Source organism: Phragmites australis, chromosome 11 (genome assembly GCF_958298935.1).
Source record: "Phragmites australis chromosome 11, lpPhrAust1.1, whole genome shotgun sequence".
Lineage (NCBI taxonomy): Eukaryota > Viridiplantae > Streptophyta > Magnoliopsida > Poales > Poaceae > Phragmites > Phragmites australis.
The window spans coordinates 30,299,677-30,356,324 of record NC_084931.1 but is presented as its reverse complement, the minus strand read 5'-3'; the positions used below and the strand labels follow the sequence as shown (position 1 = coordinate 30,356,324).

The window sequence follows — 56,648 nt, the reverse complement described above, 5'->3', positions numbered from 1 at the left end:
TATCTGACAGTGCCGCCCTTCTTTTGTTGTATGCTGTTCTGCTGTGTACTGGGGGATGGTGGCGTGGAACAGTCACGGGTTTGCTTAGGCAGCGGTGTTCTAACATTACACTACACAGTGAGAATGTGAGATCAATGGACAAACGACAAATCCCCGTTGAATTGATTTTTTATTGTTTAAATCACAAAATTACAAATATAAGCTATCGTTTTGAAAAATCACGAAGGTAGATTCCTATCATCCGATGAAAGGACGACAAAAAATATCGTATTACAATGTTCTTAAAATTCAAAACACTACTTAAATAGTCATGAAAATTTCTTTAAAAAAAAATATGGTGTAGAGGATGCTACTTAAATAGTCATGAATTCGGGTGCCAAACGGACCATTAAGGGTGATGATCCGCTGAGAACAATCCATGACAGCTTCATTCTTGTAAGCCAATTCATCACCAATATGACATCTATCCCCTTTGAGTCCATCACTAACAAATTGGCACAGAAAGGTATCTCGTTGATAATCACCGATGCGTTGGACACGCATTGCTTAATAAGAACCTTAACTCCGGGTGCATCTATAAGATAAGGCGTAGGGGTGGTGCCGATTCTCAACCCGTGTCGTCGTGTATAACTCGTCGCTACAAAATAGTGAGAAGCTTCAGAATCGAAAAGAACGACTGCAGGAGCAACAACAGAATTTGAATGCATAAGCAACGTACCCATCAACACGTTGTCATCCTCGTGAACCTCTTCAGCGGTGGTGTGGCGCGCTCGGCCACGCTTGAGGACGTGGGTTGCCTGAGAAGACTGCGGTGCAGACTGAGCAGTTGGTGGCCTTGGAGCGATCACCACAGCTCCCGGCTTCGGATATGGGCAATCCCGAGCATAGTGGCCGACACGGCCACAGTTGTAGCACGGGCCGCCGGGGCCACCTGTCACGCTTACCTGAGAGCCAACGGGTCTTGCAGGCTGCCCTTGTGGAGCGGAGAAACCCAGACGCTGCACCAACCACATCGGTCGTGGAGCAGTCGGTGCCGACATGTGAGATGGTGGAGGCTGACTCTCAGTGCGGGCGTGTTGAGAGCTCCTGCCCATGGAAGGCGACGGATCCCTCTTGCGTTTCTTCTCCTCCTGGTGGTTCTTGAGCTTGAACTCCACCGTGAGAGATGTGCTCACCAAGTTGTTGAAGTCGGTGAACTCATGTGCGGATAGCTTGTATTGCATCTTTGAGTTGAGGCCATTGACAAAGCGGTATTGTTTCCTCTCGTCGGTGTTGACCTCATCCTGAGCATATTGTGCAAGATGGTTGAACACCTGCATATACTTCATCACTGATTTACCTCCTTACTTGAGGTCCATGAATTCCCTTCTTTTGATCTCTATAAGACCCTTAGGAATATGGAAATCCCGGAATGCCTGGCGGAACTCCGCCCAAGACACCCGATAATTGACGGGGTGCATGGCCAAGTAGTTGGACCACCACATGCCCGCCGGGCCTTGAAGCTGATGAGCAGCAAAGAGCGCCCTGTCGTGATCTTTACATCTGAGGAGGGTGAGCTTCTGCTCGATAATCCGGAGCCAGTGGTCAGCATCCAGAGGATCCTCAGCCCGCGTGAAGGTAGGCGGCTGAGTCCTAAGGAAATCCAAGAAGTCATCTTGGCGCTCGGCCCCATCTCCTCCTTGAGGGGCCATGTTACGCACAAGAGCTTCGAGAAGCGTTGTTTGAGCTTGACGGTTTTGCTCGATTTGCATAAGCACCTCCGCCATGCTCGACGGTGGAGGCGGGTTATTCTCATTAGAACCCTCGGGAAAATCTCCCAAACTGACACGGGTTCTCATCTTGTTGTGACGATGAGAAGGAAGAAAGACGAAGGTTAAATTCTGACATAGGTGAAAAATCAAACTCCAACTAATGCTACTTTACTATGCCGGATCTCGCTTACTTGGATCCGTATACTATATACTGATAAAAATGCATGTTCAAAGGCATGATGCAAAATGAGCAATGAAACATCAAAGCATGCTCGCTCCTAAACTACACGAATCTTTCTCAAATGCATCTTACCCCATCAAGCATCACAACTACATACGTTATACTTAGGGGCATAATATAGCAGGTTCATACATATTGGCAAGAAGATGCACAAAAGAAATTTTAGTGAGTTGCTTAGTGAAGTTAACCACTTACTAAATAACGTTCTAATTATATTTAGGCTACTTAATTAAACCAAGCTCTGATATCATGCTGTGAGGAGCCGTCCAAATAATATTCTAATTAATCACCAGGAGGATCATTATTCATAATCACAACCTTGATAATTAACCGGAATATTATCATGATAGTCCCGGTATGTGTTTTGTGCACAAGATCGGAACACATGTCTTTCAATATTTAGCATCACAATGTAGCTTAAGAAAAAGCAAGTACAAGTCTTTAACAAGCAACCATTTCCAACAATTTACATCAAAAGGCAACAATATCTACGCAGCGGAAACATAAACCTATACAACAAAAGAGAGTGGAGCCACATGCCATTAGGCTCCCCCGAAAGCACGACCTCCGAGAGTAGGATGAACTACTCTTGCCTACCACCCAGAACGGCAGGCACGAAGTAGTCAAACACCAGCTCTTCCTCACCAGCAGCACATGAAAATTCAGGCATGAGTACAAAGGCACTCGCAAGACTTAAACCATATAAAGCACATATACATAGCTCGACTTCAAGGATTATGCATTGAGCCATTAGCAAGAAAAAGCCACATGGTTAAGTTAAACATAAGCAGTAAGCAACCTAGACAGATATGTGTGAGCAACTAACTTAACCAACAACAACATAACTCTACCCTACCATAACCAACTGAACATAAATAATTGGAACCATTATAAACATATATGTAACAAAGATCAACTTAACCATCTCCCACATATCCAACCATCAAACATAAGCGAAAACTCTACGACCGATGCAGATGGACAGAAGCATGGTCATGACCAAGAATGCGGCATTTTGAAATGTTTTTACACCCTGCAGGGGATACTTCTGGACCCACACGACTTGAGGACCATACGGCTTGCATGACCACACAGATCCATCCAAAGAGTACTCATGTCAACCTTTTCCAATAAGCCCCAATCATTTGGATCATGCATCGCTCGGCGTGGAGGTGCTAGAACTACTTCCAGAGCAAACTAGCATATCTTACAAGCCCGTCCGCTCACACCGTTGATGTTCACGCCCAAATGATCACAGCTGCAGAGGTATTCGGCTCGCCTTACCATTAGATCAGCATGTGGTGAGTAAGGTAAATGCTAAAGCCGACTACACCAATAATCAGTACTTAAACGATGCAAGTGGTCTACGGTGTCCGGGATCCTCTCCCGGCCTACCCCCAGGACTTCCCTACAAAGCAGATAACACTCCTAGCACGCCCACATCTCGTCTCATACTCACTACTCGTCTAACATCATCAACCCATAACCAACCTTGTGATCATTATGAAAGTAAATAACGCCTATGCTCGCGAACGATGAAATAATTCACCGCTCGACTTCTACCGAATGACCTATGCATTGCTAAGCATTTCGATTTAACTTGTAAACTAGACACCAACAACATACTCAATGCGACAAGAAAAGTATGAACAACAATTCAAGGTAGAAGTAATGCATTCAACATAGGATCTACCCATTTGTAACCGATCTCGACTCGACACATGCAAACATACATAAGCATAGTTCATCAATTTTAGACTTCATTCAATTGAACAAAGGTGCAATATGCTTAGTTGCTTGCCTTGCTGCTCAGGTGACCGCCTATAATTACCCACGCAACACTCGCAGAAATCCAGAAGATTAGAATCGTCTTCAACCACGATCGTATCACGCTTTGACTCCTTATTCACTAAAGAAAAACGCACAATGATGAGCATGAGTGAAATGCAATAATGCATGCTACAATATGCATATGATGAATTTCCATAAAATATGCCATATAAAGCATGAAAACATTTTTCTTAATTAGAACAAGTCATAAGGAGACTAGAAAAATTTGTTTCGCTAATTTTAAACTTGTAAATAATTAATGGTGAATTAATGAAGCCTCAAACTAATTAAATAATCTCAGAAATTTAACTAACTATTTAATGGCTGGGGACATTTTTAACAGGTAGAGGAGGTTATTATGAAGCCAACAAAATTGGTTTCATAACTTTTGGAGCTCGTATGAATTAGCTATGAATTTTACAAGCTATCAGCACAAAGGAAAAAGTCTGACGAACAGCAAATTTGGATTATCCGGGTTGGGCCGTACACTCCGGGTTCCGGAGTCTCCGGGTGACCCTCCGAGCGGGGGTCCTCTGTCATCTTCGGCTGGGACCGCTCGAATGCTCCGGGTTGATCCGGATACTTCGGGTACCGGAGTCTCTAGGTGACCCTCCGGGAGGGAGCTCTTTGTCATTTTCGGCTGGGTCGCCCAGATCCTCTGGGTTGGGACCCGAATACTCCGGGTTCCTCCAGAATAGCTGTTTTGAGGAAAAAAATTGGCCGGTTTGATTTGGGAGTCTCTCCAAGCCAAAGGGGAACATGTTTGGGATAGTTCATGGGGGTCTAGAATTCACTCATCAACCTAGCAACTCGATTCCTAACTCAAAACTCATCCAAATCCTTTAATTCACCCCAAAGCTCAAGAATACCATAACTTCATAACCTAAGCTCCAAACTCGAAATCGACCAACCAAATCATGCATTCTTGCCATGGAAAGCGTAAGGGACTTACCCAAGATGATTGTGGGGTTGGGTGATTGTCGTGTGATGGAGGAAATGGAGGAAATCACCCGGGAGACGAAGAAATCCGGTGTCCCTCACGTTTCAACCCTAAACACCAAAAGACACCAAAATTGGCTTGAATTATTTGGGAAAACGAAAACGAATTGGAGGGATGGATAGCTTACGAGCTCGTGATCACGGGAGTATCACATCCGTACCTTGATCTTGCTCCTAGAGAGAGAAATTCGAGGAGAAAGAGAGAGCTTGAGGGAGAGTGAGAGAGAGGTAGCCGCAGCAGATGTGCTGCTGGGTGGGAGGTGTGGGGAGTGAGGGAGGAGAGATAGGGAGCAGGTGGTGCTGCCCCTTTTGGTGGTTAGTATGGTGGGGCCACTTGTGGGGCCCACGTGTTAGAGAAAAGGGTCTATTTTAAATGTGAATTTTATTCTTTTTTGTCCCAAATTTCTTTCTCTTATCCAATTGACTCAAAACGAAGAACTCTAGTGTGCCAAAATATTTTACCTCAAATTTAATTATGATGGTAATGATGCATGATTAAGCTTAATTACGCGATTACGGAATTTGGGATGTGATAGTCAGCATGCTATCCGTCAGGTCGCTCCAGAGGCCGAGTGCTCTACGCCATCTCCATAGACCATGCTGGAGGATGGGCGCTCCGAGATACCTCCATGCTCTGCGATGCCTCTATGGCCTCCACTTCTTTGCACCTCCATGCGCGAAGCCGCCGAACGGGAGGCTCCCTGAGCCACCACGCTGGAGCTTGGCTTGGAGCCTAGTCGGACTGGAGCCTCCCCCATGCTCTGGAGCCTCGCCATACTTCGGCCTCAACGCTCTCCGGCTTCGCCGACCTCCGGCACCTCCATGCCTCGCCATACTCTAAATCCTCACTGGAGCCCTTCCACTTGTCGGACCACCTCTGTGCTCACTATCGGAGCCCTCAGCGTTCACTGTTGGATCAGGCACCAAACAGGGAGCACACAAGCTCTTAGGAAGCACACACAAGCGCTGAAGGGAAGCTAACACTCAGAGTCAATGTGAACACACATGTGAGCACATGCACACAGAGAAGAAAGCTAACACTTCTCACGCCACAGAAGCTCACAAACTGAATACACACGAGAGGAACACCTCACAGCTGGAGCTCCATCTAGCTTCCAGAACCAACTGCGCTCTACGGCCAGAGTCCGTCTGCCTCGCTACTGGCGGAGCCTATCTCTAGCCACCGAAGCCTCCAGGTTGTGCCTACTTTAGCCTTCGGAGTCTCCGGCCATGACTACACTGGAGTCTCCAAGCCACGCCTTCTCTGGCACTTAGAGTCTCTAGCCATGACTGCACTGAATCCTCTAGCTATGCCACTCTGGCGTCACCTACACTGGCTTTGATGCCTCTAGCCGTGCCACTCCAGCGTCGCCTACACCAACTCGGAAGCCTATGACCGCTCCACTCTAGTGTCGCCTACACCGGCTCTGAAGCCTTCGACCATTCCACTTCAGTGTCACCTACACTAGGTCTGAAGCCTTCAACCACTCCACTCTGGTGTCACCTACATCGAATCCCATCTCTGGCCACCAGAGCCTCCAAGCCATGCCTACTCCGACCTCCGGAGTCTCCGACCATGATTAAACTGGATCCTTCAAGCCGCGTAGACTCTAGCTTCTGGAGTCTCCGACCACAACTGCACCGAATCCTCTAGCCACGCCACTCCACTGTTGCTACATCGGCTCTGATGCCTCCGATCGTGCCACTCTGACGTCGCCAACACTAGCTCTGAAGCCTCCGACCGCTCCACTCTTGCGCCGCCTACACCGGCTTCGCTGCCTCTGGTTGTGCCACTCTGGCGTCACCCACACCAGCCTCTGAAGCCTCTGATTGCTCCACTCCAGTGTCACCTACACCGACTCCGAAGCCTTCGGCTTGCTACCATGCGAAGCTCAGCCTCTTGCAGCTCTCTGCCACGCCGGAGACCTCCTCTAAGCTCCTGCCACGCCGAAGGCTTCCTCTGTCTCTGGCCACCTCCGTGCCAAAGTCGGAGCTCTGACACACCTCGCCGGGGGCCGTGTGTACTCACCAGAGGCCAGGCAGCGCTCTGGGCGTCCGCGTTGGAGGTCGGCCTGCCCTTTGACTGACTCTTCATCGGAGGCCGAGCTTCGCAATACGTAAACCCCTTCGCGTACCTCACCAAAGGCCTTCCGTGCTCCTGCTGGAGGCCTCACCTAGAGGTCATGCACCCAGAGCCGGGCTCCCCGCTGGAGCTTCACATCCTCACCTTGGGCGCTCATGCATTCGACTGGCTAATGTCAGGTTCTTGCTAGCGTTCATCTTTGCACTTAGCTTCCCCGTGCATGCACGTTTCACGGGCTTCGAGCTGCTCATCGAAGGAGGTGCTCTAGCCATATTCCATGCCAGGGTCCGAGCTCCGACCGCCTGCCTGGACAGAGGCCGCACTCTGGCCGCCACCCTCCATGCTCGTCAGCCAAGAAAACTCACCTCCTTAGGCTACGTCGGCTATCGTAGGAGCTCAAATGAGCTACCTTGCCCCTGCAACCCATGAGCAGCAATGCGAGTTAGCATCCTGGGCCGCATGGGGCAGGTTGTGTACATGCATAATCAATATAATAAGGTACATGCTAGACCACCAGCGCATAGTCTTTGCATGTATTCCTTTGCAAGGTACATGTTACCCTGCTAGTGCATGTTCTTTGCATGCATATCCTTTACAAGGTAGTACTAGTGCATGGTCATGCCCATCGCAAACTAGAAAACCCGGTGAATGACCAACTTGTGACAAGTGTCTGAGCGTAGCATGTGTATTTAATGTTTAGCAGGGATGCACTCTTTTCCTCACACATAAAAGGAGCATGGCATTAGGCCACGAACGCCACGGCTGCATGTAGCTCTTAGTTTTTTTTGATATATGAATGCATGTGCTCATAGATTTCTCTATTTTTGAGGAGCCAGAAGCAGGACCATGAGTGGGCATAGGAGCAAGGAGTGGTTGAGACCCAGCGCTGGGCCTGAACTCCTACTGATCACCTAGTATGCCCCAGTGCTGTTTACTTTTGACCTTTACACGGCATTCTACTGCAATTAGTTATTCACTAGCAACATTAAAACATTAAAACATCAAAACTTAAAGTTATACCTTAGTCTGTCATGTGCTAAGAATAGCCATCCAACATAGTCACAATTTATGCTGCAACTAGCTATTCGTTGACAACAGTAGACTATTAAGCTTAAGCCATATCTCTGTTCGATAGTAGATACTAAAACCTAAGTCATATTCCTATTTACAGTAGACAGTGAAACTTGAGTCATATCTCTGTTCATAGTAGACAGCAAAACTTAAGTTATATCTTAGTTTGGCACGTGCTAAAAATAGCCATCTGATCTAGTCATAACTTATACTACAACTAGCTATTCACCGATAACAGTAAGGTACCAAACTTAACTTAAGTTATGCCTTTGCTCAAACAGCGTATAGACATCAAAACCTTCCTCACCGATAGCATAGCCTCAGTGACAGAGATGCATTAAAAACCTCCACATGAGGAGATGTCTTAAAAATCTTCTCACCGATAGCATAGCCTCGGTGGCGGAGAGGTCTTAAAAACCTATCGTATAAACCCTCCAGCATCTTGAAGGCAAAGCCTCCGTGCCAGAGAGGTGCAAAACCCTCTGACATGTTGAAGGCAAAGCCTCCGTGCTGAATCAATATTAGACCATCCGTCATCTTGAAGGTCTAGCTGCCTCCGTGATGGCTGCGGGATGCACCCATCGCCATCTTAAAGGCAAAGCCTCCGTGCTGGATCAGCATTGGACCCTCCTTCATCTTGAAGGTCTAGCTAGCCTCCGTGACAGTTGCGGCACGGACCCTCCAGTATCTTGAAGGCTTAGCCTTCGTTCCAGATTAGCATTGGACCCTCTATCATCTTGAAGGCCTAGCCAACCTCCGTGATGGCCGTGGCATGCACCCTCCGCATCTTGAAGGGCTAGCCTCCGTGCCAGACCCGCGAGGACCCTACGACATCTTGAAGGTCTAGCCTCCGTGCTGGAGAGACCTAACACCTTACGCTTCAAAAAATACACAGGTCATGGCAAATCACTAGCCAACGTAGGATTCAGTTTTGACCCCAACCAACACAACTAAGCGCCCTTATAAAATCGCACCCTCTAGCCGCTAGCGGCCGCAGAGTACGAGAGTGCCAGGAAAGGGGAGACAAACGAAGCGTTGATATGATCAATGTTAAAAGATGAAAGTCAACACAATACAATTTTATTCATACATCTACATACATACATATACACATACATTCATACATCATACATACATACATACATACATACATACATACATACATACATACATACATACATACATACATACATACATACATACATACATACATACATACATGCATGCATAGGCATACGCATACGCATGATACAACCGCCTTAGAAGCTTCCCTGCCTCGGCTAAAGCCATGACATTAGCGCTAATAGAACGCACCCTCCGCCCGCTCACGACCAAAAAGCGTGAGGGGGTCGGGGAGTCAGGGAGCCAAAAGGCTAGGTCAATCCTGCACAAGTTACATAATTTTGCTATTCCCTTTCAGAACACATTATGTTCGAAACCCTCTGGTATCTTGAAGGCAAAACCCTCCATATCGGTGTAGGGAACCATCCAAATAATATTCTAGTTAATCACAAAGTTGATCATTTACATAATCACGACTTCAACCATTAACTAAAATATCATCCCCGTAGTTCTGGCACGTGTTTTGGCTCAAGATCGGAACACATATTTTTCCAACATAAGCAATCATAACCAAGCTTAATAAAGAGCGAGAAATTAAATCATATTACAAGTTTTAACTATTTACAAGTTTAACAATTTACGACAAAATGGATCTAGGAGGATACTAAAACCGATCAACTCCTAGCCAAAAGAATAACTACACAGCGTAAACAAAAGCTACATACAACAAAAGATGAGTGAAACCATATACCCTTAGGCTTCACCCCAAAAGCGCGACCTCCTACTCATTCCCGCCGCTAGCATCGGTGTGCATGAAGTAGCCAAACACTGCCTCTTCCTCACCTGTAAAATATGTAGAGCAGCTGAGTATGAAGGTACTCACAGATTAATCCATATAGGATACATATAAATAACCCGACTCTAAGGATTATGCATTGGACCATTAGCAAGGAAAAAGTTCACAAGGTTGATTAAAACATATGCGTTCGCAATCTAGACACATATGTGTGAGCATCTAAATATAACCAACATACCCTTCCAAACCTATAGCTACCAACCTGCACAAATGTAAATGGAACTACATTAATACATCAATAGCCAACCATCAACATTACCCAACATACCATCCATACCACCATCCCACATTTGTAACTCTACGACCGATGCATTTGGATAGAAGTATGCTCATGAACGAGAGTGCTGCAATTCGAATTGTTTTTACGCCCTATAGGGGTACTCCTTTACCTACACGACTCGAGAACTATACGGCTCACGTGTCCACACAGGCCCACGCGAGGGGTACTCGTGTCAACCTTTCCCAATAAGCTCCAACCATTTGATCATGGGCTGATAGGTACGGAGTCATCCAGAACTACTCCCGGAGCAAATTAGATACTCTTATAAACCCACCAACTCACACCATCGACTCACATGCCAAAATACCACAGCTACAAATGTATTCAAATTATTGTTCTCATATGCAACATGTAATAAGTACGAAAAGTGCTAAAGCCAACTGTACCAACGGACGATGCTTAACTGATGCAAACCGGTGTATAGTGCCCAAGCTCCTCTTCCGAACTACCCCGAGGAACTCCTCCGGGGCAGAAGACACCCCTAACACCACTTACTATCGAGGAACTATGCATTGCTAAGAATTTTAAATAACTTTCAAGTTAGGCATCCATAATATTATCAAGACTACAAGGATATGGATCATCAAATAACCAAGGTAGGACAATTCATCACATAGGTTCTACCCATAGAAGCCCGACATCGACTCATTGAACATACAAACTTACATAAAGTATAATTTATTAATTTTAGACTCCACAATTCAAATCAAAAGGTGTGATATACTTAGATGCTTTCCTTGCTGCTCTGGGGTTTGCTTGATACTTCCCGCACAACACTCGCAAAACACTAAGAGGTTGACATCGCCTTCACTTGCTTGGACCGTCGGCGCAACGCCCTCTAAACAAATCAAAATGCAATGCATAAACAAATGAACGACGAAAAAACACGCAAATGATGCATGCTTAAAGTATAATAGAGTGTCGAGCTTCAAAAACATTTGTAAAAGAACGCTGATTGATTAGGGTTTTGAAGTTTGAAAGCCCGGACAAGGTAACCTAAGTATACCTAGCTTTAACAGGTTGGCGGTCAGACCGACGTAGAGGTGACGGTCTGACTAGCGACCAGCAGAGAGTTTTGGCCTCTAATAGTTTGACCGTAGGCATGGTAGCAGTCAGACCGCCCACCAATGGTCAGACTGGCCCAAGTGGCGGTCAGACTCCTGTAAAAGTTTTCAACTCGGATTCTTCGGTCCAACTGGCGATCAGACTGGCCCTAGCGGCGGTTAGACCACTAGACCTTATCAGCAACACCTTTGCGAGGTCATCGGCGAGGATTCCAATGAGACCTTCGATAACGAAAGATGAAATAATGCTCTATGGGACTAGTGGAGTGTTTTAAAGTGATTTGGACATCATTCATCAAGCTAAACTCAAAATACCCCATGGATTGGATCTAGTCTAGGTTGAACTTGGCCCTAAACGGCACGAGGGTCGAATCGAGCTCGGAAACAATGGGGTAACAGTAGGGGATAGCTCACCTCAGCTTATGGAAGCTTTCTATTAGATTGGAATGCTTCGAGGAGGCTCCAATTCGTGGATCGGCTCCCAGAGTGGTGGTAAAGCTTGCGGTCGATAAACGGATCTCCGGCGAGGGAGAAGAGGGGAAAAACTTGGGGAAGTCCTCTGGGAAGCTCGTGGGAGTTCCCACCTCCTATATCTGGCCTTCGAACACGACGAGTAAAGCTCTCTTTCATCTCTCTAGGGATGGGTGGAGAGAGGGAGAGTGAGAGAAAAGTGAGAGGGAGAGAGCAAAAGGAAGTGATCGATCCACTTAACCCGAGCATCTGTGTGCTGGTGGTCAGACCGTGAGCTCAGGCGGTCAGACCGCAGGTGTCAGGACCCCGGACCCGGGTTCCCCTGTGCCTCCTGTATCAGTCCCTGGATTAAGTAGCTGATACGCACAGAATTCAACAGAATGATATCAATACATACTTTGAATACAATTAAGTAAAATAAATACCTGAAAAGAGAAAAGATGGTCTGGTGGACAAGAATCCACAGCAGACCAGCCAGGCAGAAGAGCCTACAGCGCAGCGCAGCGGAGCGAAACGACGATGCAACCCAATGCCACAGGCAACTCGGGTGCGGACGCGACCTTAGACTTCTTCTCTTCGACTTCATCTGGGTTGAGGTTGATCTCCAACTCAACAATCTGAAAGCAACAAGACTGAGTACGGAAGGTACTCAACAAGTCCTATACTACTTCAATGGGTGGATAGATGCATAATGTATATTTCAAGGATAAGGTTTTACGGCATAGTTTTAAGCGTAAAGCAGATTTTATGCAAGCATCCAGTTATATTCTCTATTGTTAACCTTTTGAAATAAATGTATCAAAGCTTTTGAAAACAACAGCAGGCATCTTCTGTTGGTACTGAGTATCACCTCAAGTCCCCAACGTATTAGAAGGTGACTTGGTAGTAAAGCTGTCGAAATAGTTTTAAAACCAAAACCAAGGTAACAAGTTGTATCTAGGGGTTTTCAGTCCTGGGAGGGGCTATACCTCACTCCGCAGTCCCTTTTATCACATCTGGTGTACCTCTAGTACCACACAACTTCTGGCGGATCGAGCCAGGAACCACATTACACGGACATCTAGTCCACACACTCACTCATCAAGACACACGCACCCTGAGTCTAGTCAACGCGATTGCTGCTTTCGCATGTCCATGACCGTAGACACGGCTATTCGAATAGTTTTACACTCTGCAGAGGTTGTACAACTTTACCCACGCGATATGCTCAGCCTCCCACTGTTGCATGCAGGGGAGCAAATCATAGCGAGACCCTCCATAACACCTTTCCTGCCGGGCTTTTCCACGAGACACGCCCAAGTACCAGAGCTGCATGCTTCCGAAGGCCAGCATCCCTTTTTAAGCCTTGGGCGGTACTAGAAACCTCCAAGCATGCGGGACAGGATAGTACTTGCCTGCTCGTTGCTCTCAGCCTCCTGGTATAATGTCCGACCCAGTCCAGTGAAAAGAAAGTCAAGTCCTGCCCATATAGGACGCATGGTTGTACGTAGTGGCTAGGCTAGACGGGCCGCAATGACTCGGTCCTTAAGCGGCCGGGGTAGGCATCTCCCAGCACGAGTATTCCCACAATACCACATGCCCCCAAGAGCATCCCTTCCCACAGAGGACTACTCTACCTGCCCCCGCCAAAACAGCTTTCACCCATTTTTACACATCACCTTCCATGTCCCACACGACATCAAGGATTTCACCACAATCATGGAATTCACAACCATCAAGGAATCATGGTATATGAGTTATCTTTGATAACAGTAAATCTTGTCTCCAAAGAGAAGTGTTTTAAAAGCAATATTTTTGAGGAGACGTATTTTAAAAGCGACATCTCCGAGGAGATGTATTCAATCCTAAGCATGCTAGATATCAAGACGTCTTCCATCGTTAATATAGATAACAATAGGAAATCCTAGGGTGATATGTATTCTGGGTGAAGTTAGTTATGGCATGGCAAGTGTTGATAGGATTAACTACTACAACAATTGCAAAAGCGTAATACATAGCACATGCAGTAGTATTCCCAGTTTTAGTTGAGCATGTAGATTATCGGAAAACATAGGTTCAATATGATCAAGGAAAATAGGACTTGCCTTCTTGAAGGGTCAATTCACGATTGGTCTTGTCGTTCACATCTTTCGGGTTCTTCTTCATCGCTGGATCTTGCCTTCAGTTTCTTTCTCGTGTTCTTGCTTAGAACCTTGACTTCGAGTCTACGCAGATTAACGACAAAAAGCGCACAACGACTAAGCAAATGAGCACAGAACAAAACCAAGAAATGCCAAAACGGAAGAAAAACAACGGAGAAAACGACGAAGGCTAAACCCAGCGAAAAGACAAACGACAACTCTAATCAATACGAAACTAATACACAGAGAATAACGGGATAATCTCGTGAAGCTAGGCTAAGCTGTTAACCTAGTTGTCATCAACTTAAGAGCAAACCTGAACAAATCACCATTAACTAGGTGAACTCTTATTAGATTAACTGTCGAAGGACGACAGCTAGAGATTCTACGTGTAGATGAGTGCACGTGTACATACATGAATATATGTGTAATACTTACGTTTATATGTATGTGAGCATGTATACATATATAAGTAAGTATAACTCTAGACGATTATATGTGCTTAAGTGTGGAGATTAAATACTCTAATCTATAGCACTAAAACATGGTCGTTTAGCAACTAACCTTAATTACCTAGTGTTGTTTAATTGCCACACTAAATAGGGTATATTTATTGCTATCATAAAAGCATACAGATAATTAATTAATTAGGTTAATCTATCCTTTGAATCTAATTAGTTAATTATCAAAAGGTTATTCAATTAATTAACTATTAACGTGTAAATTATTCTATCATATTATAATGATTGCTATTTATTTATTTAACAGCTACACGAGTTAATTCATTACCTTAATTGAACTAAGATTAAATCTATAAACTATCACATACAATATCACATGAAATATCAATTTATTCTTAAACACTTAATTGAAACAACATTTAGTTATTCTTATTAAGAAAAGGAATTAAACTACTTAAGCTAGGTTATCACATGCGACAATATTACGATTACAAACTAAACATCATTATCGAATTATTTAACTTCAACTTTATCTATTAAAAGACGAGATCTAAATCTAAATTAAATACTACGACAAGAATTAAATACCGAGAGAGAATGTTAAACAAACTCTAAAAATTACAAGATTTGGCATGAAGATAGATTATGATTTTAGAGGAATATAGGCGAAAGAATCGCCGAAATCGGAGTTGAAACGGAGGAGTTATAGCGGACGGAAGATTGCCGGAATAGAAAATCCTGGAATTTAGAAAATGCCACTGTTTCACGGACTCGGTCTATGGACTTTGTGGACCGGAGGGCGTTTGTGAGTGTGGTTCACCGTAGACCGGGCTATGGGCTGGTGCGGTGGGATCGGTTCATGAGCCGGTGGACTCGGCGGACCAGAGTTGGGCGCGGCTGTGTGGTCCACCATGGACCACGGCCGGTGGACACGCCGGCCCGGTAGAAGGATAAGGCTGGCTAGTGCTTCTTCCGTGCGTGAGGTTCAAAGGGAGACCGGAGAGAGAGGAGGAGGCCGGAGCTCGGGGAGGGAGAGCGCGGCGGGATAGCGCGCACGGCGCGAAGGAGAGCGCCGGAGGGAAGTGGTCGGTCGGAGAGAAGATGGAGGCGGCGGCGGAACTCGCCGGCGGAGGAGGGGCGGAGCTTGGCGAGGCAGGAGGCGGCACGGCGCACGCAGGCGGCGGCTGTGCGACGGAGGCGCGATGCGGGAGGCGCGACGCAGGAGGCGCGGCCGAGGCGGCAGCGTGCGTGGCGGCTCGGCCACGGCTCAGAGCCGGGCAGGCACGGCAGCACGACTGCGATGGGGAAAGAGAAGAGGAGAGGGAGTGCTGCTCACCGGGAGCACTGCACGGTGCATCGACGGCCGGAGGTGGCAGCGCTGTGTGAGCGGCTCGACGCCATGGCAGGCCCGGTTCGGCGGCTTTGCGGCCGGGCAGAACAGGAAGGCGGGCCGGGGCGACAGCTCGACGACACGCGCACGGCTGGGTGGCGACGAATCAACTCGCTCGGCAACGAGCACGGCGACGGTGAGCAGGGTGGCTCGGCGCGACATCGCAGCTGAGTGGCACGGCGTAGCGCAGCGCGGCGGCGGCGACGGTGCGGCGGCCATCAGCGCGGCGGCGCAGCCGAGGGAGAAGGAGTAGCGCCGGGATCGGAGGAGGCTCGCCGGCCGGGGTGAGGAGCTCACTGGCGGCGACAGCCTCAAGCCGAGCGAGGCTCGGCTGGTGGCGCAGTACGGCACGGACCGGCGTGGCGGCCAGCGGCGCGTCGTGCGTGGAAGGAGACGGTGGTGCCGGAGGGAGACTCACCGTGTGGATGGCGCGCGACACAAGTGACGGCACGCACGGCGGTGGCGCGGCTTGAGGTACAACCGAGCCCGGAGGGCTCGTGCGGAGCTTTCCGGCGACAGTCTTGTCGAAGGGCGCACGGGAGCAGCGCGGGTGCTGCTGCACGGCGGCACGCTCAGCGGTGGCTGTGCGCGGGACGATGCAGAGGGGCGTCGAGGAAGATGGTGCTGGTGAGGAGGGTGCCTGTGCTGCTGTATGCTTGTTGGTGCTCGTGTGTATGCACGCAGGGAGAGGAGAAGCAAAGGAGAGCTTCTGCTGTTGTGTTGTGTAGGCTGGAGTGTATATATGTAGTTGTTCGGTGTGGAGGATGGCTTGCAGGTGAAGCTTGGAGAAGGAAGTAAAATGGCTTTGGCCTGCTTGATGGAAAGATCAGGAAGAGATGACCGGTGCAGAGCATGGGCTGCTGATGGCCGGTGTAGTGTGCCAGGGAAGGCAGAGAGAGCACAGAGGGAGGGGATGGGCATGAGAAGAACAGAGAGAGAGTGTGAGATATTTGTGTATGAATGTGTGATTATTCAAATAAATAAATTGAATTTGAATTGGATTGTGTAATTCAATTTGTATTTGAATTGAGATGAGATGTATGAAGATTCAAACAAATGACTTGAATTGATTGTATTGAAACGAACTTGCGAAAATATCGAAATGGAACGTATTTGAATTGGATCAGATTTAGATGATTCGAATTGAATTGAAGTGGCATAATTCAATTGGATTTGAATTAGAAATTGACAAGACTTTGTAACGAGAATTTGAATTGCATGTTGATTGAATAAACGTATTCGAATTTGAAAACAGATGAATGGACATTGAAGGAATGATTTGAATTGAATTAGATTGGATTTGCAAATGATTGATGAATCTGGATTTAAAATGGAGTTTGGCATTAATTCAAATAATGGTATTTGAATTAGGAATAATATTTGAACTAGAAGCATCGGGATTTGGGTTAGGAAATTGCCGAGAAGAACTAAAATGTATTCGAATTGAGGAACTTTAAATTCGAATCGCCACATAATGAACCATAAGAACCAATAAATCAAAATGCATATGATCAATTCGTTGCAATGATTTATTTAGAAATTAACTTGGTGCTTTCTGGAATACTTAGCCTAAAATAATATATTTGAATATATACATACGAGTATATATACATCAAATATATACTTCCTTGATTTTATACTAGTTTAATAATTAGAAATTTTTTTAATTTGGAGCGAATTTTGCTATATTTTTATATGCTAAAATTCAGGGTGTTACAACAGGAAATCCACGTGGCAACCCATGTGACAGTGCAACTGACGGTCAGACCGCGGGTGACACCAGTCAGACCACGAGAGGGTTCTTTTGCTAAAATTTTCCTAAGTCTTCCCTCATCATCCTTCTTCTATTCTTTTCCTTCTCCAAGGCATCTATGGATTCTCCAAAGTGCTCTAAACCATCTCTAGGTGTTTGAGACATGTTTAATCGGTTTTTGATGTACAAACATATGCAAGCACATGCAATGACGATTATGCATGCCTAATTACATAATTAGAATTTTGGGACGTGATAGCGGGAGAGGTAATTATTCTCTAAATAATTTCTGGAACCATGCAGGAGCTAAGATTCCAATAAACTTGAGTGGGACTCAGAATATGTTGGCTCCAAACGGCCCCATGCTGCCTCAGCCTTGACGTCGACTCCACCTTTGGCATCCACCGCTAAGGGGGTAGTGGACTGCCTCAGCCTCGTTGTCGACTCTGCCTTTAGCTTCCGCCATCGAGGGCTCCGAATGACTCCGCCTCTAGCTTCCACCATTGAGGGGGTAACGGGCTGCCTCAAACTCGCTGTCTACTTCGCCCCCGACATCCACCACCGAGGTTTCTGGACGGCTCTACCTCATCACGCCCCTCAGTCTCGTTGTCAACTCCACCTCTAGCATCCACCGTTGAGAGGGTAGATGGCTGCCTTAGCCTCGCTGATGACTCTGCCTCCGGCTTCCACCGTTGAGGGGGTAGCGGGCTGCCTCAGCCTCATCGTCTACTCCACCTCTGTCTTCCACCACCAAGGGCTCTGGATGGCTCTGCCCCATCACGTACCTCAGCCTTGCCGTCGGCTCCACCTCTGGCATCCACCGCTGATGGGGTAGCGGGCCACCTCAGCCTCACCGAAGACTCAGCCTTCGGCTTCCACCGCTGAGGGGGTAGCGGGCTGCCTCAACCTCACCGTCTACTCAGCCCCCGGCTTCCGTCACCGAGGGCTCTGGACCGCTCTACCCCCATACGCCCCTCAGCCTCATCGTCGACTCCACCTTTGACACCCACCGTTGAGGGAGTAACAGGCTGCCTCAACCTCGCCGTCAACTCCGCCTACGGCTTCCACGGCCGAGGGCTCCGGACGACTCTGCCTCTGTCACGCCCCTTAGCTCCACCGACAACTTCACCCCTGGCTTCACCACGACGCTCCAGCTGGTCTAACCTCCATCGAGCATCATCACGGGCTCCAGACCATGTCACCTCCATGAAACCTCATCGTCGCCGCTTGCGGCCATCGCTGAGAGGTTTTTCAAGGACGAGAAGCTGTTCGGGGTATCATAACGCCTATGTGGGGCTAGAGCTAGTTCTCTGATCATCCACTTGCCCCTCGTAACCTCAGAGCCACAAATGAGGGGGTACTGTTAGGGGAACGACCCAGCCTGGAGATAGTATTGTATTGTAGTATTACTATAGTTGGCATAGTATCTTAGCCACCAAATGGTATATGAAGGGGTGAAATACCAAAAGTACCAATTTATGCATTTGATTATAACATAATATCTTAGAGACAAGCTAGTAATTTTCCTTGTCCCTTCTCTCTATAAATATGCCCTCCAAGGGCAGGAGAGGGAAGGCCCCAGTGGTGTTTTCCCATTACACAAATGATATTTCTCTCGCTCTCTCCTTTTCACTCACATGCTCCATCTCCAAGCTTGAGCCTCCTCTTATGAGTGAGGTTCTCGCTATATCTGTTGGGACTCGCTTTCTGTGCCCTAACAAGGGTGAATGCCGAACATCTCAAGCTGGTTGGTACACTTCAGTCCCTACCTATCCCCTCCTGAAAGTGGGAGAAGATTGGTATGGATTTCATCACCGGGTTGTTCAAGACTTCTCAGGTCCGCTCATTTATTTCCCGTCAAGACCACGTAATAGGTCAAGAAGTTTGTAGAGCTATACCTCACACGAGTTGTTTGTCTTCATGGTGTTCCGGTGAAGATCGTATCGGATGATGGCTCCGCCTTTGTCTTTCATTTCTGGAAGAGCCTTCATGAAGTTATAGGAACTGAGCTCTTTCACAATACTATCTACCACCCTCAGACTGATGGTCAAACTGAAAGGATGAATAAAATTCTGAAAGATATGCTCCGAGCTTGTGCGCTCACATATGGGAGAAGTGGGAGATTTGCTTGTTGTTTCTATCAATCAAGTATTGAAATGTCGCCGTTTGATACTCTCTATGGTCGAAGATGCCGGGCATCGTTGAATTGGTCTGAATCTGATGAAAAAGCTTTTCTAGGTACGGATTTGGTCAAGGACGCAGAAGAGCATGTTCTGACTATTTAGAAGTGTCTCCTCACAGCTCAGTCCTGACAGAAGAGCTATGTGGGTCGCTGCCGCCGAAAGCTTGTATTCGCCATTGAAGATTTTGTGTATCTCAAAGTCTCCCCACTCAAAGGAGTTCAATGCTTTCAAGTTAGAGGGAAGCTAGCATCTCGATATGTGGGACCATTCCAAATCATTGCTCGACATGGAGAGGTGGCCTATCAATTGGACCTGTCTCCGTCCCTCTCTGTCGTTCACAATGTTTTTCACGTCTCACAACTGAAGAAGTGCCTTCAAGTTCCAACTGAAGTCAGTGAGATTGCAAATCAGGAGTTACAACTGGATCTTTCTTATTGTGAGTGATCAATACGGATTTTGGATGAAACTGAGCGCAAAACTAGACAACATTCCATTAAGTTCATCAAAGTCCAATGAAGCGATCACTCAGAAGACGAAGTGACTTGAGAGCATGAGGATCAAATTTGCTCTGAATATCTCAAACTTTTTGAGAACCTGTGAATATCATTGTAATTTTGCACAATTGGAGCATCCCACATGTCTATAGTTATCACCAAATTGAATGGATAGTTTTCTACCAAAGGATTACACTTAGAAGCCATCCAACCGGGGGAACCATGCTCCTAGTGGTATGACCGTTGTTGGTCTGCCGGTCTGATCGCCAGAGGGGCTTAGAACCCAAAAGCTCTCTGTTCTCGGGTGGTTTGGCGCCCAAGGCTCGTGGTTTGACTGTTGGCATAACGTCAGTTCGACCGCCAGAACACAAAACTCTTTATATAGATTTCGGTCCAACCGCCATTTTCGCGGTCTAACCGAGTCACGGTTTGACCAAGCCTATCTATGGTCTGACCACCGGCTCATATGAAGGCTCCCCGCTATCTTTTCATTCCATCAATGAAGTTTAACGAGAGTTCTTTTCCTTTTGTGAGAGATTCCCTTTGACTTCATCACCATCATTTGTGAGAGATTCCCTTCGACTTAATCAACATCACCTTTTCCCTGAGTTTGCCAAATCTCAGGTCGAGATTCTTTTAAGGGGGAAAGTTTGTCACGTCCCAACACGTTAATTACGTAATTAAGCATGTATAATTATCATGACATTATGTTTATATGTATTTGGTTGTTAAATTGAGTTAAACATGTTTAAAAAGTACTTAGAGATAGTTTAGACCTATGTAGGAAAACCCTAAATGTTCCTCTACATTGAGGTAAATGTCCCCCAGCTATTTTTCCATCGTTTCCTAGCCCTAGGCGATCGTCGTTGTGATTTTCACTGTCATTTTGGGGGTTTTACGTGTTCGAACCATGCATGTCATACGAACGACCACATAAAACGTTACCCTAGTTTTGTGGAGTACTTGGGTGCCCTTCGTCATTGAAGGTTTCGCCAGAGTTCTCGCCAGTGACCCCGCAAAGGCGCTGCCGGCAAGGTCTAGCAGTCTGACCAACGCTAGGGCCCGTCTGACCGCCAATTAGGATCGAAACATTTGAGTTCAAACCTCTATACAGGAATCAAATTGCCGTTAGTGTCGGTCTGACCGTTGATCGGTGGTCTGATCGCCACCATGCCTTCGGTCAAACTGTCAGGCGCCAAAAATCTCTGCTGGCTACTGGTCAGACCGTCACTTCCACGTTGGCCTGACCGCTAGTCATTCAAGGCTGTATGTACTTAGATTACCTTGTCCAGGGTTTCAAACTTTAAAACCCTAATCTTTTAGTAGTCTTTTGCAAATGGTTATGATGTTTAGGTCCTGGGTAGAAGTCGAGTGATGGTTCAACCATTATTTGCAAGCTTAGGGCTTACTTATTGTTCACAATAATATTGAGTATGATGTTGGGATGTATGAGATGTGAAAATGAGACGGGATATGGGTGATGCTAGGGGTAGGTCGGGAGTGGAGCTCGGATGTCATAAATCGCTTACATCGGTTAAACACTGATCGTTATTGCAGTTGGCTTAAGCATTTTTCATACTTACCACATACCCAGATATGGAACGGGTAAGCCAAGTACCGTAAGTCACCGCGTTTATTTGACCCATAAGTCGAGGTGTAAGAGAGAATGCTGTTAGGGGCACTTGAGATTGTGCCCAGTAAGTCATCGTATGCTTAGGATCTATGTGGCATTTGCATTACTTGATATGGGAACAAAGGTTCATGGTGGGTACGTGAACGGTTGTACGTGAATCATTACTCGCAATTAACAGATTGTGTGGGCGGTGGTCTCCTATCGTATGGGTCCAGGAGTACCCTCCACAGGGTGTAAAAACAATTTGAATTGTCATACTCTCGGTTATGAGCATGCTTTCTATCCATTTGTAGCAGTTGTAGAGTTCTGACTTTGGGAATGTAGCGTATGTTGGGTTGTGGTTGAAATGGTTATGTTCACAACTATGACTGTTATGGTTCCAGTTACCTTTATGTTCCTATTATTGGTTACATGGTAGAAAGATATATGTGGTTGTCTAGGTGCTCACATATAGGTGTTAAAGTTGCTTACGCATATGAATTTACTTAACTTTGTGTCATACTCCTTGCTAATAGCTCAATTGCATAATTCTTGTAGTCGGGTTATTATATGTACTCAATATGGATTAAGTCTTGCGAGTATCTTAGTACTCATGCTGCTTTTTCAGGTTTGCAGGCGAGGAAAGGTTAGTTGTTGGCTACTTCATGTTCGTTGATACTGGTGGCAGGCAGGAGTAGTACTATCTACTAGAGTGTCGTGCTTTTGGATGAAGCCTAAGGACATATGGCTTTACCTAGTTATTGTTGTCCATATATCTTACTTTTTCGTTGTGTAGTATCTCGATAATCTGTTGTAAATTATAATAACTCTTATACTTGAAATATAATTTAATTACTCGCTCTTACTTAAACTTTATTGTGATGTTATATGTTAGAAAGTTATGTGTTCCGATCTTGAGTACAAAACACGTGCCAGGATTACCGGAATGGTATTATGATTAATCATTGTAGCTGTGATTATTTAAATGATCAACTTAATAGTTAATTAGAATACTATTTGGACGGTTCCTTACACTGCCTTCGGTGGTTCATTGTCGTCGATGGGTTCTCCACATACCACTCATACAAGCCCAGATCATTGACTCTCGTTGATGCCGCCCATCCTAGCTCCATGCCTCACCCAATGGCGCCTCCACCTCCCACCATCATGCATTTGCTACCCCCTTTTCTCTAAATAGTACTCCCTCTGCCCCACTTTGTTAGGCACCAATTGATTTCCGATTTGTCCCATTTTGTTAGGTGCTAATTATGACCGCACTCAGCGAACACTTCGAACGCACACGGGCATTAATTTGGACCACGATCGGTGATGCTTCGATCACACATTATTTGCATGCGGCCATGCCAGCTTCTGCATGCGGCAAGCGAGAATAAGAATAGAGTAGAGGAGAGAGGCCATGGGTGGTAGGCAAGAATAAGAATAGAACAAAGGAGGGAGGCCATGGGCGGCAAGCGAGAACTCGTAGCGACGGACTCGTTCGAGCGAATCGCCGGACTCGACAATGAGGACGGCACCACATATTTGTTCGGTGGGTGCGTCAGAGAGTTCACGGAGGCCCGTGATGGAGACAAGGATGACTCAACGGCGAGGGAGATGAAGATGCCACATACTCGTTCGATGCAGGCGATGTCTCAAAGATAATACATGGTAAGCGAGCGAAGAAACGCTCGTGGACTCGACTGACACCAAGATGGAAGGCAGCGTTGAAGAAGCGAAGAAATGAGTTGCGGCTAATGTAGCAAAGTTTCTTGAATATTATGAGAAGGTTGTAGCAGAGATTATGTAGTTTTGGCATGATCCCTAGTTAATCATTAAGAAACTCTAAGGCTTCCTTAACAATATCTAGATCACATTGTAACATTCTTAGTGGCTCGCCAATCCTTTTCAAGGTTTGCTTCTTCATGTGCAGAGTAGTGTAATGTTGGCCTCCTTTATGCCGCAAAATCTCCCTCACACACAACTGCTGAGTACGAAACAAACGATTATACCTTTCTGTCGGGTATCCTTGGTATGCTTGCATAACCTTGTTAATGATATCTTCAACATTATTTAGAGATGATTTCTGGAACAAAGACTGAATGGTTGCAAAAAAACCAAGGTCCAGTGTGTTGAGATCTAGAGAATTAGGAGGCTGGCAAATTAAACGAATATTGAAGCCATATTCGATTGCCACTCTATAGAAATCTTCATCATAAACGAAAATGTGTGTCTTCATCATCGTCTGATCAGTCCACAAATTATGAACAAGAATCAAACCAAATAGACCGAGCTAGAAAAACATAACTGAATCAAACAAACCTTCTTCAATCTCTTCCTAAAAGAGTGGGTCATTAAGGCCGGAAACTCCATCAATCTCCTCCCAAATGACTGGATGGTTCAAATCAATCTGGACAACACCTTCTTCCACCTGGATCGGTTCGTTGACATCAAACTCATGGATCGGTTGGTTGGGGTCTAGCTGAAAACCAATGGTCGACCGGTTCACATCAAGTTCAAACCCATGGATTATCTCAACCATTTCTTCCAGAGCATACTACTAATGGAGGATTGAAAAAGAAGAGAGCCAGGAAGAGGAATCTCTTGATGAACTTTGCTAGCCATGCCTTCAGGTATTCATAGGAAGAAGAAGACTAAGAGATGGAGCAAAATTGAGCTTCAGGCTCAAAATTTTTGTTTTGCTTTCCATTTTTCCTCCAAGCTTCATCGCAGCTTGGGGATGAACATTGCGCGGTGCGCGCATGATCGCCATGCAATTTAGAGGAGGCGCGGGAGATTAGAGTGAGCGAACTTTGTGCAGGCGAGGGAAAGAGAAACTTTGCGCATGTGAGGGCGCGTAGCCATGTAGGCGAGGGAAAGAGAAATTTTGCCATGCAGACAAGTTAATGAATTGCAGCCATGCAGATGAGTTAATGAATTGCAGCCTTGCAGGAGCGAGCGCCGCGAAGAGAGAAAGTTTAACTGAGGGATGAGACGATGCCTTGCGCTCTTGGTCTCTACGTCAGAGGGGAAGGCACCTAACAAAATGAGATGGAAGGAGTACAACCTACGTAAACTTAGAACTTAATCGATGATCCAAACTCTAACTTAAGTTGTTGTTATTAAGAATCCTAACCATGAATTACAAAACAAATCTGCCAGGAAAAGAAACTTTTTACTGTTCACCCAAAGCATACGTTGGTAAGTTCTTTAAGTATTCTGTACAATCTTCACAATTTTCTAAAAAAAATCCCGAGGTTTGGTTAGCTACGAAAAACACCACCAACCACTCTTCAGTCTTGAACCCTTCGGCAACTGGCAAACACGTACTACTACTCCATCACTCCGGTGCCTCCTCACTGGCACTGCCCCCAATTCCACAGTGACACTGCACCAGCCGGCTCCAGCGAGATCCAGACCCAAAACCCCTCCTCCTCTACGCTAGCAGCAGCCAGCCGCTGCTCGGTGGGGAAACAATGGCTGCCAACGGAGGCGGGTACAGGGCGGAGGACGACTACGACTACCTCTTCAAGGTGGTGCTCATCGGCGACTCCGGCGTCGGCAAGTCCAACCTCCTCTCCCGCTTCACCAAGAACGAGTTCAGCCTCGAGTCCAAGTCCACCATCGGCGTCGAGTTCGCCACCCGCAGCCTCCAGGTCGACGGCAAGGTCATCAAGGCCCAGATTTGGGACACCGCCGGCCAGGAGAGGTACCCTTCGATCCCGCTAGCACGATCTTGGCTTGAATTGTGGGAGCAGCCCGTGATGGTTTGGTCTAGCGGTGCATTGGTGTAGATTTGTTGTTAAAAATGTGATATTGGTTACCTCGTTTGCTTGATCTCGTGTAGCTGGGTACCTGGGTTGTTGCTCTTCTGCTCAATTTCTTGCTTGATTCGGGAGCTAAATCTGGTAGTGTTTTTTGTAAGAATTTCTAAGGATTAGTGATCTGGAGGAGAATGCCATGTAGGTTAGGACTTGCCCTGAGTAAAATCACTGAAGAATTTCCGACGTTGGTGAGATTTATTGAAAGACGGGATCTTGCTGCCTTGCGGGTGGTCGAGTGGTTCAGATGTCCATTGGTTGTTTCTACTGGGTAGATGGGTGGGCAAATTTCGGTCTTTGGGGGTTTGAGATGTCAATTTATGTCATGCATTACTTGTTTGTCAGCTCACTCTTCTCTTTTACATTCTATTTCTGTTATGTTGTCAGTGTTATAATTTGGACTATGTTATATGAAGAGTGTATATAAGTGCAAGTTTGATGTGCGGATGGTAACTGTGGGAGAACTGGATATGTAAATTGACTAAATAAGTTTGAAGTCTTGAATTAGAATTAGCAGTGCTAGTGTATTTAGCCGGCAGTTACTAGTTGATGTTTCAAGATAAGAGAGAGCAATTACAGTGGGTTGGTACTCCTGAATTGTGTGTTTGTCAGAATGCGAGACAAGGGATGATGATAAATGAATGTGCCGCAATGTGATATGTCAGTCCTGTACCACAAGTTGATAACCATATATCCTGTTACACTTTCATGTATAAGAAACATCCTTATCGACCTTTCACTATTGGGCACAATAACAAACAATTGCCACACAGAAAACGGACTGGAGTTTTGTTTCATATTGAGTTGATGCATGACTTTTGGTACAAATTAGCCCCCCCCACCCCCCCCAAAAAAACATTTTGTGAAGAATTGGTGTGCACCGATGTTCTTCCTGAATAGCATCAATTTCTTGGTTGTATTGAGTGTAAAGTGGCAATTTCATTTTCACTTTCATCCTTAATTTAGCATCACATCAGCTGATTGAAATGATATATGATAACCGGACAGAAGTTGATTGATAACAGTAGATTTTGCGAGCTTCTTGTAAAAGGTACATAGGATTTCCTTCTTTTAGAAATTATCCAATCGATCAACGGAGTTATTTGGACTTAGTTGTACGAAATTATACTTGACTATAGTTGCCAAGAAATAGATCAAGAATGGTCATAATTCTTAACTAGCTGCTCTAGAGCTGTTCACAGCGACACATTTTTGTGGATCTCAAATTCAGGCTGGTTTACCCCTATCCTAGGAGACGTGACATGTTCAATCCCATTTGCCAAACTATCGAAAAAAGGGAAGATAATATCCACTCAAACTAACTTCTCTTACTGTTTTACCTAGTGTTTGTGTCCATGTTTTTCAGGTACCGTGCTATTACAAGTGCCTATTACCGAGGAGCTGTAGGAGCATTACTTGTCTATGACGTCACCCGCCGTGCTACATTCGACAACATGGGCCGTTGGCTAAGGGAGCTCAGAGACCATACTGATCAAAGCATTGTTGTCATGCTAATTGGTAACAAATCTGATCTCCGCCACTTGGTGACCGTCTCAACAGAGGATGGGAAAGAGTTTGCTGAGGCTGAATCCATGTACTTCATGGAGACGTCTGCGCTCGACGCCACCAACGTGGACAATGCGTTTGCAGAGGTCCTGACCCAGATATACCAGATTATGAGCAAGAAGACAGTGGAGGTGCCAGAGGAAGGCTCGGCTGCCCCTGGCAAAGGGGAGAAGATAAACGTGAAAGGCGATGTATCCGCCCTGAAGAGAGCTGGCTGTTGCTCAAATTAAGGCGAGTACATAGATTCGTTCATTATTCAAGTAGGTACGGTCAGCTTGCACCGTAAGAAATCTGCTAAATTCTCTTTCTGGTGGCGTTACTGAGGATTAGGGTCACTCAACAACCATTGAAACTATCAGTTTAAATTATCAACTCTGAATTTGTGCTTCTGTCAAATTGATATGGTGTTCTTGTCTATTACTGCGATTTATTTTTATATGTGTTGCCATAGTGGCATGGGCACCGGTACTATTTGTAGCTTACATATTCGGGCTGCAAGTTTGATCGCTCTATGTGAACTACTTCTGAAGTTTTGTTGAGATGAACTACTCCTGAAGTTACAAGAGACTTATATATGCAATTAGAGGCATTACCGCATTACAGGGTTCACGAATTCATTTGGCTACCGAAATGCGATGGTTAGCAAATTCTTCGAAATTCACAAATGTCAGTATAAATTCGGTGAAATTTGGTAGAACGTGGATAATTTTTGTCAAATTGTTGAATTTTTTTTTAAAAAAATTGAATTTGAATCAGACTGAAATGCGGTCTCATTTTTAATGCGGTGCGGACTAAATTCATCAAAAACCACCATTTTTGAGCGATTTTCAACGAATTTCTGAACCCTTAGCAGTGCTACATTATCTTCTCAAGTCCCCTGCTCGGGACGCGCATTTCTTTCTACAGATTTATATGGTTTTTGGGCCGCAATATCCAAACCGTGCACCGATGCACGGCACAAAATACGTACCCAATCACTGACCGTTCAGCACAGAGGACGAGACGGAACCTACGGCCGTGATCAGCTGCGCGCACACGAGAAGCAGCGATGCCGGCACGCCGAGCAGCAGCAGCGCCACAACCCCGGCCCCGAGCCCCGGGCGCGCGCTCACGAGGAACGCCTCGAGGAGTCCGGCCGCGCCGCGCACGCCCGCCACGTAGCTCCCATGGTGTCGCCGCTCCAGCTCCGTCCACTCGGCAGCCGGGAGGGGGAGGCCGCCGGCGTCGGCGTCAGTATCGTCCTTGGACAACGCCGCCCGCACCTCGCGGATGCGCCGCCGCAGCGTCGCCATGTCCTCGTCCACCAGCCCGCCCCCGGAGGACGAGTTCGAGTCGGCGCCCCACCCATCACGCCGGCCGCTCCTCGGCGCGACGCCGAGGAGGACGGTCCTGTCCCCGCCGGCGCGGCGGGCGAGCCGGACCGCCGTCGCGGCGGCGTAGGGAGACGACACCAAGAAACCGCTCTTGGCGTTGGCGAGCAAGCTTGGAGAGCTTCGTGTTGCCGCAGGCGCCATCGGCATTGTTTGCTGGTGCTGTAGTTGGGTGGAACGACAGTGTGTGCCAACTGCAAGCTGACACTTGCCATTGTTGCGCGGAGCACGAGTGTATTATATACACGCCGTTGCAAGGGGGAGCGGTGTAACGTAGCGGATTTTGGGCGCCTGATTGGGCGAGGCGAAAACGTGGGGGAATGGTTAGCGTGGGAGCGAAGGCCACGGCAAGTTTTTGGTCGAATGCCGTGTGGAGCCGCGTCCGTGACAGGCATGTCCGCCGGCGTGTTCTCGCGTGCACATTGGCCCGCTTCCTCTTTGAGGCTTAGTTTGGCGGCTGTGGAATACTAACCAAACTAGAATCCAACCACTTTAGTCTGGTCCAGTAAATATGTATAATCTCAAAAGAAAATAAATTTGATTATTCACATCCACTGTTTCGGTCTAAATTAGCGGATGCAAATATAAGTCATCATCTTGGCTTGGCAGTGCTCCACAGTCTGGCTCAACAGATGCAAGCTCCACATCCTCTCATGCATACGAGTCTATTTGTTAGTATCATAAAATCATCTTCATGCGAGTAACCAATCATAATCTCAACTCTTGCATCAGTTCACGTGCTCTCAGATTCAGTCAACTAAACAGAAACTCAGCTCAGCCTGTCTAGTCAAATACATCTAATTAAATACTTTTTTTAATAAATCTGACTTCGCTCAACATGTTTATAGATACAACTCTACAAAATGCCATCCAGAAAACCAAACACATCTTAGGGGATTAGGTTGATCCCACCACCCAATCCTCTCCCATGTAAGGAGTTTAATCCCTTGATTCCTAAGGCTCATTTGGAAAGTGACTAGATTAGCATGGATTGCATCAGCTCAACACGAATTCATATGTGTACTACTCTATAAATTAGAAATAATGCACTTTTTAAGAGCATTAAAAAATAGTCCAAAGATTTATAAATACAAAAATTCAGAAAAAAGAAAAAATAAACAAAAATAAAAGGAATCAAAGAAAAAAAGGAAAACAATAAAAGAAAATCAGAAAAACCAACACACATGTTCATACTTGAATTCATGATAATGCGTGAAATATTTATACATGACTTCAAGTAATGAATTTCATTAATCCTAAATGCAATGTGTATTACTTTAGCATTTGAAGTAGGTCAAAAGATAACTGTGCTTGATCCAAACATGATTACATAATGCTAAATATATGTTAGGTACAAGGTTTTGCCTCGTTTTAAAATTTAGCTCCATATTAATACATAAAGTTGAAAAGTAGTTCTCTCATAAGAAAAATAGCGTATGAAGATTTTTCTTAACATCATCTTTTGATTGGATAGCTCCTGGAATGCAATCATATAGTACGTGAACCAAACAAAAATTATTGTGATGAGAAAATATGTTGAGGAAAAGCACAAGTGCACAACAACAACATAACTAACGGATTAAGAAGATACAGTGTTCACAAAAAAGCCTTTTTTCTGAAAGTGATAGTGATCAGTCGTTGCATGGATCCAACATTCTAGATCTGGTTTTTTTATCACTCTTCTAAGTTGGATCGTAAGGTCACTAGGTTTAGTTGACTCTTGTCATACCTGTAGTAATAGTTATTTAGGTACCAGGCAAGATGCAATATATGTCACTGAAATTAAGTACTTCATTTCAGAGGGAATAATTTGACATATCAAGTCAGAGAAGCATGCAATCAGCAGGGCATACATAATTAGGTGCATGCTTGTGGAGTCAGGCTGTTGAATTGGATATATTCAAAGTGGGAGCAACTGGTCAGAAACTGAGAAAACGGCTGCTCCTTATGAAGAATCTTCAGTGCCAGTACTGCTGCACCACCAAAATCAGAGAGTATTTGTCTTGCACACTTACGAAAGGAACATCAACCCTTTTACCATGATGAGATTGCACATGTGTAACAAATAACAAGGGAGATGGATTCAGAAGTTCAGGAATAGTTTTTCAGTAGATTTTGTGTTTTGTAATAGTCTCCAGAAAGATGACAGCTGAACTAATTGAAACTTGGGGATACTCCTGAATCGTTGCTTCTATTGTGTCATGGAGTTCTTCCAGTTCAGATGATAGAGCAATATCACAAATGGCTTAGATAGGTCACTGCTCTATTAAAGTAGCCTAGAAAATCATTTATCTTTCCTGATAAACAAATGTGGAAGCAAATTTGGAAAATGTATTTTGCACAAATAATTCTTTCTGTGTGTAAACACCACTTCCTGATAGTTTTCGCTATTGATTATCACCCAGGATGGCAAAAGTACTTCACTCTAGAACTAGCATCACGCTACGATCTTACTGCATGGAAATGAAAAATCAAAAGCTAAAAATGAAAGATCAAAGGTTTAGAAATGCACGAGCATATATATGCCGTTGCAAGAGCCCAGCGCTAGCTCGGACGGCAAAAGCCGTCGAAGTGCGCCTGAGCCCGCCTACGTTCGAGCGAAGCTTGATGCAGGGGCTCACATGTTTTTCCCTAGCAGTTGTAACAGTCAGGATTAGTTCGAGTTAGATTAGAATACACATGTATTTGTTCAATAGTGCTATAAGTTCCTGCGCACTGAAGTTCTCGTGCCTCTCATTCTCATCCTAACATATGTATGAACGTGTATGTGAATGTGGTGTGTCTCAGTGTACCCTCTCTCTCTATATATATATATGCCGTCGCAAGGGGAGCGGTGTAAGGTAGCGGATTTTGCACGCCTGATTGGGCGAGGGGGAAACGTGGGGGGAATGGTTAGCGTGGGAGCGCAGGCCACGGCAAGATTTTTGTCGATTGCCGTGTGCGAGCCGCGTCCGTGACTGGCATGTCCGGCGGCCGTGTTCTCGCGTGCTCATTGGCCCGCTTCCTCTTCAGCGTGCCGCCGGCACCGGACGCCCGGACGGACTCGCCGCTTCTCCGTTTTTTCTACGTCGAAGCTTCATACCGGGCCTTCTCCGCTGGTCACGCGTGCGCAAACGAACAGCAGATCAGACGAGTTCTAGTCAGGATGGAAGTAATCACCAGTAAAGACATGGAAGTAGAAAGCGAGGAGAAGGCGTTTACAGCAAGGGCACAGCACAATGCAAATGTAGTTTCAGCTCAGAGGTCACTAGGTCTGGTTTTTTTATCACTCTTCTAAGTTGGATCGTAAGGTCACTAGGTTTAGTTGACTCTTGTCATACCTGTAGTAATAGTTATTTAGGTACCAGGCAAGATGCAATATATGTCACTGAAATTAAGTACTTCATTTCAGAGGGAATAATTTGACATATCAAGTCAGAGAAGCATGCAATCAGCAGGGCATACATAATTAGGTGCATGCTTGTGGAGTCAGGCTGTTGAATTGGATATATTCAAAGTGGGAGCAACTGGTCAGAAACTGAGAAAACGGCTGCTCCTTATGAAGAATCTTCAGTGCCAGTACTGCTGCACCACCAAAATCAGAGAGTATTTGTCTTGCACACTTACGAAAGGAACATCAACCCTTTTACCATGATGAGATTGCACATGTGTAACAAATAACAAGGGAGATGGATTCAGAAGTTCAGGAATAGTTTTTCAGTAGATTTTGTGTTTTGTAATAGTCTCCAGAAAGATGACAGCTGAACTAATTGAAACTTGGGGATACTCCTGAATCGTTGCTTCTATTGTGTCATGGAGTTCTTCCAGTTCAGATGATAGAGCAATATCACAAATGGCTTAGATAGGTCACTGCTCTATTAAAGTAGCCTAGAAAATCATTTATCTTTCCTGATAAACAAATGTGGAAGCAAATTTGGAAAATGTATTTTGCACAAATAATTCTTTCTGTGTGTAAACACCACTTCCTGATAGTTTTCGCTATTGATTATCACCCAGGATGGCAAAAGTACTTCACTCTAGAACTAGCATCACGCTACGATCTTACTGCATGGAAATGAAAAATCAAAAGCTAAAAATGAAAGATCAAAGGTTTAGAAATGCACGAGCATATATATGCCGTTGCAAGAGCCCAGCGCTAGCTCGGACGGCAAAAGCCGTCGAAGTGCGCCTGAGCCCGCCTACGTTCGAGCGAAGCTTGATGCAGGGGCTCACATGTTTTTCCCTAGCAGTTGTAACAGTCAGGATTAGTTCGAGTTAGATTAGAATACACATGTATTTGTTCAATAGTGCTATAAGTTCCTGCGCACTGAAGTTCTCGTGCCTCTCATTCTCATCCTAACATATGTATGAACGTGTATGTGAATGTGGTGTGTCTCAGTGTACCCTCTCTCTCTATATATATATATGCCGTCGCAAGGGGAGCGGTGTAAGGTAGCGGATTTTGCACGCCTGATTGGGCGAGGGGGAAACGTGGGGGGAATGGTTAGCGTGGGAGCGCAGGCCACGGCAAGATTTTTGTCGATTGCCGTGTGCGAGCCGCGTCCGTGACTGGCATGTCCGGCGGCCGTGTTCTCGCGTGCTCATTGGCCCGCTTCCTCTTCAGCGTGCCGCCGGCACCGGACGCCCGGACGGACTCGCCGCTTCTCCGTTTTTTCTACGTCGAAGCTTCATACCGGGCCTTCTCCGCTGGTCACGCGTGCGCAAACGAACAGCAGATCAGACGAGTTCTAGTCAGGATGGAAGTAATCACCAGTAAAGACATGGAAGTAGAAAGCGAGGAGAAGGCGTTTACAGCAAGGGCACAGCACAATGCAAATGTAGTTTCAGCTCAGAGGCAAATTCATACTCGACCCACACACAAACATAATGGATAAACCTTAGTTTACACATCTCTTATTTCGCCGATTGTATTAACAAGATATGACGCTACCCGATAAACTGCACAACATCCACAAATTGACAGCTCGGGACAGGTGCCCTTGAAATATGGTTCCTTTAGAGAACCATGGAGACCCAGCCATTGCATCATGCTTGGTTCCTGTGTAGCCGATGATCGCAACGTCTCATGATGCATCATGTTTTAACAGCAACCAGATGATCTCTGAGCCCGGTTGCCACCCACCACATCCACTGTATCCGGCATGTACCTTCAAGGACAAATTGATAAGATCAGAAAAGGAAGCACAGAAAAGAAATAAAAGCAAAAGAAACAAGTGAGTGATGCTAATCCTGAAACTGTGCAAATATACCCCAAAAAGGATCAGCACCTCAAAACAGAAACAAGACAGCTGACTAGTTTCTATTGATGATTTGATGTCGATAATAACAGGAGCAAAGGCCAACAGAAGGAACTACTGATTTTTCATATGTTATTCCTCTTATCACAGTGCTCACTTTTCCAATACTTTCAATGGTTTATGTTACATAAAAACAGTGACCATTAATGTCATCAAATATACAGAGCAAGGAGAATTGCAGTGTGCTTACAGTTCTTCCTCTGGTTCATTCTTGAGAGCGTTCTTTACAATACACTGGAAAGCCTCTTCAACGTTTGTTCCATCCTTGGCAGAAGTCTCAAAGTACGGGATGTTCCCTTTAGAAGCACACCATGCCTTTGCCTTTTTCTCGGAGACCTAAAATGAAAGCAGTTTACATATCTAATCAGTCCATCCCAGAGAAATGCCCAATCTAATACAAAAGAAGCATTTAATTGAGAGAGCAAAACATATAGTGGTAATTACCACGCGGCTGTTGCCACCATCTACGTCAACTTTGTTACCCAGCAGAACAAAAGGGAAGTTATCAGGATCTGATGGGCTAGCCTGCAAAGTTAAAAATCCAAAGTAAGATGGAGTTAAAAAGACTCTTTAAGAACTGAATTAATAAATCATTGAAAATACTTCACCTGAATTAGAAACTCTTCACGCCAGTTGTTCAGATTATCAAATGATTTCATAGAATTAACATCATAAACTAGGACACAACAATCTGCTCCCCGGTAGAATGCAACACCAAGACTCTGAAACCTTTCCTGACCAGCAGTGTCCCATATCTACAAAGAAATATTTAAGCATCATAAATCAGCAGACAAAAGATAAGCACATTCAAAATTATCTGTTCACATGATATTGCTTCGAATCTAAGTAGATTTCTTATGCGCCTATTGGAGATGCTCATGATGGTAGTTTAACAAGAAGCAACCAAAACACAAAGGAGTCACTTCAAATTGACATAGAATTAAAATACCTGAAAAGCTGGGATAGATCTGAAAACGGTATCATTTGTTAATTAAGCAATAGGCACGAGTGTAGGATGAGTAAAGAGCAGGGTTGCCGCAAAATGATACAGTTGCCAAATTTCCTATGCTAATTCCAAACAACATCATGCTAAGATAAGCAGTATCATTCAATTCGCTAGTAAATAATGACATAAATAATGTAGGCTAGGCACTTGATTAAGCACAGACTTTGTTGAAACAAGTAAATTTTGTCTTGCCAGTGCTTTCACCCAGTAAAACTAAGTGGCACATTTTTTTTTATAGCGAGAAGACTTCATTATAAGGTATGCAATAGAATAATTCGAAACAATAAAAGCAACAAAACGAACTCTGTGTGTTCAAGGAGCTAATGCTACAAACTCTATCATGACAAATCAAGCACGCTAATTGAGTCAAGCAAGATATTGTAAAGACTGAATCAGTCGATGTTATATTGCTATGATCTACACAAACAAACGTTCAACAGCAAACATCCTCCACCCTACAATTACATCAGAGCTAATCAGTTAATAAACTAATAAGGACGGCACTAATTTGCACTGAAGTTAACATCAAGAAACCGAACTACCCGGCTACCCGCAGAGAACAGCATAGAGAAGGCGCGCGGGGGGGGGGGGGGGGGGGACCAATCATACTTGCAAAGTGAAGAGCCTATCCTCGTACTGCACCTCCTTGGTGAGGAAATCGGCGCCAATCGTAGCCTTGTACTGGTTGCTAAACTTCTTGTTCACGTATCTGAATTAAATCACAGCTCAAGAAAACACAAAACACAGAACAAAGATTATGTATATAAAAGAAACCCCATCCGCTTCGTCCTGAAATCAAGCGAATCGCAGGATACTGGTTCATCAAGGACGTCTTCCCAACCCTAGATCGTAGGAAACAAGGGTCAGCACGAAACCGACGCGAAACCGCAGGGGACCCGGGAGGGGGGAGATCCGAATTACTCACCCGCTGTCGCCGAGGATGATGACCTTGAGGAGGGTGCGGCGGCGCGAGGCCATCGGGATCTAGGGACCGGATCGATCTCGCGCGCGGGAGGGGTCGGGACTCGGGACTTGGGGGAAGGGGCAAGAGAGGGCGCACGGTGCGTTGCGTTTTTTTGGTGGACGCTGGAACGACTCGAGGCAGGGGAGAACCGGAGAGATGAGCAAGGGGATGGTGAGGTGGCGGCCACACAGCCGGCCACAGCGGAATGACGCGTAGAGCTTCCTTACATGAACACAAAAACATGTATTCGTACTTGAAACACTTTCTTATTAATCTGGCAAGCTGTTCCAATTATCATCAAACCTCCTGATGCTTCATGGTAGTCACAGTTATGATATGATCCTAATCGAGTGATCATGTGACTTGTACTTCACGAGGCTGGATGAAAATGAAGCTGCACAGTTGGATCCACCTCACTGTAGCAATGATAGCGATCGAAATCTATAAAAAAAAACTATAGTTTGTGTATGCCAAAGGGCTGTTCCTATCCAATCTCCCGTCCAAACCAAGTCGTCGCATGATAGAGATTAAATTTCGTTAAAATTTCAGTAATTTTAGGGGAAACGAAATATCTAATTTATAATTTTTTCACTAACATATAAGACTTGTAGCAGAGGATGAAAATAATTAAAATAAAATCTTAAAAAAACACTAATATTCTTTTTATATGATAGACTAATTTCTAAAATTATTTTCAACTCTAGGTTGTATGGTGAAAAAATAAATTACTTTGTAATGATTTATTTTTATCTATTCTATCACGCTGCATATAAATGGAGCATTGCAAAAAAAAAACTCAATTTTTCATCATATAACCTAAGACTAAAAATAATTTTAAAAATTAGTTCATTACATAAGAAGAATATTAGTGAATTTGTCCAGATTTTTGGGATTTTATTTGAGCGCCTAACAATTATTAGAAATTATAAAAAATAGTATTTTTTATAATTTTAGTTTAAATTATACATATGTTTTTAATGAATTCGATTAAAATAGGTTATACTTGGATTATATAAAAAAATAGACTTTTGAGAAACAAAATACCATTGATTTTTTTTAGAAACAAAGTCATTGAGTAATGAATCGGTGAACAGTGATTTTAGCGGTGTATTTTGGACGGCAAGTGGATGGAATGGCATGAAGGAATGGAAGATAAAATTATGGTAAATAAGGATGTTCAAAAATCTTAGTGGTATAGAAGGAAGAGGCATTTTTTTATGACACATAAGGAATTCCCCCAATATTTGACTGTGTAACACATATCAAATTTCTGACAACAGTTTAGTTCGAACGGATACTGGTCGATGCAAATACAGATGGAACTAACAAGAAAGTTCCACACAACAGGCTAGCACATATCAACCATCCACATGTCGCGCAACGCATGTCTGAACTCTGAAGGACACACGTATCTATGCACAACGAAGCAAATACAGATGGAACTAACAAGAAAGTTCCATACAGCCAATCACTTTTATGTGACATTTTACTGATTTTTTTGTTTTGCTAAATTCATGCGGTGTGGTTCCCATTGGCTATAAAAACCTAGAAAGATAGCTCAGGTTAATAAGTATGACTAGGGTCGTTGTAATATTTTATTATAATAAATTTAATTAAAAATTAGTCTATTTAATTTTTACGATGTTAGTGCCATTTAAGTTACAAAATACATAAAATTAGAAAAAAAAATTATGTTAATAGAAAAGAAAATTATCATGCTTCAAACTTGTACCGAATCGTTACAAGTATTAGTTCGATTCGTACATGTTTTAATTAACTGTCAAAATTATGTGTCTGCCGTATGCAGCCCAGTCAAAATTAGAATATGTTTGCTTTGCTTGCGAATTGTGCTTTGCCTACGTGTTATATCTGGTATGATGCCTAATTGATGTGATGACTTTGAACTATACAGTGTTTTTAATCTATTATCTTAGTAAAATTTTTGATTTTTTATTATTAATTTTAGCTATTAATCAATTGTATTTTATACGAACTCTTTATTTAGGTATTGATTTTTATAATAGTTTAATTTTTTATAAGACTGTATTTGTATTATCCTCATTTTTATATTCTAACTCTAATTTTAAATATTATTTATTTTATTTTATTTGGACTCTTTATTTAGATATTTTGCTTCTCAAACCGAATCGAAATCAAATTACTAATTTTTATAATTTTGTTATTAATTTTCATAATTTTGTTACTAATTTTATTTGGACTGTATTTTTGCTATGGACTATTTTGTTTTCGAATTCAGCTATTTATTAATCGTATTTGATATTGGCTCTTTAGTTTAATCTAGATCGTTAGATGTTCATAATAATGAGTAGTATAGATTTTTTTTTAATTAATATGGTTATTTTGTGACATTGAGAGCAAAGTTAGTGGTTATTTTTCTCCTCAAATAATAATATAATAGATGCTTACAGCTCTGAGCTCTTAATTAGGGCAAAAGCTGCAAAATTCCCCTAAAAAACGAATAACCTAATGATCTAAACAAGCCAAAAAAAATGAAGAAAAATTCTGGCACATGACCCTGTTTACTTGTATGCCCGGCCCTAATGAATCCCGAAACTCAAAAACAAGACCGACACTGGCATTCTACCCTGGCAAAATCAACTTCTTTGCAAGCGTCACGCGCCGATGCGTCCGGACCGCGTGCGCCTGCTCATCCCCACGGCGGCGGCGGAGTCCTGTCCCGACGTGCCATCGGCCGTGCCCGGGCTGGACGCCGTCTGCGGCCGGCTCGGGCTCGTCCTCTGCGTTTCCGCCTCGTCCGTGTCCGTCGTCCTCTGCGTGCCCACCACCTCGCCCGTGTCGGCGTCGTCGTTGGCGCTCGAGGTGGATGGGTGCAGCCCGTACTCGCTCGTCGGCTCGCTCACGTAGCTGCTGCTCATGTTCTCGGTCAGAGTCCCGGTGTCCCCCGGCACGAACGCCATCCTCCTCATCCGCCTCAACTGCTCGCCCGCGTGCTCGTCCTGCAGCTCGCTCTGCCCCGGCGCGACGCCAGCGTTCAGGGCATCGGCGGATAGCTGGCCCTCCAGGTACCGGACGATCTGCTTGTTCACGAGAGCGAGCAACGCGTACAACGTTAACTACTGCTAAAATCTGGAGCAAAATTGTTTCCTGCAAGTTTGCAATGGGTGTCCATTGCGTGTGCAAGTACATTGTGAAATTTAAAATGTTCCGAAAGGACAAGGAGATCATTCACCTGGCTCATTCGCGGCCGGGACCGCGCCGTGTGCCGCACCGCGGCGGCGGCGCAGGCGATGATCCGCTGCATGTCGACGGCGTCGTAGTTACCTTCCAGCTTTGGGTCAATCAACTCGTCGAAGATTTCCTCTTCGAGAGCCTTTGTCAGTAGAGGCCTTGCCTGTACCCAAAAAAAAAAAACAGTAATTCAGACGCTTTTTACATGAATAATCTGACAAGGCGAGCTAACTCAAAGCCATGTGTGATGCTGTCATCAGTCCAGAAAGACGAAATTGACATGTCATAGCGTGGGGACTGGTGGGCAAATTGAATTTTTTACCACTGCACTACTACTATCTGTTGGAAATCCGACAATAAGAAATATACTACGAGCTGGACTTAAATTGGCACAGTTCTTAACTTGAATTCAAAATTCATGGCACCCACCCAAGAAATCAGAGTATCGTCGTTGTATGGCTCAGATGACAGAACAGGTTTCCTCCCGGTGATGATCTCCAGAAGCACGACCCCGAAGGAGAAGACGTCGGACCGGTCAGTTACTCTGCCGCTGGAGGCGTACTCTGGCGCCAAGTATCTGGAATTAGAAGGAGATTAGGTCATCATTACCACTGTGCTAGAATCAATCATAAAAAGGCCAATACTAGTTAACTGTAGTGAGAAATAGTTTGGAGTAACCAATTTGATTACCCGAAGGTTCCCATCACTCGCGTGGAGACATGAGTGTCGCCTCCGGCCTGGATCCTGGCCAACCCAAAGTCTGAAACCTGAACAAGAGATTCTCATCATGAGACAAATGTACTTACTGGCAAGCAAACTAAAGTGACAGACATAATCATTTACCTTTGGCTCAAAATTGTAATCCAGGAGGATATTGGTCGCCTTGATATCGCGATGAATGATCTTAGGATCACCTGAGACCAAGACCAGGCATTGACTGTCTCATCGACACATCTAAACTGATCTTACAAAATTTCAGACCAGTGGACACTGAAAAGAGCAGAAAAGCCGAGGCATGAACTTACAGTCCTCGTGCAGGTAGGCCAGTCCCTTCGCCGATCCGAGCGCGATCTTCCACCTCTGCGGCCAGTCCAACGACGGCTGGTCGCTCCCTGAAACCATGCAAAACCTCACGTCAGACGCCATCCCAAACCGCTGGTTGTGGCATCCAACGAGAGCCGTGTTTCGGTCGCAATCACGTACCGTGCAGGTGGAACTCGAGCGTCTTGTTGGGCACGTACTCGTAGACGAGCAGGCGCTGGTCGGCGTGGATGCAGTAACCGACGAGGGAGACGAGGTGGCGGTGGTGCACGCGGCTGATGATCTCCACCTCGGCGCGGAACTCGCGGTGGCCCTGCCCGCTCCCGGTCCGCAGCCGCTTGATGGCCACCTCCCCCGCGCCCGGCAGCGTGCCGCGGTACACGTGCCCGAACCCGCCCTGCCCCAGCAGGCTGGCGTCCGCGAACCCGCCCGTCGCCGCGGCCAGTTCGGCGTACGAGACCGTGCCGCCGGTGACCGGCGGGGGCGGGGGCGGCGGGCCCAGGGGGGCGGAGGGGGTGTCGCTGCTTTGCCACGACGGGCGCATCTGTTGTGAGAACAGTTGCGGCCGAGCTTGTAAGGGCGCTGATGGCGTCCTCGGGTGCGACGACGTCACCGGCAGCCGTGGGTCTAACGCAAGAACAACATCAGCAAGTGTAAGAATTAATGAGAAAAAGAAGTCCACGTAGAATTAAGAATCATCATCATCAATGGGAGAAAAAGTAAATCTTTTCCGACTCAACTATTGTCTGTATACAAGAATAAATGGCAGCTGATTGAACTGGTAATATGGAGACCGCTGACTCAAGTTAACTAAGCAAAGACTAGCACTACTTGCTTCTCACTTTTTCCAGTAAGAACATCAATCAGGCATGCAGCATGTCTGATTGATGGGAAAAAATGTTGACAATTGGAGTGTTCCAAAACACAAACACGTGGGATATTTGAACTTCTTTTTGTCATGACTGAATATGATTTGTGGAGACGAAAAAATCAATTCATAAAGGCAGTAAGTAACACCTAAAGTGACCGAAAACAGATATCTCTCTTCCTTTCTTTGTATTTCCTTATTTAGTCTTACATAGAGAAGGAAAGGGGTAGTGATCCGTCTATAACAATAAAAGCGTGGGAAAAGGGGATGTGACCATGAAGAGGTTGGGCTGGTTTTAAGCTGCCCTTAGACCAATTCTCTCTTTCCTCCCCCTCCCATCATTTGGGACTTTCGAATATATCTGGTGTGGGCGTTAGAGCATCGAGAGGATGCCTACGGTAAATGCTAGGTAGTTAAGTGCGGAGAGGATAAGTGCTGAAAGCATATATGCACAGTTGTACATCCCTTGCCATTTTCGTCCACAAATTCATCGAGGAGCAACTTTTACGAGGCAAGTTGGCATTGAGCACGCACTTGAAAAGCGAGTCAGAAACCAAACCGTGCAGCACCTAAAGCGTAGCAACACCATATCAGCCATCAACGGATCACGTAGTACGTGTCGCCATCACCACCAACACTAGCTAAGGTTGCCGGCGCACGCGCACGACATGGCAAGTGCGCGGCGCGATGCGTCCAAACCGCGGGGCCCGGCGACTTACGTTGCGTGACGCGCGCGCACTCTTACGTTGCTCGTGCGGCGTTGCACTTGCACCGGCCAGGCCAGAGCGTGTAAAGCGTATGGGAGTGTTGGTACGTACCCGGCGGGGAGGGGCGGCGGCCGCCACGGCGTTGGCGGCGCTTCTTCGAGCAGAAGTAGATAAGCCCGGCCACGAGGCCGAGCACAACCACTGTTGCGATGGCCACGGAGACGCCGATCACCGTCCCAGATGAAGTCGATGGCGACGGAGGTGAGCGTGATGGCGGGGGAGGCGCTACGCCACTTGGGGGCGACGGGGTTACGCCAGGAGGAGCAGGGCCATGAGGAGGTGGTGTTACCCAAGGCGGAGAGGGCGGCTGTATGGGCGCCGCTGGAGGATCAGGCCGACGTGGAGATGGTGGTGTGGGTGGTGGCACCGGTGTCGTTGGCGCGGACGGTGGTATCGTCGGGGTTGGAACGCCCGGTGGAGTTGGTGACGGCCTTGGTGGCGCAGGCGTCACCGGAGAAGGCGGGGATGGCATTGGTGGCCCCGGCGTCGATGGAGATGGCGGTGAAGGTAATGGTGGCGTCGGCATTGATGGAGATGGCGGGGAGGACGTTGGTACCGGCGTCACAGGAGAAGGTGGGGATGGCATTGGTGGCGCGGGCATTACAGGTGAAGGTGGGGATGGCATTGGTGGCCCGGGTGTCGATGGAGATGGCGGTGAAGGTAGAGGCGGCGCTGGCATTGATGGAGATGGCGGGGACGGCGTTGGTACCGGCGTAGAAGGCGGGGATGGCATTGGTGGCCCGGGCGTCAATGGAGATGGCGGTGAAGGTAGAGGCGGCGCTGGCATTGATGGAGATGGCGGGGACGGCGTTGGTACCGGCATAGAAGGCGGGGATGGCACTGGTGGTGCGGGCGTCACAGGAGAAGGTGGCGAAGGCAATGGCGGCGCCGGCGTTGATGGAGATGGCGGGGACGGCGTTGGTGGCACTGGAGTCACCGGAGGAGGCGGGAACGGCGTTGCCGGTGCTGGCGTCACAGGGGACTGTGGCGACGGCGTTGGCCCTGATGGTGCAGGCGTCACTGGGGCCAAGGGCGACGGCGTGGGCGTTGGTGCAGGCGTCACTGGCGATGATGGCGTGGGTGGTGAAGGTGCAGGCGGCATTGGAGGCGACGGCGTGGGCGCTGATGGTGTAGGCGGCATTGGAGGTGACGGGGTAGGCGACGGCGTGGGCGCTGATGGCGCAGGCGTCACTGGAGGAGACGGCGTGGGCGTTGATGGCGCAGGGATCACTGGCGGCGACTGCGTCGGAGTTGATGGCGTGGGCAACGGGGTCGGTGTTGACGGCGGCCGCGTCACTGGCGGAGATGAGGACGGTGCTGATGGCGGCGGAGTCACCGGCGGAGATGGGACCGGTGCTGACGGCGTTGGCGTCACTGGTGCAGGCGGAGAAGGTACGGGCAGCTGCGGTGTAGGAGGAGACGCCGGCGGCGGTGCAACTGGTGTCACTGGTGGTTGCTGGGGAGGCGGAGACGGCGGCGGAGCAGCTGGTGTCACTGGTGTCTGCGGGGGAGGAAAAGACGGCTGCGGAGCAACAGGTGTCACTGGTTGCTGCGGGGGAGGAAAAGACGGAGGCGGAGCAACTGGTGTCACCGGTGTCTGCGGGGGAGGAGAAGACGGCGGCGAAGCAGCAGGTGCCACCGGCGGGGGTGGAGTAGATGCTAGCGGGTCAGCTGGTGTCGGGTGCGGCTGCGGAGGAGGAGAAGACGGCGGTGGATCAGTTGGTGTCGCTGGAGTCAGCGGCGGAGGAGAAGATGGTGGCGGCGCGGATGGAGTTGCTGGCGTCTGGGGGGGAGGTGAAGATAACGGCGGGGCTGGTGGCGTGACTGGTGGCTGTGGGGGAGGTGACGATTCCGGCGGCGGGGGTGGCGAAGAAGCCGGAGGATCAGATGGAAACACCGGCGGTGCCGGTGGAGCAGTAGGAGTCGCTGGCGGAGGAGAAGAAGCCGGATCGGGAGTAGGAGGCGTCGGGGTTGGATTATTAGATGGAGGTGACGATGGAGGAGAAATATTTGACGGAGGGGACGAGCTGCCACCCGGTGCTGGGGCTGACATGGTGGCTGCGAAACTGCACCGTCCTCGGGAAAAAAGAAGATGCGGGCGGGGAATATGTGATCCCGATATTTGCGTGGGGTTTTGAAGGCGCAGTGGTGTATATCTGCGCGGCAACCAATCATGGTTCGCCAGGTAGTTAGGATCCGCAGTACTTTTAAAAAAAAGTTAATTTCGTCCCTTTAACCGGCGAAACAACCCAATCTCTAAGAGGGTCTTTATTAGTGTAGCTGGTTGCTATCTTTTTGTCGAATAAACATGATATTTTATTATCTATTCCAAGTTAAATTACAATCATAACAACTAATTACTCATCGCACACCGGTGACCGATCACGCCATATTACAGTATGACATAGATGTTTCGCTCGTTAGGTGAGCTCATACGCTACTAAATTATGCTCTCTCTTTACAATGCTTCACAATGACCTCTTGGAAGCGGCTTGGCCTCATGGATGATGAAGAAAGATGGATGCATTCGGTTCTTCCTTGGTGATAGATATTGAATTACCGAAGTATAATTGGACTCCATAATTGCTAAAAAGGGGTTCATTCACCTGCTAACACTATGCCCTCCCTGCAAGCCATTGCCTCCACCTCCACCGCATCACCGGCATAGAATAGGACCTGCCATGCTGACAAGAGCACCTTCCCAGTGTGGTCAAGAATCACCACACCTATCCCCGTCTTGTTGTTATGTCCTCAAAAAGCTCCAATTATATTAATCTTGATCCATTCCTCCTTCTGCGGCCTCAATAATGAACTCTTTACTTGATTAGTACACGGCAGAGACCTTGACCCTCCCACTGGTCTTTTCCCTTTGCTATCCACCAGATCTTGTTGTCAGACTACACACAATGTATCCTAGTAGTTTTCGAGGAACTTAACAGCGCCGATTGTTCAAACATTCCAATTCGAGTGCGTGAGTTCATTGCGGACAAACCAAACACGCCAAAGGATTAGAATGAGGTGCCTCTCTACGTCCTAATAAACTGAACTAATAGCATTGAGTAACCACTTAGGGTATGAATTAGAGAGATCATGCTCCGACGGGAGAACTCATACCTCGCGCATAGCACCTCATAGGTTCACAACACATAACAGCATGATAGTAGTCCTATGCTCCTATCCCACAAATATAGCATGTGCTAATTCGTTCAATCCCCCTGCGTTTCTTATTCGCTTTTGTGTCCAGGCCAATATGAAACATTTCCAGGTGAAAATCTTGACTTTTTGCGGTACCGGTAGCGACCAAAATTTCTTCCAAATTGGTTTTGTACCATCCGACATCTCACCAAAGCCTGTCATCCCCAACTCAAGATCGTGCAGTTCTATTCACAGCCTGTACGCACTCCAAACAGAGAAGCAGTCTGATTCATGTTACATGGCGCTTAAGCGCCCTTTACCCCTAAGGGGACTGCTCACTCGTCACAATAGAGATAAAACTCATAATAATAACATTGTAGATCACCATCAAATAAATGAGGAACACAATTAAAAGCAAACATAATAACTTACTTGGTGCGATAAATGTTTACATTGAGAAATGATGGAGGAGACATATTACAATAGATCTAATGGAGGGGAAATGGTTGAACTATGGTGAAAATGGTGGTGACTAGGTCCCCCAATGGCCTTTCGATGTCTCTTGATGGTTCTGTGGTTGCTCCCTCGATGTGGATCTCCGCCATCTTTAAATAACCGTTGCGAAAGGGTTTTGTGTTGTCTCTGAAAGTCATTCGATTTCATCATCTTCCCAAAAGTTGTTTGGTTTGACGAGCTGGACCCAGAGGGGGTGATACGGTCAGGAGAACTGCACCCCTCAAAACCTTCTGGAATCTCCAATCGAGACGTGGCTAGTACGATAGGCTTTGTTTTCACAAAATCTTTGTATCTATCTGCTTAGATTGTGCGTAATCTTCCCTTTTTTCTACGGATTTGATAAAAAATGTCTCGTGCAAATCAAAATTTACTAATAGTTAGCCAAGCAATAATTATCAAATATATTCGTAAAATCAATAGAAAATATGATACGTATTTTGGATGCATCAGCCAGTGCCCACGCTACTCCACCGGCCAATAGGAACAACGAGTTGATCAAGATAGCCAACGGGCCTGAGCATGCCTGTGGGTTTCCTCTCCTAGACTAGGCCAACCCAATCATAACTAAACTGTCGTGCTAGTCTGGCTAGCCCGCTCACGGCCCAATGGTCCGTATCCAGATTGCTGCTCGGTGGACGTAACTACCATTCTCGTGCTAGTGCTAGGGAAGCTATTGATCGTTTTTCTAAACTATAAAAGCACGAATGTGTTTGGTATCGAGCACCCCATCTAACCTCTTTAGATGAATCCAACGGTCCTTGTTCCCCCACCACAATGCGTCGCATCTTTTTGTCTGTCTGCCTCAACTCATCAACCAGCCCCCCTTCCACCACATGAATGTGCACACGCCGCCCTGCCCAACTGTGCTCGTCGCTCACGCCGGCCCCATCCTCCTCGTTTCCCCGTGCTCGCCCTTCACCCCCCACGTCTCGCTCTGCCGGCTCGCTCATCCACGGCCAGCCCAGTAGTGCCACTCGATCGGCACCCGCCTGGTCCCCATGCTGCCATCACACCGACGCCCTTCTCTAGGCGACGTTCCTCCTCCCAGCTCACTCTCTCCCTCCAATCACATACCACTGTGAGCGGCATGAGACGGGGCAGCACCAGATCGGAACAGGCAACGTGGACCCGGCTGGGTGGCGCCTGATTGGGACGACAACGAGCGGGGCAGGCAGATCCGACAGCGGTGGGGTGGATTACGGCGCCGGTGACTGAGTTGCGGTGATGGGCAGCGTGACAGCGCTGATCTGGCAGATGGGCACCTACCACAGCGGGACATACACATTCACGGTCATCGAGCTCGCATCCAAGCCCATCCACGTCTACGTCAAACCCTTGTTCCGCTACGAGTGTGAGCCCATTGCTCCCAACAATGCCTCCTCATCCTTGCCGCCGATGTGCGCGGCCAACACGTACCACATGCTCTCGGACTAGGGCTATGGCCGTATCTACACCATCGGCATCGTCAATTGTACCTCCCGCACATCCCCAACGCCAACAACGCGGGGGATGGATCATCCTGTATGCGCATTACGTCCCCATGCTCAATCATGACGATGGGGAGATGATGTCTTTTAGCGTTTGGGTTGCAGGAATTTATGTGTGGAGGCGGTTGTGTTTTTGATCCAATCCAATCAGCTCTTAACGGACTGGTGTAGAGTGATTGAAAGAGAGGGGAAGATGGAGGGTGGGGTGAGCGAGAAGATGACAATGGAGAAGCTCTTGGTGGTGGTGGTGTTAGTGGAGTGTCATGTCCTAATGCCTTAATCATGTCATTAAGACTAATCAAGCATCATTAAGCATCATAAGCATCATGTTTAATTGTTGAGCAGTGTGGATGTTTGTTATTTCATATGGTGCTTGTTAATTGCTTTGCTTTTGAAAATAACAGATGATAGAAGTGTCGTTAGTTGAGTCTCGCTTAGAAGTTATAGTCGTTGCACATGTTTTTATAATAGTTTAGTAGCAGTTTTAGCTTGTCTCTCTAGCTTGTAGGACACACCTTGGGCTGACCCCACCTTTCCTCTCCTTCCCCACCAGCATCCCCACCTCCCTCTCTCACCCTCACTCACTCTCCCCCTCACTCCAACCGGCCAACACAGCAGCAGGGCTGCTGCTCCTTCTCCCTCCCTCAAACTTCTCCTTTCTTCACTAAAATCCCACTCAAGAACAAGGATTCGAGGTTTGCATGTTATACCACTGCATTCCTCTCCTCCTTAGCTTCCATCCATCTAACTCTTGTTCGCATGCATGAAGATTTGAAGGTTTGGCAACTCAAATTTGTCACCTTTCCTCACTAAAATTTTAGTAGCGAGGTTTTCTCTTCTCCGAGCATTTTCCTTCATTTTTTTCTGCACTGAAGGTCTCCGACTACAACAAGAACCTTAGGTGAGTTCTCCTAGGTTTCTTTGGTGGGAATTCATATTTTAGGATGGATGAATTTGAGTTTAGGGGCTGCAAATCGGGGGTTTAAACGGACCTTATGTTCTTGATAAAATGGATATAGTAGGAGGAGAATGGATGAGATAGCTAGTGAATCAAGTGTGTAGAATGATTAAATTAGGTTTAGAACCAATGCCTTAGTGCCATTGCATATTTATGCGGTTTAGATTTCAACATACAAGTCAAATCGATCAACGAATCATCGCGAACTTGAGTTCCGGGTTAAACCCGAAGGTTCCAGGTGAGCCATTTCAAATCTACTTGAGTTTTCGTGTTGTTTAGCATGTAAATTGGGTTTAGAATCTTTACATTAGTCCTTATACATGTTTAGGTGGATAGGTTGTTACATGCACGTTGAATCGACCGAAGAAATCACCATGTAGTTCTTGTCTGCCAGAACGCGGACTATCCGGGTACCAACCGGGGGTTCCAGGTAACTCGTTTTAAAAATTAACTAAGCACCTTGCTCGAAGTGAAACTCAAAATATTCTGGCAACCCGGATGTTCCAGGTACAACCTGGATGTTCCGGGTTAAATAGCTTAGGATTAACTGAGAACCTCACTTGGAACCTAACCCGGAGGTTCCGGCCCAACCCAGAAGGTCCGAACTGGAGGTTCCAGCCAGACCCGGATTATCTGGATGCCTAACAGAACCTCCAATGTAGTTGTTTCACAAACTTCCGTTGTTCCTTCCTATGTCTTGCACTCTTAGCTTGATATTATGATGCATCGACCACTGTTATGCATCATATAACACATTGCATTGTATCTCTTTTATAATCATCATTGCACGTGTTCTTATTTAGTGAACGAAAGATCAGAGGATGACGCGGGCGTGATCGAGGGTGATCTGGATTTCATTGCTGTGAACTGTGATCAAGCTGAGCAACAAGGCAAGCATCTAAGCATATTCATCCTATTACTTTGGATCATATGTTGTGTTAAATTGATAAGTTATGATATATATATATATATATATATATATATATATATATATATATATATGTCTTGCATGATGGCTAGTTAAATATCGGGTTTTGAGAGTAGATCCTAATTGTTGCATTACCCTTCATTGGTATAATTATCTCTTGATCCATTATAACCCTGAATAGAGCACTCAATGGTCTAACTTAAAATGAATACGTCATGTTTAGTAAGGTTTAGGTCATCAGTAGAAGTCGAGCAGTGGTTCAACCATCGTTTGTGAGCTTAGGGCTTACTCTTATTTCACAAATACAATGGTGATGATGGGATGTGTAAGTCAGTGAGGATGAGACGAGATTCGGGCAGGCAATATGGATGGCTCGAGAAGGGAGTCTCGGATGCTATAGGCTCATTTGAATCGATTAAGCAACGTCTGTTGTTGTAGTTGGCTTTAGCACTTTATATACTTACCACATATCGATATAATGGTAGATAAGCTGAATACTTTTTGTAGTTGTGACCTTTTGGCTTGTGGGCCTATGATGTCCTGGGCATAATAGGTTTGTAGAGGTAACATCGTAAAGTTGTTGTCGGTATAATAGGCTTGTAGAAATATTTAGTTTGCTCGAAGAGTAGTTTTAGTTACTTTCACACCTTTATGCATAACTAGGGTGTCTCCGGGAGTAGCTCTAGTGGACCTTCACACACATATAGGTGTATGTTCAAACGATCGGGGCTCAATTGGAAAATGTTGACATGGTTACCCCTTGTGTGCACTTTAGCGGGTGACACAAGCCGAATGATCCTCGTATCGTGTGGGTAAAGATGTACCTCCTGCAGGGTGTAAGATCAATTTGATTTACCACACTCTCGGTTATAGTCATGCTTCTATCTATTTACATCAATCGTAGAGTTTTGTTATTGGGATGTTATTATGGAATGTTGGGACATAGCTAGTGATGTTGATGAAGAGTTGATATGGTACAAGTTAGAACTTTGTTATGCTGATGATCTTAGGATACATGGGTGTTTTGGTTATATGTAGATGCTTATATTTGAGTCTAAATTGCTTTTGCATATGAAGTTACTTAACTTTTATGGTTGAGTCATTGCTAATTACCCATATACATTTTTCTTGAAGTCAGACTATTTATAAGTATCCATTATAAATTAAGTCTTGCGAGTACGTTCATACTCACATGCTTTGTTTGCTTTTCAGGTGAGGAAAAACTAGTATTTGGCTACGTTATGTTGCCGACGGGCAGAAGTAGTGTCATTCTACTCGTGTATTGTTATTTTAGAGTGGCACCTTAGGACAAACAGCGCTACCCATCTTTTATCGTTATGTAACTTATTTCGCTGCGTAACTACTCTAACAAATATTTAAATTATATATTTTGTTATAAAGTTTAATTATCTTAAAGATTTATAACTCAATTGAATTACTCACTCTTTATTATATTTCATGATTATATGCTTGTTGTAAAGACATGTGTTCTAATCTAGAAATGAATACATACCGAGACTATCAAAATAGTATTCCGATTAATAATTATAGATATAATTATAAAAAATAATCATATTAATAATTAGCTCGCATACATCTCGGATCGTTCCTCTGATAGAGGGCGTCGTCCAGGTCGTCTGCGGGGACGCCTGCAACATCTGCCTTGAGCCCCCCTCCGCGGTACTACTCCTACAGTAGCCTTGTTACAGCAAATCTTTGAATTGTGGCTTGCTCGGCTTCGATGACGCTGTTCTTGTTTCCGCTTGGCGCAGGTGACCAGCTGCAAGCACGAGTTCCACCTCCAGTGCATCCTTGAATGGTGAGAACTGAGAAGACCCTGCTCTCTTTGCCTGCTCAGTTGCCATTTTGTGATGTTTCTTGCAGTTCCTTGACTGCAGTAGAATGATTTTGTTGCTATGTGTGTTGCTAGGACTTGAACGGTATTGTCTAGGAGACTAGGACTGGACCAAGTAGCATGCTATTATATAATCTGTGGGATTAAAGCGGGGTTGAACAGCTATTTTCTGCATGATTATATGATGGGGAGATGTATTGAGGACCACACTTGATCCGAAGATTGTATCGCTGTGTAGTCATTAGTAATTTGGATGAGTACTAAATGTACACTAATCTGAATCTCTTCCCATGCACACTAAATGTAATTTGGATGGATGATGTTGGGAAAGGCCCAGACTTGTAAAGAAGTCCGTGTAGAAAGTCAGCTTATATAAAACCCTAAGAGTTTTTTTTAATATTTGTACCCTATCTATATAAAGTACCCAACGGGTATTCCTTTTGCCTGGATTGAATCCATTCGGTAGCTGAAAATAGTTGTAACAATTGGCACCATCCCCATACATGGGCCTTCGAACAGGCTTCGTCCCAGCACATGGACCTTCGTCGGGCTTCGTCACCGAGAGGCCCTTCGTCGGGCTTCAGCCCTACGCGTGGGCCTTCCGCCAGACAGGTTTTACACCACGCTTGTAGGCCTTCGCAGGCGGACCAGGCGGCCTTCGCACCAGGCCTTCGGCACAGGGGCCTTCGGCCCCCACGCGCAGCGGATCATGCGGGACTCGCAGCACGGGCATGAGCTGCGTGTGGGCCTTCGGAGATGGCGAGCTTCGCCCCCCACACGCGTGGATCGACTGGCGAGGCCCATTGGACCTTCGGCGGGTGAGTGCCTAGCCGGGCTTCGGCTGGCAAGAGGCGCGGCACGGCCCATGAGGTAAGCATGCACACCTATCCCATCAGTTGTATTAGATGATTTACTCCCTGATTAGGAACGCGCACGCTGCTCACTAGTGCCCGACCTTAGTATGGTGCCAGTTCGACTATTCTATAGCCCGCCATGGTTAAAATTGCTAGGTTGCTCGCGACATTTGCGCTGGTTCATAGAATATGGAGTCTTGTACGTGCCCGGATGCCTGAGTTGGTGACGCAGCTAGCGTCTGATCCGGTTCTAATTAGATGTCCTGATTGGACCTTGCAGACGTGCATTAGAGGCCTAATACACGTGTTACCTTTGTTTGTGCTACATATGCACCAAATCATTTATTGTTCGCTTATGTGCCAGAGCATTTAAATGCGGAAGTTTACACCTTTTACGCGCGTGCATCCCATTCACTAGTCGAAGTGTTTATTCTTCGTGCATGCTTATTTTTTATTTTTATTTTTTTTCTACACTCGTGTTATATTTGCATCGAAACATGTATTTTTTTTAATGTCAAAGTATTCACCTTTTGTGCGTTTGCATGACAGAAATGAGATGAAGCACTTGTTTTTTTTCCCTTCACAAGTATATGCAGGTTTTTATGCTCTGTTTGAGAGGATATTTATTCCTCCCATATAGGTATCTACCTTTCGCATGATATAACTCAATATTATATACCAAAGTGTCTATTTTTCACATACTCGCATTACATGTGTGCCGTGCTACGTATTCTTGTTACCAAATTAGCTCTGTCCTTCGCAAATCACAAGGCTATCAACGCGAGAACGTTTTATCCTTCACCATAAAAATGTCGAAGTGTCTATGCTTTGCTAATTGACAAAAGGCTTAATCTATGCGCATATATTGTTTGAACAAATCAGAGCACTTTTTGCATAGGCAGGATTGTTATCCTTTGTTCAAGAGCATTTACAAGTTTTAACCCTCGCTTGTAAAACATAACATGAATCACTTGTAGGAATATATACTCGTCGCAGGATGAAGCTGACATTGATTTGCTGATAATACTTTGCAAAAGTATTTATTACTCGTATGCATGATATCCTTACTGAAGTGCTTATCTCTACATGCAAGCATCACGCAATCCATTTGCTTGTGTGTCGAAGCGTTTATTTTTCGCGTGTTCGCGTTACATTTGCATCGAAGCATGCATTATTTCAGGAACACCGAAGTGTTTACCTTCTGCACGCACTTATTTTTCCCCTTCGCAAGTACTTGCAGGTTTTTATGCTCTGTTTGGAGGGCTATTTCTCCCTCTTGCTCAGGTTTTTACCCTTCATATGATACAACTCATTGTTACATGCAGAAGTATTTACCCTTCGCGTACCCACATTACATGTGTTCGTATTGCACGAGTGGTGAAGCACTCACTCTTCTGAAACGTATGCTAACCCTTCGCTTGAAGGACTTCATTCATAGCTTGCATATTTCAGCCCTTCGTATAGGGTCCTCACCCATCGCTTGAGAGTTTTCATAAAGGAGTTTTCATTCTACGTTATGACGAAGCATTTATTCTTAACATGCATTTTATTTTTCATATGACGAATATGATTCATACATCACATTACGTGCCGAAGTGTTTATTTTTTGTCCTTGCATGCATGCATACGCTTCGCGCGTTTTGCATGGCATAAGTGCATCGAGATATTTATTCTCCATGCATGTTTACTTTTTTGAACACCCGCATATGTATCGAAGCGTTTATCCTTTGCACGATTGCCAGAGTACTCATTTTCTTTAAGCTTGCACAACTTATTTGCATCGAAGCACATTATCTACAAGTGCGGGAATCTCACCCTTCGCATAGGGGATTATCCATTTTATTCAGTATTCATCTTTCATGTGTATGTCGAAGCATTTGTTTTTCGCATATACAGGTTCTTACCCTTCGCTCGAGGGAATAATTATTCATCGTACACAGGTTTTAACCTTCGTATGAGAAATCTCTTATTGCTCATATACAAAAATTTCTAATTCACAGGACGTGGCTTATCCCTCATATACCGAAGGTTTTATCCTCCGCTGCTACACTTATCATTAAGCTGAAGCATTTACTCTTCGATTGTACTTTTCATGCATTTATTTAACACATGCATAAAGACTGGGGCTAAGAGTGTCTGTCCCCGCACCGAAGGCAAAAGAGACCTTCGAGAACTAGAAAACGAAGTGATGCTTAACCTTAAGACAAAGGTAGCACACCTCTCAACTTAAAGACGGGGGCTAAGAGTGCTTGCCTCCGCACCGAAGGCAAAAGAGACATTTGAGAACTAAAATACGAAGTGCTGCTTGACCTTAAGACAAAGGCAGAGCACCTCTCGACTTAAAGATGGGAGCTAAGAGTGCCTGCCTCCACACCAAAGGCAAAAGGACCTTCGAGAACTAAAAGACTAAGTATTGCTTGACCTTAAGACAAAGGCAGCGCACCTCTCGACTTAATGACGGGGGCTAAGAGTGTCTGCCCCCGCACCGAAGGCAAAAGAGATCTTCGGAAACTAAAAGCCAAAGTGCTGCTTGACCTTAAGACAAAGGCAGTGCACCTCTCGACTTAAAGACGGAGGCTAAGAGTGCTTGCCCCTGCACCGAAAATAAACCATGTATTCGGATTACATCAATGCATTTAAGTATTTATTCTTCATGTGCATACATCGGCTATAATGTGTTTTTCGTCTCCAGAAAGAGATGCGAAGCACATATTGTCCTGCAGGACAGGAAGTCGAAGTGCTACTGGTCCTTGGGTAAAGGTAGCGCACCAATTGACTTAAAAGGCGAGCAAAGGTCCGCCAAAGAGGACCAAGCTACCACTTAGCTTCAGGTAAAACCAATGCTCCATTTGAACCTCAGACAGTAAGTCTTGAAGACACGACCCTTTGCGCTCCTTGGAGCCGAAGGTCTCTTCGCACATGGTACATTGCCGACCACCTTCGCCGACAATGACAACTCCTTCGGCTACGTTGGCACCTTCAACATTGACTCAGAGGGAGTCGTCGTCGCTTTCGCCTTCGATAATCGACTCAGGCCACGACTATGGTCGCGACGACTACGCCTCCATCCACTTCGACCACGTCGACCAAGGGGGCTTCGGTCGACAACTACGACCATGTCGACTATGCCTCCGTCGACTTTGACTACGTCGACAAGAGGGGCTTAGGCCGCGACTACTTCACTTCAGGACGACTTCGCCTCTGTCGACTCCGACTACATCGACCAGAGGGCCTTCGGCTATGACTACGCCTCCGTCGACTATGACTACATCGACAAGAGGGGCTTCAGCTGTGACTACTTCGCTTCAGCAATAACGACTTCGCCTCCGTCGACTCCCATCGAGTTGACAGAGGGGCTTCGGTCGCGATGACTTCGTCCCCGTTGACTTCGATGGCCCGGCCTTCGTTGACTTCAGCGTCGATGGAGGGGCATCGACAAACGGCCTCACCTTCGTTGGCTTGGACGTCGACTAGAGGGGCTTCAGCTACGACGACTTCACGCATGCCAACTTCAACTACGTCGACCACGTGGCATCCTTCACCACTCACAAACACCGGTCAAGAGGAGCTACGAGGGTACCCGAGTTATAATCTCGTTCTGGGTCCCAAGAGTTTGACCGGTGCACGTGAGCATAGATGCTGAACATCATTGACTTCGGCGAGCCATGACAGTAGCCTTCAACCTCCGAGCCACGAGAGCAGCCTTCGACCTCCTCTTCGCCGGCTATGTTGAAGCCGCACATGCCGAAGCCTCGGTAATAGCCTTCATCGAGATCTCCTTCGTTGAGGACGAGGATGTACCTTCGACTTCGCCTAAGGAGGAAGAAGTACCTTTGCCATGCACCAAAGTCTTCGGCCTTCGCTGAAGACCCCTTCGCCCAGCAAGACGAAGCGTAGTTATATGAGTATCTAGCTATAGCAATCATGTAAAGAAAGAGCATGCGACATGTATGCTCTCTTTTCTCCATACCCTTTTTTCCCACTGGATTTTTGGGATGGAGTTTTTAGCGAGACGTATATGTCAGTAATAAACTTGGGTCCTTTCCTAGTTATAGTTGTTCGCACCGCTGTCCCATCGAAACTTATAGCTGAGGGACTACTATTAGGGGAAAGGCTCAGGCTTGCAAAGAAGCCCGCGTAGAAAGGTAGCCCATGTAAAGATCCAAAGACCTACTTGTATATTTATACCCCACCAAGGGTTGGAGAAAAAGTTTCACCTCTCCTCCCCAACCTATATAAAGAACCCAAGGGATAAGGGTAGGGGCGGATTCACTCCTCTCCCTTTGCCCGGATTGAATCCATTCAGTAACTGAAAATAGTTACAACAGATGAGTTGCAATTTTTACTCTGAAATGTATGGTTTTTAGTTTCCAACATTGGTGTGTAGTATGTTGTGCTTTAGCCTTGAATACTTTTTTATGCTTCTAATTTACCCTGTAGGTGCCAGAGAAGCTCCGCTCCCAGTGTCCGATGTGTTGGCAGGCAATCAACATGAAGGACCCTATGAGGTAGAAATTCTGCAATAGATATGCCTCAACTGAAATATTGGTAAAAGATCAGTCCATCATCTCTACTTAGTTCTCTTCAATAACAAGAATTGTTATAACTAGCAGTACATACTGTACTGTTTATTTGAATCCATCAACTATTTTTTTATTTTCTACTAATTGACTTTATCCTTGTAGGGAGGCACTGGAACTGAAGAAAGCTAGGACCGCAACGACTTAGAGAAACCACATATAGTCAGACTTGTTCATTTAAAAAAGAACGAATGTTTTTAGAAAATACAACAGAACATATACCTCAATCAGGTGGGCTTGTTTTGTCCCTAATCTACCTTTTATTTGAATGTGATAGTACCTCTCTTCTTCTCTTCTAACCATAATGTCCGATGTTCTCAATTCTCTTCTTCTCTTCTAACCATAGCAGGTTTGGGTGTATGATTGTCTCAGTTCCTGTTATGTGGCATCAATGCCATGTTGCTGATGCCGGTGTTAGATTACAAGGCAAGGTGGTGTGGCTTCCTGCGTTGGTATCTGGGTGGCATGACCTCTTGGAATTATGCTTTTTTTAGAGATATGTGGGTTCCTTCTTTAACCAATATATTTATTACTATGAAATTACAGTGATACTAGGTTCTACATCTATATGCTGGTGCCATATATTTCTATGTTATGTAAATGAGGTCCCATGGATGAAATATTACCTAAGCAGTGCATCACCATTAGAGGTCCCAAGGCTTCAAACAAGAAAAGGAATAAACTTTTTAAAGATTTTGGTTAAGTTA

General features: G+C 45.9%; 5 protein-coding genes across 5 annotated transcripts in view; 2 read left to right on the top strand and 3 right to left on the bottom strand.

Moving 5' to 3' along the window:
* LOC133885582 (transcription repressor OFP1-like) overlaps positions 1-134 on the top strand; it is a 1,492-nt gene extending 1,358 nt beyond the window's left edge. Inside the window, exon 1 of the mRNA XM_062325310.1 lies at positions 1-134. This exon is cut by the window's left edge and continues 1,358 nt beyond it. The gene's annotated coding sequence lies outside the window, so the exon portion shown is untranslated.
* Positions 135-25,019: 24,885 nt separating this feature from the next.
* Positions 25,020-27,543, top strand: LOC133885120 (ras-related protein RIC2-like). The gene is made up of 2 exons (XM_062324771.1): positions 25,020-25,427; positions 26,906-27,543. Exons 1-2 carry the CDS (start codon positions 25,195-25,197, stop codon positions 27,333-27,335), a joined length of 663 nt encoding a protein of 220 aa, XP_062180755.1. The 5' UTR covers positions 25,020-25,194; the 3' UTR covers positions 27,336-27,543.
* Positions 27,544-27,918: 375 nt separating this feature from the next.
* On the bottom strand, positions 27,919-28,705 carry LOC133885122 (uncharacterized). Its single transcript, XM_062324772.1, has one exon. It carries the CDS (start codon positions 28,623-28,625, stop codon positions 28,080-28,082), a length of 546 nt encoding a protein of 181 aa, XP_062180756.1. The 5' UTR covers positions 28,626-28,705; the 3' UTR covers positions 27,919-28,079.
* A 4,537-nt stretch (positions 28,706-33,242) lies between these two features.
* On the bottom strand, positions 33,243-35,945 carry LOC133885163 (ras-related protein Rab7). The gene is made up of 7 exons (XM_062324829.1): positions 35,704-35,945; positions 35,594-35,620; positions 35,388-35,487; positions 34,381-34,527; positions 34,217-34,297; positions 33,963-34,108; positions 33,243-33,622 (listed from the first exon to the last, which is right to left on the bottom strand). The coding sequence occupies exons 1-7, from the start codon at positions 35,754-35,756 to the stop codon at positions 33,556-33,558; spliced, it is 621 nt and encodes a 206-aa protein (XP_062180813.1). The 5' UTR covers positions 35,757-35,945; the 3' UTR covers positions 33,243-33,555.
* Positions 35,946-38,137: 2,192 nt separating this feature from the next.
* LOC133885924 (proline-rich receptor-like protein kinase PERK2) lies at positions 38,138-43,781 on the bottom strand. The gene is made up of 8 exons (XM_062325693.1): positions 41,680-43,781; positions 40,156-40,620; positions 39,978-40,064; positions 39,796-39,866; positions 39,643-39,719; positions 39,382-39,529; positions 38,954-39,115; positions 38,138-38,798 (listed from the first exon to the last, which is right to left on the bottom strand). Exons 1-8 carry the CDS (start codon positions 43,679-43,681, stop codon positions 38,376-38,378), a joined length of 3,435 nt encoding a protein of 1,144 aa, XP_062181677.1. The 5' UTR covers positions 43,682-43,781; the 3' UTR covers positions 38,138-38,375.
* Positions 43,782-56,648: the final 12,867 nt, after the last annotated feature.

What these genes read in the sequence shown, in the direction of transcription:
- LOC133885122 (XM_062324772.1), bottom strand. Translation starts at nt 28,625, where the DNA reads ATGCCGATGGCGCCTGCGGCAACACGAAGCTCTCCAAGCTTGCTCGCC.
- LOC133885924 (XM_062325693.1), bottom strand. Translation starts at nt 43,681, where the DNA reads ATGTCAGCCCCAGCACCGGGTGGCAGCTCGTCCCCTCCGTCAAATATT. An exon ending in ATTACAATTTTGAGCCAAAG is followed by an intron (nt 39,720 to 39,795) that starts GTAAATGATTAT and finishes TCTCTTGTTCAG; the next exon opens with GTTTCAGACTTTGGGTTGGC. An exon ending in CGAGTGATGGGAACCTTCGG is followed by an intron (nt 39,530 to 39,642) that starts GTAATCAAATTG and finishes TTCTAATTCCAG; the next exon opens with ATACTTGGCGCCAGAGTACG.
- LOC133885120 (XM_062324771.1), top strand. Translation starts at nt 25,195, where the DNA reads ATGGCTGCCAACGGAGGCGGGTACAGGGCGGAGGACGACTACGACTAC. An exon ending in GACACCGCCGGCCAGGAGAG is followed by an intron (nt 25,428 to 26,905) that starts GTACCCTTCGAT and finishes CATGTTTTTCAG; the next exon opens with GTACCGTGCTATTACAAGTG.
- LOC133885163 (XM_062324829.1), bottom strand. Translation starts at nt 35,756, where the DNA reads ATGGCCTCGCGCCGCCGCACCCTCCTCAAGGTCATCATCCTCGGCGAC. An exon ending in ATCATCCTCGGCGACAGCGG is followed by an intron (nt 35,621 to 35,703) that starts GTGAGTAATTCG and finishes CCTACGATCTAG; the next exon opens with GGTTGGGAAGACGTCCTTGA. An exon ending in ATGGTGGCAACAGCCGCGTG is followed by an intron (nt 34,109 to 34,216) that starts GTAATTACCACT and finishes CTTTCATTTTAG; the next exon opens with GTCTCCGAGAAAAAGGCAAA.